General features: G+C 39.9%; 1 protein-coding gene across 4 annotated transcripts; it reads right to left on the reverse strand.

Annotated features, from left to right (window-relative positions):
- Positions 1 to 4,269: 4,269 nt before the first annotated feature.
- Positions 4,270 to 48,766, reverse strand: E2F7 (E2F transcription factor 7). 4 transcript variants are annotated; one of them, XM_063646511.1, is made up of 13 exons: positions 48,522 to 48,766; positions 47,721 to 47,813; positions 39,036 to 39,311; positions 33,765 to 33,933; positions 29,219 to 29,509; positions 27,822 to 27,980; positions 26,249 to 26,383; positions 16,886 to 17,071; positions 16,073 to 16,145; positions 12,838 to 13,333; positions 10,873 to 11,128; positions 8,570 to 8,841; positions 4,270 to 7,212 (listed from the first exon to the last, which is right to left on the reverse strand). In XM_063646511.1, exons 2-13 carry the CDS (start codon positions 47,811 to 47,813, stop codon positions 7,042 to 7,044), a joined length of 2,577 nt encoding a protein of 858 aa, XP_063502581.1. In that variant the 5' UTR covers positions 48,522 to 48,766; the 3' UTR covers positions 4,270 to 7,041. The 4 variants fall into 4 exon arrangements, with proteins under 4 accessions (XP_063502581.1, XP_054299354.1, XP_063502582.1 ...); XM_054443379.2 differs by having other exon boundaries at positions 8,570 to 8,991; XM_063646512.1 differs by lacking the exons at positions 47,721 to 47,813; positions 48,522 to 48,766 and adding an exon at positions 35,808 to 35,850 and having other exon boundaries at positions 8,570 to 8,991; positions 39,036 to 39,201.
- Between the last annotated feature and the right edge of the window lie 7,809 nt (positions 48,767 to 56,575).

Consider the following 56,575-nt stretch of genomic DNA (forward strand, 5'->3'; position numbering starts at 1 on the left):
ACACCTATCACATTTTGTTAAAACAATTTGTCTTATCTTGGTAAGTGGCATAGCATAGGGGTGAGGGTGCAGGACTGGGATATTTGGAGTTTTGTGCTCTAGTCTCAGCTTTGTGGTTAAATTACTGTTTAATGCAGGGCAAGTTACTTAATTTCCTTGTTTCGATTTCCTCCTTGTAAAATAGGTGCACAAATAAGACAATTTTTAAAGTTCCATTGGGCATTGTTTCTAGAGTTCTCTACCATTATTAAAGAGAAAAAAAGAGGGTAGAATGCCCTCCCACCAAGGCTACTTCTGTTTGCATAGGAACCATGAATGTTTATTGAGTAAATAAATAATTAGCATGACTATGGTGCAATAGAGCTATGCATAAAATGTTTGATTTTGGTGAGAAGCTTCTGTTTATTGTACTCACTATTTTCATGTTGCCATTGCATATTAAACTACGGCTACTCTAATAAGTCAAGGTGCACTATTATGTATCCTTTTCAGTATGGTTGACTATTTGTTCCTATACTAAGCCCAATGCTGGGCCCTAGATGAGAAAAACTTAATTCCTGCCTTGAAGGATCTCACAATGGGGTGAGGGAAACAACTTCTTCCTGAGGGATGGGCATTTGAAATGGGTTTGGGAAGATGCATATGAGGTAGTCTGACAGGAAGAGAAATGGGGGTGTCAGCGCATGTTAGAAAAAGGGAATGGCTGGCACTAAGGCAAGGATGAATAAAATAATATGAAGAATGTGACCACCAAGAGTAGAGTGACAGGATGGGCAGAGGAGTGGGGAGAAGAAGGGAGTAGAGGTGGGAGATAGCACTGCAGGGTTCTGTGTAGAAATTAGAAAACACTCTAGGTATTTCTAACAGGAAGGTTTTAATACAGGGAATTAGGTGCTTACACAATTGTAGGAAGGGAGGGAAAGTGGAAATTAAGGGGTTGCTGTGAAGTTTTTGGATCATGCCACCATGGCTGTTACTCAGAGGATGGGGGGAATGCTGCTGCTGCACGATGGCTGGGAACAGTGTAAAACCACTGCCAGTGTGACAGCTGATACAGTCCTGGACTACACAGTAGAATAAAGTATGGCTGCTGCAAAAACTGATCCTGCTGCAATTTGTGCATGAATTGCTTCTACCGTAAGAGGGAGAACAGCCTCAGCTTCCTTTCTATCTACCAGATCTTGCATGAGTCTATTTTACTAACAAAATCATCTGTAGCAAGGGAATGTGGGAATGTAGTTGCCTGCCTTGTTGCCCATGTGATTAAAAAAACTTAGAAAAGGAGTGAAAATAAATGCTGAGGGTCAATAGGCAATATCTTGCATAGCTGGCAGGCAAGTTGAGAGCCAGGGTAGACTCTGTAGGAACTGGGAAGGCATGCCTAAGAGGAAAACGCTGCATGGCATGCCAGTAAAGTTTAAATGCAGAGGCCAGGCACAGGGGCTCATGCCTGTAATCTCAGCACTTTGGGAGGCCGAGGCAGGCAGATCATGAGGTCAGGAGTTTGAGACCAGCCTGACCAACATGGTGAAACCCCGTCTCTACTAAGGCGGATCACGAGGTCAGGAGATCGAGACCATCCTGGCTAACACGGTGAAACCTTGTCTCTACTAAAAATACAAAAAATTAGCCGGGCGCAGTGGCGGGTGCCTGTAGTCCCAGTTACTCGGGAGGCTGAGGCAGAATGGTGTGAACCTGGGAGGCAGAGATTGCAGTGAGCCGAGATAGCACCACTGCAGTCCAGCCTGGGCGAAAGAGTGAGACTCCATCTCAAAAAAAAAAAAAAATTACAAAAATTAGTCTGATGTGGTGGCGCACACCTGTAGTCCCAGCTACTCAGGAGGCTGAGGCAGGAGAATTGCTTGAACCCAGGAGGTGGTGGTTGCAGTGAGCTGAGATTGTGCCATTGTGCTCCCACCCGGGCAACAGAGCGAGACTCCAGCTCAAAAAAAAAAAAAACAAAAAAGAAAGTTTAAATGCAGAATTATCATGATTAATTTTGTTTTATGAACATTGGTGATGCTGTGGAGGCCATTCTAAAGTAAAACAAACCAACAGAAACAAGCAAAACAAACAAGCTATGTACATGGAACCGTGCAATGGAAGAGCCCTCTAAGGTTTTTTAAAAACAATGTTTGTGCTAACTAATCCATCCCATATTCTTCCCCCCCGTTTTTTATTGGGTACACATTTTGTGGTGGGTATGGTGAATACAGATATAAATCACCTAGGGGCTCTGCCCTTAAGAAGCTAATACTGTTTTTCTTTTCAGTGAAGAGTAAGTAATTTTAGGGTTTTTTAATGGGATTCTTTGCTTGGAGTATCTTCTGCTGCTTGTAAGATAGTCGAAGAAAAAATGGTCTCATAATCAAACCAGTTTAAAAACACATTGTATGTATATTTCCTCTTATAAGCTTATGTCTCTAATCTTACAGTGAAAAAAAATGACTGTTTTACCAGTATTATCCACTTTTGATTCTTACTATTAAGAATATCGAGTTAATATCTTAATATTAAGAATACTAAGTTCTTCAGAGCACAGTTGGGGCAAGACTGGATGTTTCTATATTAATAGAAAAGACAGTCAAATTGAAGACTATCAGTGGGTTAGTAACAAGAAAAGGATTTTGATGTAAGAGTATGAAAATAAGAAAATAATTTTAGCTTTGGGTATGATTTATTAATTTCGGAAGCATTTTCAAGTAGAAAAGGACATCGAATTAAACTGATTTTCACACTAAAAACAAATTGATAGCTATCAAAAGTTACTCTGATAAGTGTGACATATGGAGTGCCATAACTACAAATCCTGGACAATGGCAGCTTGTAACTATTGTAACAGGAGATTGAATGGCAAGCTTGGCTACAGCACCTAGTCACAGGAAATGCTGCATTCCAAAGGTGTTGGACTCTGCAGAATTGATGGAGGAAATTTTGCAAAACCAGTGAATCAGGTATTGAATGCGTTCACCTGCAAGTCTGTGAAAGGGTTGAAGGGATGGAAAAAGAAATGGATTTAGTGAGGATCTCTTTGAAGTTATGCTGTAATTCTTCACTTCTGCCACTTACGAGCCAATAAGGGGAGGTGTTCAGGGTGATGCTTCTCTCTCACCTCTTTCCTGCAGTGAGAGGTATGCTCTGGTGTCTGACTCACCTGGGGGACCTAAGGGAGATGAGCGGGCCAGCAGCTTTGGCAGTGGAGGGAGGGAGAAGTCTGGGTGTTTGGCTGGGTTTTCTCTCCTAGAATCAAGGAAAAGAGCACTGGATGTGGCTGATGGGAGATAGGGCCTGTATTAGTCCATCCTCATGCTGCTGATAAAGATGAACCTGAGAATGGGTAATTTACAAAGAAAAAAGAGGTTTAATTGACTCAGTTCCACGTGGCTGGGGAGGCCTCACAATCATGGCAGAAGGCGAAAGGCATATCTTACATGGCAGCAGCCAGAGAGGGAATAAGAGCCAAGCGAAAGGGGTTTCCTCTTATAAAACCATCAGATTTTATGAAACGTATTCTCTACCACGAGTACAGTATGAGGGAAACCACCCCCATGATTCAGTTAACCACATCAGGGCAAGACTAGGACCATTCAAAATCCTGCCCAAGGATCTGTGTGGAATGGACGGCAGGAGAACCAGCAGCAGAGAGAGAGTTGCAGCTGGAAGTATATGTATTGCTTGCATCACAGTTCAGGCAAATGCTCCCAAGATGAGGCCTTCGAAGAATTCTCCATGTGAATCAACTCAAACATCTCCAAGTGTCACCTCAGAATTTAGCAGGGGAGTCCGACAACAGTGCAACATAGATCACCCTGGAGATATAAAGAGCTAGGGGGACATCAGATTAAGTCTTCTTGCAGGTCAATTTAAAAGTGAGGGCTAACAATAGAAATTGGCTTTCAGTGAAAGGCGGGCATTAGCTACAATGAGAAGCATTTGACTTAATGGATGCTACAAAAGAAGTTGAGGGGTGGTCTGCATTTACCTATGATTCCTAGATTGGATAAACATCAGAATCATCTGGAAGCTCCAAACCTACAGAGATTGGGACTTAGTAGAAATCAGAAACTCAGTTACACAGTACCTCAACCCCCACAAGCTCCCATGTAATTCTGATGCACTAGGTTTCAGGATTTAGCAACCACGGGGTGGTCTCAGCAAAAAGATCTGACTTGTGTTTATGAGGGCCTGGTTGGCTATGTTGTAGCTGTTAATGGTTTTACTCAAAACAGTATGCAAAAAAAGCCTACCAAAAAATACAACCACCATCTCTTCTTAAATGAATTATTTTTTATTGCTATTTTATAAAGCTTAATATTTTCCTAAAAATATTAGAAAAAAAATCAGAACAAAAAATCAGTTTACATGTAGTACAGTTACAAGTAAATAGCTATAGATAATATAGCCATTAGGAAAAAGAGCAGAGCTAAATAATAAGAAAACAAAAGCAGTAAGCAGCAATAAAATTAATACCTACTACAACTAGCAGTGCAATAAGATAAGCAGAAAGCAGCTTTACGTTAAAAGAAAGTTATTTAAATACAGAAATAGCACCTTACAAAAAGGAATTGAGAAATGTAAACTTGGTAGGTAGATTCAAGTATAAAAGTTATACCCCCGACTCTTGTACCAGAATGAAAGGGTTTTACAAACCCTGGTCAGTGTAGGGCACACACAGCCTCTGTGACAACTCAAAAAAGCTGCATTCTCTTAGTAGGACCACCAACGATTATTTTTTTCTTTTACTAAATTATACAATAATAGACTCAAGATTGCCATTGCTTCTTCACTACCCAAAATATCCAAGTCTAGCGCAGCAGCTTCAATTCCACCAGTTGTTCTGTAAGATTCATTTTCCTGACAGAAACAACCACTGCATTATTATTTTTACATATAAAGCCACATTAAGAAGTGGATATTGAATACAGAAGCAATTGTCCTTGGTCTTCTACTCCTAAGTATGGTCACCAAGTCATAATATCCTCACCAATGGGACTGCTTCTTAACACCCCTCAGGAATTATGAATTCTGAGGTTAAGATGGTCATATCATGATCAGAATAACAAAGATAGCAAAAATGTTAAAACAAGTATAGAGCATTCAGGAACAGTGAGGGGAAAAGCAATTTCTGTTTCCGTCTAAATGCAGACCTCTCCATGAAATATTTTGTGGAAGTTCTTAAGCATGGTAGAATTAAAATGCATATACCCTGCACAGATTGAAACCTGAAAAAGGTATATTTTTATTTGTTTTGATAGGGAACCCATCAGTTTTAGTTCAGGGTCATTATTACCATGCAATTGTTGATGGTTAGAACCACATTTTTAACCTAACTCTATAGAAGACTGTAACAAAGGAAAAAAAAATCTTGTAAACTTTAAAAGTTTAGTGTTGATAAAAATTTTTATATAAGTAGCAAATTTATTTAATGTAGCTACCTACCTCAAGTTTTAAAAAATCTTGTGGGGGGTAATAAGGCTAATATTATCCTGTAGTTAATATAAAGCTACTTTATTCAGACTCCCAGAGTCTCTTAAATTAATATTTTTATTCTTTCATATAACATTTTATTGGGTCAAAAAATAAAAATAAAATAAAACCCTACACCAGGATTCTACATCTAAGATAGAAGTTTTAAGAGAGGAAGAGGAAGGAAGAAAAGAAGTAGGAAGGAGGGAAGGAAGAGAGAATGAAGGAAAGCAGGAAGGAAAGAAGGGAACCATTTACTCTGAAGAGACAAGAGAGAGGTAAATATCAGCAAGTCTAGGAATACAAAGAACTAGTATAGTTTGGTGACATAATGCACCCCTAAAGTAATGTGGGTTAAAAAAGGGAAATTGCATAACAGTTTCCAGAATTGTATTCATGCTAGAACAACCAACCCGTGCGCTCACCATTCTTATTTTTCAGAGGTACCATCTAACTACAGTTTGAATACCCTTGGATATGAAACATATGTCCATTTTCCCTCTTACTCTTCCGGACATGAAGTAGAAGAAAAACAAAAGAATCATCTCTTGCCCTGTATCAATTTTCACATCATTACTCTTCAGAATTCAACGAAAAGGTCTCATCCAGGTTCCAATTTTCCGTATAATCACTTTCTACCATCCTGATTTATTTTACAAACAGCAATTGTTAGAAGGCATCCATATCTGATGGCGCTACAGCTAAACATTTAAATAAAAAACGCAGGGCATGTAGTGAAGGAAACTGGGCACAGTAGGATTTTTAGAAACAAACAGTAATATCTCACTGTTCACACAGTTATTTGAGAAGCAGCAGTTAGGCTGCTAGAGTTCTAGAGTTCATCTTTGTTCTCATGCCCACAGTCAGGGTTAGCACAGTTCATTTACAGCAAGGTGTGTCATTCACAGTTATTTTGGTCTTGACATGTGTCATGTAGATACATTTATCCACATTATTACTAGGTTGTAAAATAAGTGCAGGGCAAATTATAGAATAAAAGTATAAACATTCAAGTCGTCATACCCTGAAAAAAATGTGTTAAAGACTGTAGTTGTAAACTTTTTGCACTAAATCCCATTTCAGGAACAAAATAAATAATACCATAGGATTCACAACTGAAGGTGGCTTCCTGATGAAGCCTAAGGAAGCAGTAGCTTTTTTTAACTGCAGAAAGGAAGCTTCTCTCACCACAGATTTATTCAGGGCAAGTGGAAATACATGTTAAGAATGCTTACCCTAGTTAAGTGCTAGACAGCGCCCCCCTTTAGAAAAACCACAAGGCTCCGGTAGCCTATTCAGATCTACTTCCAGCAATAAGAAGATTCTTGAATCAAAACCGTAAGTCAGTCGGCGCTTTCACTGTGACACCATGCAGAGTCGGAACTCTAACTGGTATTAAATGCACAATTGATTACTTTCAGGAAATCAGATGATTGATGGTGGTGGGAAGTTAACAGAAGTGTGGATGAAAGAGAGAGGAAGGACCCGTGCTCAGGGCAGGATGGTTTGCATCCCGCCTCGGACATCCGGGACTCTCAGGGCGTTTGATCCCACCCCCATCGGCAAAGCGGCAGGTTAGTCAGCGCCGCCGCTGGGGATTTCTAGTCTCCTCTGGGCCGAGCTGGTGTTTCGTGACTGGTTCCTTTCTCTTCTCTTCAGGACAGGGTCTCCAAGGCTGCCGGGTGTCTTGAAAAACGTCTCACGATGTGTGCGTTGGATGCTCTTGGGGGTCACTGGAACTGGTGACTGAAAAAAAAAAAAAGTAAAAACAGAAGTGAAGTCATATTGTTTCTGATCTCTGAGTAGAAGGGCAGCCCTCTCTTGACCTGTGTGTTAGGATCCCAAGGCAGGTGTTCCTTCTTTTTGCTTTCCTATCACACTTACCCGGTTTGTCTCCCCTGCTTACCACAACTGAAAATTAAATTCATATTTGTTGTTTTGGGTGCAGAAAGGCAGTCTACCAAAGAGGTATCTTTGGTATCTGGAGCCAGGGACGGGGCTCTGCCACTGTGGACAAGTTACTTAAGCAACCTGTCCCTCAGTTTCTTCCTCCATCCAACGGCGATGGTAAAAGTACTGACTTCAAAAGCTTGTAGGAATTAAATAAGATAATTGTAAAGCACTTTAGAGCATGTGAGGCTAACATGGTTTGTGTGTTGGCTCTTTCTCTTTACTTGCTAATATTTATCCCCTAATGTTAAATGTTAAATATTTATTCCCTTAATGTGCCATAAAATGGCAGGGACCATTATCCTGTTCACTGGTTCACTGCTCTATCTTCACTGCCTAGATCGGTGCCTGGCACATGGTGATAGACAATTCTATGTTATGCTATAATCATCTTGTTTCAAACCTAACATGTTCATTTCAATGTCTCGCAAACTTTTGAGCCTCTGAATAACTTGTTTAAAATATTTTTGGCTAAACATAATTCTTTGTCTGGGAGAGTAATCCCTGTGAACAACCTAATGTGTAATAGGAATTCAACAAATACTTGAACTACAAATGGAGGTTGGGGGACAAACATAGACTCATTAACTTATATTGGTAATATATCTTTATGTATATTTTTGTTTTCTGCGTATGTATAGATGTATATACATCTATGTATTATAGATGTATATACATACAGACATTATACACACACAGTCTCTAAACATCACATCTTAAGAAATGACTGACAGGCTAAGAATCTCAGAGTTACTATCAAGACTTCTGTTTCCTTTGATTGTTTTTATAGCTGTATAATTAAAATTTAGGGTAGCTTCTTTTATTGACCTAGTGAAATAAAAGCTTGAAGATCATCAAAATAATAAAAATCTTCAGCATTCCTTAAAAATCCCCCTGAACTATGCCTAAAACAGGTCCCTCTAAGAAACAGAATGACAACTAAAAACATACATTTTTGTCTTTAAAGCACAGGATCTCTCACCTCATGTCTCAGTGCTTTATAAAAGGAGCAGATAACTCTAGGTCTACAACGGAAGCCAGGTGGAGCCTGACCTAGTGCCTCTGTCCGGCAGTCATGTGGCTAAAATGAAAGCTAAACACAAGCATACCCCTTCCCAGAGTGACAGTGTCTTCAGGAAACTTCAGGCCTCACCTGATGTAATTTTACTGCTGAGACTGGATGTCCCACGTAAACTGGGGACTCAGGTTGGACGACACTGTGTGACCTTGACATCACTGGACTCAGGTTTAGTGAGGGCTGACCCTGAAGCTGAGGGTCTGCAGAAGGGAGTGTGGACGACTTTGGATTAACCACAGCTGTGGGGCCGACGAGAAGCTGGGCTATTGATCCAAGGCCAGGCAAGCTGAAATTCACAGGTCCTGTGTTTGGGAGAGCACCAAGAGTAGAAGAAACCGGGCCTGGCACTGCAGGAGAATAGAGAACAGGAAAAGGGCCCAGAGATGGAGATGGTAAGACCATGCAAGGGACGCTGAAAGACGGCAGCTGACCTGAGGATGGGCCCACAGTAGGGGGGGTTTGACTGCCAGATAAAAGTACATTGAAACCATTTAATCCTGAAAGAAAAGCAGAACAGGCGAAAATCAATATATGTCATCATGAGGGTATCATTCAAGCTCACATTTGTCATGGCCCTTTCAAACGGGAGTCCACAATAAATCAATGAATGATGAGACCTTCCCCCAGCTGACCAGGCCAAACAGCCCACACCCTGCTCCTTCACAGCTGTGGCCGAGATTGTAATCCCACATTTATCTGTGTGATCATTTAGTTGGTGCCTGTGAAGTTTTTAACATGAGTTCCACTGAATCCAAACTGAGAAGGCAAAAAGCTTGGATGGGAAAGATTACATCTTTATTTTTATTTATTTACTTTTTTTGTTGTTGTTTTGTTTTGACACCCAGTCTTGCTCTGTTACCCAGGCTGGAGTGCAGTGGTGTGATCATGGCTTACTGTAGCCTCACCCTCCTGGGCTCAAGCAGTCGTCCCATTTCAGCCTGCAGAGTGGCTGGGACCACAAGCATGCCACCACACCCAGCTAATTTTTTTTTATTTTTTGTAGAGACAGGGTCTTCCTATGTTGCCCGGCTGGTGTCAAACTCCTGGGCTCAAGTGATCTTCCCACCTCAGCCTCCCAAAGTGCTGAGATTACAGGCATGAGCCACTGTGCCTGGCCAAAATATCTTTATAAGTTCCTAACTGAAAATTTTTATTTCCCTCAATTATCATAGGCAACAAATCAACAATTTTAACAGTACCTTGACTTTGTCATTAGGAAATAGTACAGATATGTGCATATTACATTAAACCTATTACAGATTTCTTAATATACTGTTAAGCTCATCACAACTTAGAAATTTTGACACTATTGGGCTTGCTGCCAGGTCTTTTTATTACTATCAGTAATTTTAAAAATGATTTTTCTAGTTGCATTCAATATAATTGGCTTCCTTTGTAATCCCATGTATTTAATTCTGTGCATCCGTAACATTCTGAGGAGGAATCCATGGCCTTCACCAGACTGCCAAAAGGTCCATGGCACAGAAAAAGTTAAAAACCCCTGTGCTGGGCTGTAATTTTCATTCAGCAGGGGCTGAATCTTATTTTTGTTCATTTGTGTATCCGCAATACTCAGTGCTTAGAGAAAGCACTAAAAGATACTTACTAAAGAAATAAAGAATTTTTTCTAGATAAGTGAATAATCATAAATACTAACCTAACCTGTTCTAGCAGGTTAGGCTTAAGCCAACAGGGAATTGAGGAAAATCAATTTAGATATCTTTGCATCAAGAGCAGCTTTATGTACAAAGTACATATTTTTAAAATCTGGCATCTGTATTTCGGCTTTAATACAAAATAGTAACAGCATTTATTGAGTCTTACTAAGTGCCAGGTGCTATTATTCTAAGTGCTTTAGATGTATTATCTTATTAAATTTAATTTAATTTTCACATCGCCCATATGAAGCAGGTGCTATTATTACTGCTGTTTAACCAATGAGGATGAAGATAATAAGTGGTTTTAAATGTCAAGCCCTCTTACTCCAGACCTGGCACTTGGCCACAATGCTATATACTCAGTACCTCTAGATGTTCAAGACCTCAAAACACTAGCTGCATGCAATGGCCAACAAGTTCACACTATTATACTAAACCAATGCTAGATTCAGCTGAATTACTGTGCTTTTTCACCAAATAATGTTTAATGTATTTTTTTAAATCACCTGCCTCAATTATTTTCCCATTACTCCTGAAGTTGGTGAAAGTAGAAGCAGCTTCTCCCTTCATTTATAGATGGAGAAAACAAAGGGGCTAAGAGTAAAATGACTCAGGCACATCAATAAGCCACTTTGGTCAGGTGACACAGACAAAAATTTAAAAATCCAATTCTTGATCTGACTGCCACAAGGGACTCTAAGACATGATGACATCCCTTACCTGCAGGAGACTGCACACAAAGATACTGTAGCAAAGAAGGCTCTTTGGTGCTTTCATTTTCTTTTGAAGGCTTTTCAACATCTGTATTTCTTGAAGGATTTCCCCACTGAGAAGAAACAAAACAGTTTGCTGTTGCCTTTCCTGAAATCTCTTCTGCAGCAGGGAGTTGGCCATTCACATGAATGTCTTTGAGGGGTACAGATGTCCTGTTACCCACAGTCTTGGGAGAGGCAAGGTCTGTGGAATCTGAGGGTTTCTAAACACAACCAAACCAGGAAGCAAGAAAGTAAGTTAAAATTCCAGTAGTAAATCTCTCTCTTTTTTTTTTTTGAGACGGAGTCTCACTCTGTTGCCCAAGCTGGAGTGCAGTGGCATGATCCCAGCTCACTGCAAACTCCGCCTCCCAGGTTCAAGTGATTCTTCTGCCTCAGCCTCCCGAGTAGCTGGGATTACAGGGGCATCCCCCATGCCTGGCTAATTTTTGTATTTTTAGTAGAGATGGGGTTTCACCATGTTGGCTAGGCTGGTCTCGAACTCCTGACCTCAGGTGATCCACCTGTCTCAGCCTCCCAAAGTACTGGGATTAGTAAATCTTTTTTTTTTCTTTTTTTTGAGATGGAGTCTCGCTCTGTCACCCAGGCTGGAGTGCAGTGGCGCGATCTCGGCCCACTGCAAGCTCTGCCTCCTGGGTTCACACCATTCTCCTGCCTCAGCCTCCCAAGCAGCTGGGACTAGAGGCGTCCGCCACCACACCCAGCTAATTTTTTTTTTTTTTGTATTTTTAGTCGAGACGGGCTTTCACTGTTTTAGCCAGGATGGTCTTGATCTCCTGACCTCGTGATCCGCCCGCCTCGGCCTCCAAAGTGCTGGGATTACAGGTGTGAGCCACCGTGCCCGGATGGGATTAGTAAATCTTAATAACAACTTTCTTAATATTGCTAACACATAAGGGTAGCATATAGCTGCGTGCCACACTGATTTGTGTATGTCAGAGGTTTCCATTGTATTTGTAGGAATGGTCTGAAAAGGTCATGTCCTGTGCATCGATAGTATTGTGATTCCGAAGTATAGAAATGACAAGAGATTTTAGCAATGGAAAACTGGCCATGGTGGTTAGACTGTGAAATATATTTCTGAGCTAGTAACACACATAAAGGGTGTTGATACTAGTCTTTTGGGGTCTCATAAGAACTGTGGGCTGGCCCAAGATGTCTTGGTTACCTAAGACATATGCCAGTCAGTCTTTCACTTCTGATGTGCAACCCCAGACTATCTACAAAATGAGAAAAATTCATTCTGGCAAGAGAAAAAAAATAGAGAAAGGTTCTTAATTATTGTAATGATTTCCACAAAGTGTGCCCAGCCTACCCACTGCAAACCACTGTAATGACAGTGCTCCTGCTTTCTGGATTTACTGGTCATATCTCATTAACCTCTGAATGGCCACTAAGCAGGAGAGGTGGACAGCTCATATTTTTGTTCTTTTCATTTTGAAGCTAGGGAAACAGGATCACTGAACAGTGAAGAGAAGTGACCAAGCATAAGATCTGATAGCTAGACAGCACCCACATTCCTCCCTCTGGAACTCAGCTGCATCCTGGATTAAGATGTTTATTTCAGTGATCCTAATTTGTTTTAAAAAAAGGATGTAAAAAAGACTGGATGGAAATATATAAATATGTTAACAGTGATGCCTCTATGTGGTGGGATTCTGGGTAACTTTTCTTCTTTATACTTTTTAGCATTTCATAGAAAGTGTGAGTTTTATAAAAATCACCTTTCTAATGCACTATTTTAAGGCAAGATTTTTGGCAGAGCCACTCCAGTGCTTAATTAATTATGCAAGTGACATGAAACAGCCCCATATTCCAGACTCCACTGCTTATTAATATCAGTGTATCTTCATTAGGAAGAAGCTCAGGGCTAACAGGATGTCACCAGACACATCCACCTACACTCCCTTACCTTGGGCATGACGAGTGACAGCGGGCCGTCTTCATATTCCCTGCTTTGCCTTTTAGTGGCTGGCTCATCCTCCTCCTGAGGTTTCCTCTCCTCACAGAGGCGCTTCTGAGCTGAGGGTGCAGATGACAGCTCTACTGTGGCTGGGGCTTCTGAGCTTCTGTCATCCCTCTCTGACCCTGACCCTGGTCCCTCCTGCAGACTTCCATACAGCATGAACAGTGAGGCAGAGGGCACGTACACTAGAGGCTGGCCAGCAAGGAGTGCTGGCTTCAGGCTCTCCACAGCAGAGGCTGCAGAAGCAAGTGAGACGTCCACTTGTCCATTCAGACCGTTCTGCATGGAGAATGCCTGCAGGTCCGTCTGAGCAACAGAAAATACTGGGTGGGCTAAAGGATTAACACAATATTCTGGGTCAACAGAGAGGACAGGGAAAGGAGCAACAGGGTCCAAGCTGCTTGATGGAGGCACCACTCTCTTACTGGCAAAGGCTTTTCCCCTATAATAAAAAAGAAACGTAACGAAGTTAGCACATTCTACCAACTCCTGACCCTTTACTTTCCCAAAGACAGCCATGCCAAATCAGGAATGAGATAATACTCCTGAGGCAGATACGAAAACGCACTCGCGGAGCACGTGTTAGCTCATCCCAGAGGCAGATGCCCAGGTATGGCCTGGATAAATGGTTAGGATGGGGTGGGAGAGCAGATGTGGGAAGAGCCATTGGAATCTCAGGTGAGAGTGAACATTCATTCCTCCTTCATCTCTTCCACATCTGATAGTTATCAATTACCAAGCACTTACACCCTTGCCAGGCATGTACATACTATTATAATTAGCATTAATAGTATAACAATTTTATGCAATTATTATAATAATAGCTACTCTCATTTCCCCAGTTTACTAGCGAGGAAGACTGAAGCGCAGAGGTTGATCACCCTGCCTCGGGTGAGCCAGCTCTGAAGTGAGAAGCTGGGCCCCATGCCCACATCTGTTTGATGGCAAAATCCATGTTCTCAGTGACTGTGAGAGATGCTGGGAGAGTAACAGAGACTGGACTTTGATTTAAAAAAAGATTAATCTCATTTGTCTCATTTCACAAGTCCAGTATGAAAGAAATGAAGTGGGCAGTGAGGAAACAAACTTATCTTCTAAATTATTATTTTAGAAGATAAATAATTCTTGTCCCATTCTGCTTGATGTTATTAACAAAATTTTAGGCAGCATACAATGAAAATTAAGTCCCATAAATGTACAAGTTTATAGGCCAGCAGGGTGGCTCATGCCTCCTGTGGGGGGCCTAGGAGGATTGCTCGAGCCCAGGAGTTTGAGGCTGCAGTGAGCTACGATCACGCCACTGCACTCCAGCCTGGGCGACCCTGTCTCTAAAATAAGAAAATGAAATAAATAAGATATAAACAATGTTTGGGCCTTTTGTTTGGAAAAATTTCCAAATATTTAAAACCATGTTTATGTTCTTAGTATATTTTTAGGAATAGAGAAGAACGATCCTTTAAGAAATAGTAGGAACAGAGGGCCAGGCGTGGTGGCTCACGTCTGTAATCCCAGCACTTTGGGAGGCTAAGGCAGGTGGATAACCTGAAGTCAGGAGTTCAAGACCAGCGTGGCTAACATGGCGAAACCCCGTCTCTACTAAAAATACAAAAATTAGCTGGGCATGGTGGCACATGCCTGTAATCCCAGCTACTCTGGAGGCTGAGGCACAAGAATTGCTTGAACCCAGGAGGCAGAGGTTGCAGTGAGCTGAGATCATGCCACTGCACCCCAGCCTGGGCAACAGAGTGAGACTCTGTCTCTAAAAAGAAAAAGCAAAAAGCAGAAAACAAAACAAAACAAAACAAAACAAAAACATACAACAAAAAAAAAACAGTAAACAGAGGACCAGGATTTCTTTCTGTCTTTCTGATGGAATCATGGAAGACCTGTTTTGCCTACCATCTCACTGCCCACTGTGCTGCTGAGAATAAAATGGAGTACCCTGGGCCGCAGAGATGAGTCATCTCTCCAATCAGCTGCCTCTGGTTGAGTAATGGGTATTGCTCAGCTCTGTGAAACTGAACATGCCCACCCTGGTTATATTACCCACCATCCCTCCACCCAGCCACCCACCTTCAACTTCTCCATCTCCACCAACGACATCACCATCACCTGACATGCAGACATTCTTTCTGATGCCTGTCTCCTTTAGCGAGCCCTGACAACTCACTGTCTCACACTGGTTTCCCTTTCTTTCCACTTCCGGTGAGCACAGCTCAGCTCTGCCCCACAGCAGACCAGAACCACTACAAATGCTCTGTTCTGTGGCCTGCCTTTCTCTACTCCTAATCCCACCTGCGAAAAGTAGCCAGGATGATCTTCATCAGTGAACCTCCAATAGCTCTTTATGGTTTCCCTGATGAATCCAACTCTTCTCTGGCTTTCAAAGCTTTTTGCCAACTTGACCTACTTGCCTCCAACACCTAACCTAATCTCTTTTGCTGAATGATTTTTCCTTTTCCTGTCCTGTTTGGACAAACCATGACAGCAAAACGAGCCAGGCTTTGGTGTCTTCTACTCCCTGGCCCTGCCTTGTAATCTGCTTCTTCCCATATCTGTCGTTAAACACTTTTCTAATTACTCTGTTTAGCGTTTCTTCTGCTTTCTCTGGTGACACATGATTTCCTTCAAAATTGGGCCCCCAATTTAAGTCAGACAGCCTGGGTATGAATCCCAGCTTTGTCACCTATTAGCAATGTGACTGGGCAAGTTACATAACCTTTTTGCACTTCAGTTTCCTCTCTGTAAAATGAGGGTAATACCTCTCTGTAAAACCTCAAAGGATTGCTCTTATGATCAGATGAGTCAATATACACTAAGGCTCCTGGAACGGTACCTGGTAGTTAGTGGCAAAACCAACTATGATAATGATGAAGTGATTCATGGAACTCTGATGCATCATTTCTCAGGGTCATGTTAATTATGAATTGTCTCTTTTCCGTGTTGGTCTTTTTATCTTGTTCCTATAAGCCCTCATAGCTTACAGGATACATTTTTCATACTTTTGTGTCCCTGATGCTACTTCCTGCACAGTGTAGGGCACAAAGGGAAAACTTACCAATTCCTAACAAATAAATGGCTGACCTAAATTTTTTCTTTTGATGGGTGGCACTGCAATTTAGTCAAAGTTAACACTAGGAGATAGAAAAGAATACACTCTGAGCTTTTATAGACTACTTACTGTGAATTGTCTTCTATTTTCTGTCTATAGACAGCTGCCAGGCTTCCAATTTCTAAAGAGAAGCCACCTGATCCTGAAAAGGAAGACTAAGGCTTAACAAATATAGCAAGAGACTTATACACACCAACTATATACTGAGAATTATATAGCTGAGAATTCATTATTCTCAGCTCAAAGATTACTCAAATCTGTTATGGTTTTGATTCAAAGAGAAATTTTCAGAAGCTAGCTGTTCATGAATTCAGGTCTCGTTAAGAATTCAAAATAAGCCTGGGCAACACAGGAAGACTCCGTCTCTACAAAACACAAAAAATTAGCCAGGCATGGTGTAAATAAAAAATTACCACATGCCTGTGGTCCCAGCTACTTGGGAGGCTGAGATGGGAGGACTGTTTGAGTCTGAGAGGTCAAGGCTGCAGTGAGCCGTGATCATGCGACTGTACTCCAGCCTGGGTGACAGAGTGAACTTTCTCTCAAAAGAAAAAAAAGAAGTATTCAAAACAAGCATTGCTTTAAGTCTAATGAATTTCTGAGATACATCAAATAGGGCCAACTATGCCAAACCAATTGGTCTACAAGGTGACTAGGATCAATTTTAGGCAAGAGGTCATGTTCACAGACTGTGATATCAGCACCTCCTTTGCTTCCAATAATTGTTTCACTTCAGCTAAGTAAAAAGTAGACCACTGGAAAAAACAGGCAGGGCTGAGAGAGTCAGTTTGTTTTAAAACGCCAGCACATGGGTGCTGCACTGGCATGGGCTACAGCTACATGGCAACTGATGGACTCCATAGATTATGCAAGGGCATATACCTTGTTCTTCTCTGTATGGGCTGCTCGGTTCTGAGTTCACCTTCCTCTGGATCCTCTCAGAAGCCTGAACTGTGTTAAAAGAACCATGGCGAGCCAGCTTCTGTTTTGCACAGACTTGAATCTGGCCATATGTTTCTCTTTTCAATTCTGGTAAGACAGATGCAGAAACATCCACCAGTTCTTCATCTACATAAATGAGAGAATTGGTAGTGTTGTTATACAGCTGTAATTCAGGATAATTTTCGTCTATTTAAGAGATGGCTTTGAACCTATAATTGTAATGGAGCTACCACCCTATAAATCAAAAACTAAGACAATCAAAGGAATTTTACGAGCCTTGTCTCAAACCCCAATTTCTTTCAATGTACCTTTTTTTTAAGTTAGTGGATGACTACAAAATGAGATTGAATCCATATATATTCTAAAATTATCTGAATTGCAACAGAAGTAGAGCAAGATGTTCTTCAACCCGAATTAGAATGCGCCTCACATTTTAGATGCTCTATTTGAGCAGAGTATCAAAGGAAAGCCTGACCATGCTCAGCCCAACATGCATATTTTGAGATTCACTTTCAAGATTAATTGAGACCAGCTTCCTATGCCACAGACCTACAGCAATGAATAGGAGAATCTCTATTTTCTGTGATGCTTTATTATTTCTTTCTTATGCAGTAGGAGGCTCAGTTACTACATGACCAAAGGAATAAGGTCAGCAGAAACCTCATGGTTGAAATGCTGCAGAACAGTGAGATAATAAAAGGTTAGGCTCTGGAGACACAGTTTGTGTTTAACGGAATGTATGTGGGGTTAAGACACAACTTTCTATATAGACTGAGGCAGCTATCCTTGTTGTACAGACGGTCATCTCTACCGTATTCATTTGTGCTAATTTTTTTCTAAGCTCAAAGCATGCACATTTTAGTTAGAGGATTGATTTAATAAACTGAAAGGCCCAGCTGGACTTACATTTTCTAAAACATGCACTTTCACATTAATGCAACTTTAAAATGAAAAACAACAACAAAAAGTCACCTTTACGGTTTTCTTTTTCTTATAACAAAAGCCCAATTAGAAAAATCAGAAATTACGAAATCAAAAAGAAAATAGGTCAAGTCAGTAATAGGGGCCATATCTGCCTCCTTCTTGAAACAAAATATTGGACATAATGCATAAAACTGTGGCTCTCAACACATTTGGACATCAGGACATGAAGGACAGTGATCTCTGTCAGACAGGAATCAAATAGGCTGAGCTCTATAATGATTTTTGCTTACTGCCTGGAGAATGTTTCTAGGTTGGGATGTAGGGAGGGGGACCTAGACAGAGACTGTAGGTCTCCCTAAGTTGAGGGTAGAGCTGGGAGTCCTGGAAAGTCAAGGCAGCTAGGGTTTGCAGGGCAGAATGCTGGAGAGGGGAGCTATACAGAAAGAGAATGCTGGGGATTTGCAAAGGTCCAAACTGAACCTTCAGTGGAGTACAGATGCATGTGAGAAAGATACCCAAGGCCAGGGAAAGAACCATTCAAAAGCACTAGAGGGTACAATGCAGCTCATATAGGACTGGGAAAAGTGCCTGTTGCCAATGGCTACAGTAGAAAAACCTCCTAATTCAGGAGGCATTTGTTAGAGTACTAAAAAGGGTGTTGCCCCAGTAATGGGGAAAATGTACTAAAGACTAAAAGCTGATAGACTCTTGCTGAGCCAAACTTAAAAGCAAGACCCAAAAGGATCACTGTTTCCATGTAACTTCACCACACCCCAGAACAAAGCTCAAGAATATTTTTAGGAATACAGAAATGTCTATCACCTAATAATGTATAATTCTCAGTGTCTGGTATACAACTGAAAATATTACCCACAATGAGGAGAAAAATCAATTGAAATGGACCCAGAAGTGACGCAGATGATAGAGAAGTAGACCAGCACACTAAAACATATACTAGTATTGCATACCATAAATTCAAGACACTAGAGGAAAGACTGGATATGTTAAGTCTTAGAGACATCAAAAATATAAAGGCTCAAATCAAACTTCTAGAGATAAAAAAAATACAGTGGGGGGATGAAAAATACAGTGTATACATTTAATGGCAGATTAGAAATTGCAGAAATAAAGAATAGAGAACTTAAAGACACAGCAATAGAAACTGTACAAAAATGAAACAAGAGAAAAGACAGAAATTAACACAGCAAACTGTGGGACAACTTTAGGTAACCAAAAGCAAGCATAAGTGGAATCTGTAAAAATAGGAGGGGACAGGAAAAATACTTGATTAAGTAATGGCCGAAAATTTGCCAAATTTGATGAAAACTTTAAACCCAAAGATCCAAGAAATGCAACAAACCCAAGTACAAGAAACATGAAGAAAAGGACACCAAGTCATACATCATCAAATCGCTTAAAACCAATCATAGATGGGTGCAGCGCACCAGCATGGCACATGTATACATATGTAACTTACCTGCACATTGCGCACATGTACCATAAAACCTAAAGTATAATAATAATAATAATAATAATAATAATAAAAGAAAAAAAAAAAAAAACCAATCATAGAGAGAAACTTAAAAGCAACCAGGGAAAAATGACATGTTACATATAAAGAATAGGATGATGGTTGATTCCTTGCCAGAAACTATGCAGGCTAGAAAACAGTGCAGCAACTTCTTTAAAGAACTAAAGGGCTGAGTGTGTGGGCTCACACCTGTAATCCCAGCACTTTGGGAGGCTGAGGTGGGATGATTGCCTGAGCCCGGGAGTTTGAGGTTGCAGTGAGCCATGATCATGCCATCGCGCCACTGCACTCCAGTTTGGGTGACAGAGTAAGACCTTGTCTCTAAAAAAAATAAAATAAATTTAAAAAAAGGAACAAAAGGAAAAAAATCTTCAAAGCAAAATTCTTTTATTTGAGACAGGGGTCTTACTGTATTGTCTAGGCTGGACTCGAACTTCTGGGCTCAAACAATCCTCCCGCCATCTTCCTCCCGAGTAGTTGGGACTACAGGTGTGGGCAATACCACCTGGCGTCAACCTAGAATTCTCTTTTTTTTTTTTTGAGACAGAGTCTTGCTCTGTTGCCCAGGCTGGAGTGCAGTGGTACGATCTCGGCTCACTGCAAGCTGCGCCTCCCGGGTTCATGCCATTCTCCTGCCTCAGCCTCCTGAGTAACTGGGACTACAGGCACCTGCCACCACGCCTGGCTAATTGGCTAATTTTTTGTATTTTTAGTGGAGACGGGGTTTCACCGTGTTAGCCAGGATGGTCTCAATCTCCTGACCTCATGATCCACCTGCCTCGGCCTCCCAAAGTGCTGGGATTACAGGCGTGAGCCACCGTGCCCGGCCCAACCTAGAATTCTTTACCCAGCAAAAATGTTTTTTAAAAGCAAGGGCACAATAAAGACATTCTCAGACATACAACAGCTAGAAGAATTCATCATTGGCAGGCTTGCACTAAAAGAAATGTTAAAGTTAATCAGGCAGAAAAAAATATTAGATGGAAACTTACATTTACAAAAAAATGACAAGCACTGGAAATGGTAACAACATGGGTTGGGGTTAGAAAATTTTCTTATTAAAGTTTCTTTAAAAGGTAATTAACTGTGGGCCAGGCATAGTAGTTCACACCCCTAATCCTAACACTTTGGGAGGCTGAGGCGGGTGGATCACTTGAGCTCAGGAGTTCGAGACCAGCCTGGGCAACGTAGTGAAACCCTGTCTCTACCAAAAAAACCAAACAAAAAACCCCCAGTAACACACTATGGGGTTTGTAACATATATAGCAGTAAAATGTTTGACAACAATGGCACAAAGGCCAGGCAGGGAGAAATAAAAGCAAGTTATTGTAAGATTCTTGTACAATACATGTAGCATACTATCACTTGAAAGTAGACTGGGACAAATTAAAACTGTATACTATAAACCCTAAAGGAACTATTAACATAACACAACAAAGAATTATAGCCAAGAAACCAACAAAGGAGATAAAATGGAAGCATAAAAAATACTTAATAAATCCAAAAAAAAGAAAAAGAGGAAAAAGAAACAATAAGCAAATGGGACAAATAGAACACAAATAGCAAGATGACAGATTAAAATCCAAGTAGATCAAGAATCACATTAAGTATAAATGGTCATTAAATAACCCAATTGAAAAGCATAAATTGTCAGATTAGATTTAAAAAAATTCAACTATATACTGCCCACCAGACACTCACATTAAAGAGACAGAAATTATTTAAATAAAAGGATAAACAATATATATTATGCTAACTAATAAAAAGAAAGCTGAAGTGACTATATCACTATGAGACAAAGTAGATTTCAGAGCAAAGAATTATCTCCAGGAATAAAGAGGGTCATTTTATAATGATAAAAGAGTCAGTTCATCAAGAAGACAGTGATCCTAAATATTTATGCAGACAGAGTTCATCATAGAGCTTCAAAATCCATTCCACAAAACTTTAAAGAACTGCAAAAAGAAACAGACAAATCTGCAACTATAATCAAAGATTTCAATATCCATATATCAATAATTGCTAGAACAAGTAAACATAAAATCAGTAAGAATATAAAAGAACTGGACATTTATAGAACATTCCACCAAACAACGGAATATATACTCTGTATATTTGTGTATATTTACCAAGATGGACTGTATCTGTACCATAAAACAAGTCTCAATAAATTTAAAAGATTCAAGTTATACAAAGTATATTCTCTGGTTACATTAAATGAAATTAAAAATCCATAAGAGAAAGGTATCTGGAAAATCCCAGAATATTTAGAAACTATATGTTACATGTCTAAATAATTTGTGGGCCAAAGAAGACATCAAAAGGGAAAATAGAAAGTATTTTGAATTGGAAGACAATGAAAACACACATATCGACATTTGTTAGATACAGCTAAAGCAGTACTGAGAGGAAAATTTATAGTACTAAATGCTTATTGGAAGAGAATAAAGGTCTCAAATTAATGATTTCAGCTTCCACCTTGAGAAACTAGAATAAGAACAAATTGAACTCAAAGTTAAAGGAGCTATAAAGAGATAATCTGAATAGCTCTATAGCTATTAAAAAATTGTAATCTGTAGTTAAAAATCTTCTCACATAGAAAGTTTTTAACTACAGATAAAAACCAGACTCAAATGGCTTCACTGAAAAATTCTTTATTTATCAATTCTTCACTGATAAATTCTTCCAAACATTTAAGGAAAAAATAGTAACAATTCTACACAAACTCTTCCAGAAAACTGAAGAGGAGTAACTACTTCACAACTTGTTTTAAGAGGCTAGTATTAGCATGACACCAAATAGACAAACAGATCAATGTAGCAGTTTGGAGAGTCCAGAAACATTACCATACATATATGTGGTCAATTTATTTTTAATAAAAGCACAAAGGAGATTTAGTAGAGAAAGGATAATACTTTCAACAAATGGTGCTGGTACAACTGGATATCCATATGCAACCTCCCATCCCCTCAGAAAAGCACCCCATTGATCCATACCTCACACCACATGTGTGATCTTGTGTTAGGCAAAGATTTCTTAGATAAAAACTGAAAGCATGACCCACTAAAGAAAAAATTAATAAAAATTAATACATTAGTGGACTTCCTGAAGATTAAGATCTTCTGATTTTCAAAAACACTGTTAAGAAAATGAAAAGACAAAGCCACAGATGGAGAGGAAATATTTGGAAATCATGTATCTGATAAAAAATACTTGTATGCAGAATGTATATACAACTCTCACAATTCAGTAATAAGAAAGCAAACAACCCAATAGCAACAAATGGGCAAAAGAATTGAGCACACACTTCACCAAGGAAGATAAACAGATGGCGAAACAGATCATTAATCACTAGAGAAATGCAAATTAAAACCAAAATAAGATACCACTACACACCTACTAGGATGGCTAAAATTAAAAAGTCTGACCATATCAAGTTTTGGCAAGATATGGTTGAACTAGAACTGTCATATACTGTTGGTAGGAATGTAAAATGTTATAACTGCTTTGGAAAACAGTTTGGAAGTTTCTCAAAAATTTCAAACATCCACCTACCATATGATGCAGCCTTTCCACTCCTAGGTATTTACCCAAGAGAAATGAAAACATATGCCCATACAATGATATGTACATAAATAATCACAGGAGCTTTATTTATAATAGCCTCTTCAGTAATAAAAATGAATTACTGAAACATGCTATAATATGTATAAATCTCAAAATAATTATGCTGAGTGAAAGGAGTCTGACCAAAAGAGTACAGGTTATAGTTGATTCTCATTATTCACAGTAGTTATGTTCTATAAACTCACTGCGAACACTGAATTAGCAAATACTGACCCACTGCTTCTAGGGGACATAAAGGGTTAGGTTCCTGTGAACTTCTGGTTACAATATTTTCATAAGCCGATCAATATATGACCTTGTTTATGTGTGTTTCTTTTTAAAGAAACCTTGTTTAATATTTGTTGTTGATTTATTAACATTGAACTTGGCCAGCAGTACTATAAGTCATGCCTGATCAAAGCTTATCTAACACATGTGTATTCTCCATAAGGCACAATGCAGCTTTCTTGTGCTAAGAAACACTAGACAGCAATATTTGGAAGCCAAAAAGCACAAAAATGTGAAATAGTGGCACTAAAAAGACTGCAAACAGAATGCTGGCTTATGGTACGAGAGCTGGAACAAGAAGGCAGAGTACTGCCTGATTCATCTGGGAACAAGTGCATTGGGAGACCCAAATTCTTCACTAAGCTGTGCATGACCACAGCTGACTGTGGAAACACCCTGAGTATTGACTTTGGAGTTACAAGTACATTTTAGTAAGTAGACAGATTTGCAAATATGAAATCTGTGAATAATGAAGATCAACCATACATGATTCACTTACCAAAAAATTATAGAAAATACAAACAAACCCAGAATGACAGAAAGCAGGTCAGTGGTTGCCTGGGGATGGGAGTGGGGACCAGGAGGGAGGAATTACAAAGGGGGCAGGAGGAGGCTTTTGAAGGTAATGGATATGTTCATTTTCTTGATGATTTCACAGGTACATACATATGAAAAACTTATCGAATTGTAACTTTAACTTCCTGCCATTTATTGCATATCAATGATACCTCGATAAAGCTGTTAAAAAGAAAACACTATTGGTAATACACTGTACCGTGCTGGTAGGAAAGAAGAGGAGAAAGACATTTATGAAATTTGTGAAAACTTGCCAGCCAAGGGGTGAAGGAGAGTGGCTCAAGGAATCAAAGGAAACTTGATGTTATCAGTAATGAAACTAAGGAATACAGAAAGATCAGGTTTCTGGAGGGCAGAGAAAATACGTTCAATTTAATGTTCCTGACTTGCCTCCGAAGTCTTTCTCTCATGTCAAATCAGAGAGTTCTCCCAGTTCTGTCCCTCCGTGCAAATACACGAACTCCTCGACTTCTCAACAGCCACTCATCTTCCAGCTATCTTACTTTCTTTTTTTTTGATGGAATTTCACTCTTGTTGCCCAGGCTGGAGTGCAATGGCGTGATCTCGGCTCACTGCAACCTCTGCCTCCCGCGTTCAAGCGATTCTCCTGTCTCAGTCTCCTGAGCAGCTGGGATTACAGGTGCATGCCACCATGCCTGGCTAATTTTTGTATTTTTAGTAGAGACGGGGTTTCATCATATTGGTCAGGCTGGTCTCGAACTCCTGACCTCAGGTGATCTGCCTGCCTTGGCCTCCCAAAGTGCTGGGATTACAGGTGTGAGCCACTGTGCCCAGCCCACCTATCTTATTTTCTTCAATGGAACGACCACCTTTGAGTCCTTCCTCTCCTTTAATCATTGTCCGAAGACTCTTGGTTAATTCTGTCTATCACATCTAGTCCAAATTTCTTGCCTCAATTTTTGAGGCCTTCCAAAAATGCAGTCCCCACTGATCACATTGTATCTCATTATTTTCTATCCCATGTTCTCTTCATCCCTCCAAAACCTAACAGCCTATCAGAACTTAATCTGTATCCTCTCTGAATGCCTACAGAGCCAGTACCACCCCGCCTAGGGCATAATTGCTCTCCTAACTTTCAAATGTATGCTAACTATATGCCTAATTATAGAAGCTCATTAACCAACTAAAGTGAATAAGGCACTGTTCTGGATACTACGGGGTAATCAAGGATGAATAAAGATAATGTCTGGTCTCAAATGTGTAGGGCAGGGACGACACCACCATATCTACCTCACCCAGCACAAACAGCACAATACTCAATTGCAGTTGTTCAGATGAGACACTCTGCTCTGGGCTATCAGGAAAACTTCATAGAGGAGTTGACATTTGAGCCAGATCTTGAAGGTTGAGAATATTTTCATGTTAAAAAGAAGAGGGCTTCACAGGTGAAAAGAACGGGAGAAACCAGAGGCAGAAAGGAGAAAATGGCAAAGTTGTATGCTTCACGCAGGTAGGGACTGTGTCACCCACATCTTCAATCTCTCAGGGCCCTTAATATAGTCATTGGCACACAGTCCACTCTCAGTGTGTACGTACTGGGTTGAATTTGTTATACTTGATTTTAAGTCGTTTCATCTAGATCCTAAGTGAATAATGTGCTACAAGTGAGGTGGAGAGCTCTATATATTTATAAGCCTGGGTTAAGTGGCTCACATTTATACCACTAACACCAAAATTGGAAGGGTAATTTAAAAATGACTTTAATGGCTTTTTCCCAGGCAGTACAGCTGTATGTAAAATAGCTGGTGCAGTTGGATCTAGTCCCTGATTGCTCATATATTACCCATGAAATAAGTAGAAGATAATATCCTCTTTGACTCCAGTTTTGTAAAATTATGATATTTATAACCTTTTAAATAAAAAAAGTCCACTACATCCATACTATATTCAGATGCAATCTTAACCACATATTAGTTTTGTGATGGTAATTGATGTGATTTTTACTCATAATTTTACTCATAATTTTTACATTATGTAGAATTTCAAAGAGAAACCACGTTTTATTCTGCTAATGTAGCAACAACTGGAGTTCAAAAGAGGTGTCATTTTTACTTCTCGGTCCCAAACTTTCAGGAAAAAGCTTCAGATCAAAATTTAAACAGCTAAAGAGCTGCAAATTAGTAGTTACAGAAACTCCCACATTATAAACACTCAGTATTTCCTTTCCTACCGTGTGTGGGCAAACCAGCACGCACAATTTGTAGGCTAATATTAACTGTTCCAAGAGTGGAGTCACTAGTCTATTTTGTATGTGACATGGGAAAAGATCAGTCTCACTGTGTAGTAGATGTGAGACTTGGAAAAGGAACTGAGAATTCTAAATAAAACAGCCTGCTAGCAAAACCACGCCACCTTACCACTTGAGCTGAAGTCCACAGGCCCGATCCACTTGAAGGCTGGTTTACGGCCTCGCTCTTCTGTTACATGCACTTTCTTTATCAGAGCCAAGCTGGTCAGAACATTGGCTATGTCATAGAGGCGTCGTACCTTTGCTTGAAGATATAAAACATGATTACGGTCATGCTGCCTGTGACACCATGACAGTTTAGTTTATGTGACAGGTAACTTTTCTCGGCTGCCATATAAACCTCGGGTGGAAAGCAGCAGGTTGGGATGAGGAGACCAGTGGCTCTGTCATAAAATCACCCAGGATTTATGTACCTGCAGTATCTGAAGGCTAAGGGAAGGTCAGTGTGTCCTTCCATTTCCACAACTTCACACCTCTTACAAGAGGCACCTGGCGACACACAGGGAGCACTGTGATTGCAAAAACACCAAGGGAGGGAACACGCTGTAATTAAAGGCTTAGTAAATGTAATTCTGACATGGCACGTCAAAAGCATGCCCTGAGTTTCTCCTAGCAGGAGACTGTGGCGCCAGCTCCACCAGGCAGCTGGTCTGTGAAAATGACAAAGATTCCCCAGAGCTTCCTGTCAGGCTGCACTCCTGGGCACGCAGGATGCTCAAGGTCAACAGTACAAATGTACTAAAGACAGGCAGCTCCTCACCTGAAATTGTAGCATTCTAGCCACCCAGTGAGAAGGGGTTGGATGGGCCTCGCCTGAATCTTAAGTGGCTTTGGGAGAAACACTTAAATATGTACAAAGTATAGGAAATACTCAGAAGGGGTGGTAGCACATGAAACAGGCAGGATAATGACCACAAAGTATTTTCTATTCAAGAAACTGATTTACAGGTGGGAAACCCACTTGACCTCAGTGTTAAGATCAAGCAAAGGAGTTTGAATTATCATCCGGAAATAGGAAGTATTCACCCTGGATGCAGCTTTCTTCTTCCCAATCCTGATTTTATCTAGCCATTTCACCCACAGGGTGACTGTAATTTCAGCTGGAAACAAAAAATAGCTAGAGTGTTGCAGCTCATGGTTTCCCGGGTCTTACAGGCTACCAGCAGCCCAGGGCATTTGGCTCAGTATCCAAGCTGGACAGAAAAGGAGGATGCACTGGCTGTGATGCTTGGAAACTCTCTCCCTGTCCATGTCCCACCACCCTTACCCTGGCCATTCTTCTGGTTCTTACCTGTAGACAATTTTCATCTCCACCCTTCAGAAGAGTATGCAGGGGGTGGGGAAAAAAGGGGAAAGAAAACTCAGACATTCTGTCTTGGATGCAGCAATACTAAAGAGAAATGCAAAATAATTCATACCCTCCCTGACTGGAGTTCTCAGGATAGTGTTCTGTTTTTCACTCTACTGAAACCACCAAGGAAAAGGCACTGACAGGACTCTAAGCTGAATTCTAGTAGGTAACTAACTTACCTCTCACAGCACCAAAAGCCTTGATGAATGCAGGAAAGGAGTATATATGTCAAAAACGATATAAATATTTTTAATCTTGGAAGCAGAAAATATCAACACATGAAATCCCACCCTTTATGTGCTAGTAAGTTGATGTAGGTGAAGATTCTTACTTTTAAATTTACTATGGTCCGGGGCATCTTGGCTTTCTTCTATCAGTATTTTGGCAGCCACATCCAGAGTGACAATCTTGGTTTTGGAGACGAGGAACAGCATGACAAACTTCTGGCTCATAATTCTCAGAGACTTGTCTTTTCTACTGTTTGCAGATGCTACACAAGGAATGAAACAAAAGCATCAAAGCATATGATTTTCTACAAGAAAGACTATACTTGCAGCTTGCCAAAATGATCTAGCCCTATCAGCACATGGAAAGATCACCCTTGTTATTGGCAGAAGCTTACTGGATACACATCACAGAAGTCAGCTCAGGAAGAAATGAGGCAGATTTTCTTGTGGCTCGTAAAATTACTCTACAGTAGGCATAAACTCTGAGATGCATATTTTAAACCACTCAATGCTTTATACTTATACTTCCTATAATAGAATCCATACGGTAGTTTTCCTGAAGCAACTTCTTGGAAAGATTAATGTAGAAGGATAAAAAGATAGGGTGGGAATACAGAATTCTTTTCAGAACCTCAACTCTCTTCTCAAAGGCAAAAACTCCATTTTTATTTCTCTGTGCCCGCAATATCTAGACTATACCCTAAACATAGAAGATGCCCGCCTCTTCCACTTCTTTTCAGAAATATGTGAATAAATGAACTATATATAAACAGGAGACAGATTAGATATGTGCTCCTGTGGATGGCAGGCAAACCATCCCCAACAGATGGCTGTCTTCTCTGGTTATTAAGATAAGTACTGGCTCATGGGGTGGAACTAAAAGGCAGGAGGCAGTAACTCTAATGAAAACCAGGCCCACCTTTCTTTCTATTTCTTACATTTGCAAGTGAGACGTGATACTTGTACTTTGTCATCTTAGCAACAGGGATGAAGATCAATGGCTAAAACAAGAAGAGGCTAAATATGAATTGGGAATGAAGAACGATGCCGATGTAAATAAAAATTCTGCACCAAATGAAAGCAGAGGTTGTCTGTCTTTCTTATCAACATTTTCTGCGAATGGAGTTCTTTTCTAAGTAGTCTAAGCCTACTCCAGTATATAATTAGATAAAATTCTTTGAAAATATAACTTTTTCAAAGTAAATCTTACAGCTGCACAAAAAGAACCAGCATGGGGCTGCCAATCTAAAAATGGGAGTAATGCTAACGATCTATTCTCCCAACAGGCCAAACTGCCATGAGCCAGGTTTATTTGAATGAGGTCAAGTGGGCAGTCCAGTTGGGGAGACATCTGCTTCTCTTTCTTCAGTGAAGAGAATAAGAGGACATCTCCCTCCAGGGTTGTCAACCTGGCACCTCCCATCTGAGCAGTGAATCTCTGCAGAAGAGACCATCACTTGCTCTTTCTCTGCCATTACTCATGAAATTACAATGGACTCACAAGAGGGACAGTCGGGTTCAGAGAAATCCAATAACTGTTGTTCCTGGGAATCTGGATCGCCATCTTTTTTACGTTCTCCAAATTTATAATCTATCAGGTCCAGCTCTTTCTGTTGGAGGTAGGCCATTTGCTCTTCATATTTCTGCTCCTCTCCTAGTCTCTGGAGGTTCCTCAGGGTTTTTGGCAGGCTGTGCCGTCCATGCCAGCCATACTGATTCTTAGCCACCCGGCTGACCAGATGCAGCGACTCCAGCACATTTACGATGTCATAGATGCGTCTCCTTTCCACACCTGTTTGAAAAACAGAGGCCGATGGACATCATGCAGACAAACATTTTTGATGAGAAGTTCCTTGAGGGCCTGGACTATGTCTGTGAACTACTTTGTCTGATCCCCAATATAATGCCCACTGAATGCATGCTCAAGAAATTCAACCTGTAAGGATGCAAGCAATAGAAATTATTTTTCTTTTTCCTTCTTGAGATCCAACCCTTAAAAAAATCTAAGATAAAACATCTATCTAGAGATGGTGACATTTCCATCTGTCTGACAAACAGTATAGCAACTGCTCTTTAGACCCATTAGGCAAACCACACAAACATTTCAGCACGCTGAAACTGGTGGCCTGAGCAATACATGTAACAGTGTGCCTAATGGACACTTGATGAATGGATGGTTGACTGTGACTTGTGTTCCTAATCATGCAGACTACAAAATCAACTGTGTCCAATAACTGACACTTCCCTATTAGACAATACTATCTATCCTTTCATGAAGTTCCAATGATATAATAAAATTACCTTGATAACGCTCTTAATGGACCAGTAAGGAAAATGGATGCAAATATTATGTTTTCTATTTTGAACTGGAAATGCAGGTGTCAAGGGCTTGAATACCCTTCTCATATTGCTGAAGGAAGACAGAGCTGGGGTTGGAACAACATGGGAGTCTCCTTTTGTTCATCATGGCTATTGACAATTCTCTGTGTTCTCATTCACCATAACCCAGCAAACAGCCCAAAAGTGAAACACAGAGACTCCAGTACAAGCTGACCACGAAGCTTGGCAGCTCACTACTCACTTTCCCAACACTCCCAAGGCAGCTAGGATTATAAACTGTCCATTAAACCTAGCAAAAATACTTATAGTTGTTAAGGGTGGGGGGCTCTTGGGTCAGACTGCCTAGATTTGAATCCCTGATACATCCCTTACTAGCTGAGTGATCTTGGGAAGTTACTTAACCTTTTTGTGCCTTTGTATTTATCTTATATAATAATGAGGATGAAATATAACTGTAACTGTAGCGTCCCCAGTAGGTGTTCATTTTAAATACATACTTTTGTCATTCCTTTTGGCACGACATTGGTTATACCTAAAATCCCTGCTAGCATAAGAGGTCATAGTAGAAACAGATTTTAAAAATCTCACGTCTGTGACTCATTCTGTTATCCAACAGGCCCTTGGGCACAAAGCAAAAGCCTCCAGGCATCTTGCAGAAAACCAGTCCAGCTACAAAGATGCCTTCTTTCATTTCACTTGCCAGGAGCTGTTATATAATCAGGGCAGACTCTGAATGTAGCTGTTGGCCCTTCAAAAATTTAACATGAGAAATATACCAAATTACAATGAGAACTCCAGAGCTGAGAGGAAGTTCTATCACATGCATGAAGAGGCATTTCACAGTAAATCAGAACATTTTAGCTCATGACCCTGAAAGGCTTGTTACCCTCACAAGCTCAGGCTTCGGTGCCAGATGCCTGCCGGAAGGTGCTGGCAGGAGCAGGCAGCATCCCCTTGTCCAGAACTGCCTGCTTCTTTATTCCAGTCTGTTTTCATGCATTAACACATCTTGTTTAGAGCATAGCATTCTATAAACCTTCCCATTAGAAATGTCATGTGACCGCAACTGACACCCCAGGGCCAGCCATATGCCCGGCTGTTTTGTTAGCTGATATCTGATAACAAGCTGTTAAGTCTCCATCTAGTGGCTAGACAGCCCAAGAAGGGAAAACAATAAGTTTCTGACTACCTGGAGATTCTCAGTATGATTCTCAGGATGCACAGTGAGTGTTTAGTAGGTGCTTTTGGTGAAAACCAACATGACAGCTGCCTGTCTGCACAATCCCTTACCTCCTTCATCTGAACTGAGTTTACCCATCCACTGGCTGGTGCACTAAACAGTTCCATTTCACAGGTCTCAAGACCCGTAGGTTACTCTGGGGGCTTGCTCTTTCAGAACGGTTTCCCCTGCAGTCTTCTTTTTCTTTTGTATTGAGGTCATTCTATTAATCCCAATCATGGCATTAGTTATATGGTCAAGGATTTACTAATTTTTGCTATGCTTCCCTTAGTTGCTGATGGGACTTACTAAGAATTCTCAGCCCAGAAAAATAGTTTCCTAGGCTGTGCTATTAAGTCCCTTACAGTTCTCTAAACTGTTACCCATGATATCCAATGTCAAATCTACACGGCACTGGAATCTGGAAAACAATGCAATTTGAATGCTCTGCACATCCTTAGTTAAATACAGTCCTGCAGTCTGTAACCTGGGACGTAGCAGAGACTTCAGACTCAACCCCAAAAGATAGTCGTCAGTGAAATAGCTTCCAGCAAGGGACGCCATTTTATGATGTCACATGAAAAGATGGCATGCTTATTTGGCAGGTCTGGGTGATCAGGAGGCACTGGGAAGCTGTGGAAAAATCTCTGGAGTTCTGCTCCAGGCAGCCATAACATGGGGATGTGCACAACGATCTGCAGCCATACGAAAGTAGGAGTCCACTTTTCTGTCCTCCCTGGGATGTAACACAGCCCTCCAACATCTAATCCTTTGTCTTCTGCAGTGACACCAGTGCAAGACTCCTCAATGGAAGCTGGGTACATGGAAGAAGTAGGCTTCAAATGAAGCCTATCCTTTTTCCAAATGAAAAGGATATCAGACGATCTTTCATTTTACCTTCATTACTGTAAGACTACTTTCTAGGACCCTGGACCCAAAAGCTCTCAACTGGATTTTCACCATGCCTACTGGAAGATGCTGGCAGGAGCAGTCAGCAGTCCCTTGCCTAAAACTGCCTGCTTCTTTATTCTAGTCTGTTTTCATATATTAACACATCTTGTTGAGGGAGTATAACATTCCGTACACCCTCCCATTAGAAATGCCATATGAATGCAACTGATACACCCAGGGCCAGCAAGGGGACCCAATTTTTTGATGTTCAGTTGGCTCACTTTCCCTTTCTTGATTAATTGCCTCCAATCCTAGAATACTATATTATAGTTCTGGGCTCCAAATTGGCCCCCAAACCATAGCATTCTACTTCCTCTTCCTATAGAGATGGACAGGACAGCTAGGGTATCAACGTTTTAGTAAGAGCTGACTAGAAACTGTTCCACATAATAAGAGCTCTCCATGCCAGCCATTGACTTTGGCATGTTACTGACATTATCCCTAACTTTGCTATGTCTCTGCAAGGTAGGTGCTGCAGTCTTTAAATTATAGACCAAAAAAAGGTTAATTCACTTTTTAAAGCTCTTACAGCCTGTAAATTAGAGCTGGGCTTCAAATCCAGCCCTATGTGACCCAAAGCCCAGCCCATGGTCTTCTTAACATAACCCACTGTCTCTTCTTCTCAGTTTCCAACAACCAAAATCTGTTTAGCTTTCAGCTTGAATAATTCAAGTTGACCCTCCTCTACTTGGGCACATTTCTCTAGGATATGGAAGAAATAGAACTAAGAAACAAACTAAAAATTATAATCTATCATTTATTTATTTGGCTGATTTCTTCAGAACTTTTTCTTTTTTGTGTGTATGTAAAACCTTCCTATTTTTAAGGGGACACCCTGACACCCTCATGTCATTGTGATTTCTGCTTATTTAACGAGTGTCAACAATATGTTTACTCTGGAACTAACTGCAATGTCCACTAGGGGTCTCTATTCTGAAGCAGGTATATACATATTTCCAGCACACACACCCATCTCACATCATACACTCATGCACGTGAACACACGGATTCTTCTTTGTTATAAGGTTTAGTTGTTTGAGTTATGTCCAAATGACCTTTTTCTAATTTGACCCACTTGCTGTGCCAATCATTGTATAGGGCTTTAAACATAATGCTCTTGCTCTCAAATCTTGCTTTACAAAGTTGAAATAACACCAGTTCTGAACTCCTGGAAGCATTACTAAAAATAAAAAGCAGGCTATTTCTAAATAGTTTTGCGTCTGTCTGAAGTAAGATGAATTTAAAATATGAGATACTAATTTGTAACGTAACTCTATTATAAAAATATTACTCATTATAAAACGATTTTTTAAGGTTAAAAAAGACTGCATTCTCATTTGGTCCTCAGGTCTAAAAGGCTCCCTGAAATTCCATGTATAATGAAAACAAATTTGACGATGACAAAGGAAGCTCTGCCTGTTCCTCTGTCTTCACCCAATTGAGGGGCCGACTCTACCGCAAGCCTTCGGCCTGCCCAAGGAAACCAGTTTCCCACCGTAACTGGAGACAGGCCTCCAGGTAATCTGATGATACATACCAAGACTGACAGCAACTTCATCTAGGGAGATGGTAGTTTTCTCAGTTGACAAGGGATAACTTGGATAGCGAGCTAGAAACTTCTGGCACAGGAGTCCTAAACTTTTCTGTTTTCTGCTTGGCCTTTGCTTTTCAAATTCGTCCACAGCACTGTCCCCAACAACATCAAGCTACAGAGGGCAGATAGAAGGGAGGGGGAAGATGTCACAGTTAACACCCTAATGGAGAAATGGCAATGGCCAGTGTTGGCAAACTGGGGGGACATCTCAATACATACCATCCTAGATTCTAGTTAAAATACATTTCCTAATCTAATTCCCTGAATGTTTTATCTATTGTCTTCTCTGGACTGAATTTTTTTCTCCTTTATAATTTGAGGCTGAGTCTATTAGTCAAAAGTTTGACAAATGAAAAATGAGAGTCATTTACAGGTTACTACAGTCTAGCTACTAGTGCGCTCGCTAGGCCTGTGGAATCAGCATCACCAAGAGCTTGTGAGATGTAGAAGCTCAGGCATCAGCTGTATCAGAATCTGCCTTTTCATAAGATTCTAGGTGATTTCTAATGACGTGGAAGTTTCAGACGCACTGGCCTGCATTCTGTCACCAAACTGTTTTATATTTTACAATCGACCAAAGGTTGACGAAAGTGAATGAAGGCAGTCCAATCATATTCTTCCTTATCCTTTTATTTGTAAATACATTAAACTAGCATCCTGTCTCCTCAACCCACATTTGAAAGGGGCTCCATTCAAGCCCCAAGAAAGTAAAAGGCTTTTCGACAAAGAGATTCAAAAGAAAAGTGATATAATTATTTCTACAGAGTCAGAAAGAGCATTTGATAAATTTAACAGTCATTCATGATTTTCAAAAACACCTTTAAAAAACTAGGAATAACATACCGGGGCCTGTCGTGGGGTGGGGGGAGGGGGAGGGATAGCATTAGGAGATATACCTAATGTAAATGACGAGTTAATGGGTGCAGCACACCAACATGGGACATGTATACATATGTAACAAACCTGCACGTTGTGCACATGTACCCTAGAACTTAAAGTATAATTAAAAAAAATTTAAAAAAACTAGGAATAACAGAGAACTTCTTCAATGAAGAGTATTCATGAAAACAACAGCAAACATCTATTTGTAAAACCTTGGACGTGTTCCCTTAAAGTCAGGAAACAATATGGATGCCCATTATCACTTTCTCTTCTATATCATATTGAAGACCCTAGTCAATGCATGAGGACAAGAAAAAGAAACTGAGGCACAGGGACTGGAAAGGAATCAGCTACTTTCCTTCTGCAGAAGATGTCACTATTCACACAAAAAAACTCAAAAGAATTTCAGACAAATCATTAAAAATAGTTTTAGAGTTTATCAAGGTAGTTGAATACAAGACAATATGTTTTTTAAAATCTGCTGCATTCCTATTCAACAGTAACAGCAAATAAACTGAAAAGACATCATTTACGAAAGCAACAAAAATGATAAGGATTTTAGAAATAAATCTAGCAAAAATCTATTTGCATAAAATCCTAAAACTTAGATTTTAAAGAATACTTAAAATTTAGTGAAATATATTGTCTTCATATATAAGAAAACTCAGTATCTTAAAGAGGTTAATTCTTAATCTCTAGATTAAACGCAATCTGAATAAAATCCAATCTAAAATACATATGGAAGAACAAACAGCCCAGAGTAGCCCACACACTCTGAAGAAAAATAAGTTGAGGGTCCCGTTTTACCTGATATCAGTGCTTATTACAATAGGGTATTAGGGCAGGGACGGACAATTGAACAGGAGGAGTTCAGAAACAGACACACATGTAAATGGAATTTTAATATGAAAGCAGTTGCACTGACAGCTGGGGGGAAGAGAAAGACCTCCTGAATAAATGGTGCAGGGACAACTGATGATATGTATAGAAAAACAAAGTTGTATCTTGACTCACACCATACACAGAAAGCAATTCCAAATGGATCAAGGATTTCATGTAAAGCAAATTTTAAATGAAGAAAATGAAGGAGAATATTTTTCTAACCTTGGAATAGGGAAGAGCTTCTTCAGACACAAAAAACATTACCCTTAAAAGGAAAAAATGAACTATATTAAACTTAAGAACTTTTGTCCATCAAGAAATAACATAAAGGGAAAAGACAATTACCAAACTGAAAGAATAGATACATAACACATATAATAAAGGTTTAGTATCATTATATAATCAACTCCTACAAATCAATATGACAAAAAACCAATTAAAATTGGCAAAGAACACAAACAGGCATTTCACAGAGGAGCAAAAAACATGGTGGCCAGTAAACATGTGGAAAGAAGCTTAATCTCATGAGTAATCAAAGAAAAGCAAATGAATATCACAAAAAGATACACACTGTATAGACATGAGATTAGCAGAAATTACTAAATTTGACAATTTCAAGTGTCAGAGAGGATATGGATGACTAAAAGTTTATATATTTCTGGGGGGAGGCAAACAGTACTTTGGAGAGCAATTTGGCATTATCTTGTGAACATCTGCATATCTAATGACCTAGCACCTCTACTAGTAGGTATGTACCCAAAACAGTAGTTCTCAAACTTTTTGCTCCAAGGACCCCTTTATGTTCTTAAAAATTACTGAGGACTCTACAGGGCTTTTTGTTTATGTGGGTTATCTATTGATAGTTACCATGTTAGAAATTAAAATTGAGGCAGTTAAAATGTTTTGTGAGAAAGGGGTATGTTATATATTATTTTTCAAATCTCTTTAGTTTCTGGATTAATAGAAGAGAACTGATTCTTGTGCTTGCCTTTTGTAGTCAGTCTGTTGCAATATCCACATTGTGTACTTCCTGGAAGACTCCAGTGTACACTTGGGAGAGAATGAGAGTTCAAATGGCAAAGGTCTTTGTATAATTATGAAAACAGTTTTGACCTCCTGACTCTCTGAAAGACTGTCTGTGGACATTGTGAGGTCCCCAGATGACCCTTTGAGAACCACTGCCCAAGGGAAACTTGTATATGTACACCAGGAGACATAAACAAGAACGAATATCATAGCATAGTCTGTATTAGCCCTAAACTGCAAATAACCCAAATGGCTATAAACAGGAGAATGAATAAATTGTGGTGTAGTCATGCAATGGAATATCATACAGCGATGAAAGAACTACAGCTACATGCGAAAACACAAATGAACCTAAAGGATGTATGTTGACTGACAAAAGCAAGTCCCCTAAGACTATAAATACAAATTCAGAAGAGTGGTTATTCTGTTGGGGAGAGAAATGTAAATTAATTACATTGCACCCATTTTTGGGCTGAGAGGTAGATTCATGGTGTTAAAGGTACTGCAAAGGATAAGTGTATTTTAGATGATCAAATAGTCTATCAAAAGGTAATAAAGACTAGTTTAAAAAAGGTATTAAAAGTCTGTTTTAACACTGAGTACCCCAAGACAGTAAGAAGGGAACAATAGACACCAGGGTCGACTTGAGGCTAGAGGGTGAGAGGAGGGTGAGGATTGAAAAACTACCTATTGGGTATTATGCTCATTACCTGGGTGACCAAATTATCTGTACACCAAACACTCGCAAAATGCAATTTACCCATGTAACAAACCTGCACATGTACCCACTGAACTTAAAAGTTAGAAAGAAAAAAAAACTACTTAAAACACTTGACTTTGATATAATAAATCAGACATTAAAAGCATCAGTATAGTAAGTTTTCTGGATACAAGATCAATACACACACACAAAAAAATCAATTGTATTTGTATATACTAGAAACAAACTACTGGAAACTGAAACTAAAAAAAAAAAAATACAATTTGCAATAGCATCAAAAAATTTGGAAATCTAGAGATAAATCTGACAAAAGATGTATAACACCTGTATACCAAAAATTGTGAAACACTGCTGAAAGATATTAAAGCCCTAAATTTTAAAAGAAAGTCTGTTTTAAATCCACCGAAATTTTAGGCATTTACTTCCTACAGGTGGTGAACATTTCTAGTGACTGATCAGCTAAAATCTCTCTATAAAGCCTGGGTAGAAAACCAAAATTTTAATTGTTTTAGGGGCGTGTTAAACAACTAGTTCTACCAAAGTAAGAGATCAACAATGTTACCTTGTGAAAGAGGTCACTAACGATTCCCATTGGCTGATTTTCACTTTGCTATATTTTTGTCAAAAAAATTACAAAAAATCTAATACTTACATGCCTTTGACAACAAAAGGCACATTTAATCTTATTTAGTTTTTAGAACCCCAATAAAACCAGGACAGGTACCACGACCCTCATTTTACAGGTGAGTAAACTGAGATGCAGAGATCCTGAGTGATATCCCCCACTCACCCAGCTAGTGATTTGAACCTAAGGCCTTAGACCAGCTCCTTGTGTGTTCCACATCAGATATAAAACGGAAAGGAAGCCAAAGAACAGCCCAGACTTAAAAAAAGGAATTGTGAAATTCCTCTGGCTTCAAGCACATAGGAACTACTGTGTGATTTGTATTTAGTTACATGAAAGAATCTCTTCCTACTACCACTAATCTACCACTACAAGATATATAACAGATTAAATTCATTTTGTTCTATGAATTTCAAGTTGTAATTCGAGACATCTTTTTTCTCTCTTCCCAATTTCTTCATTTTGGCAATTTTTATAGCTTGAAAAATCCACCAAAAAGAGAAAAATGGTTAAGAATACTGAAATCTGCAAAACTTTTCTTAGCAAGTCTGAGGAAAAGCTTGATGGGAAATGAAAATAATTAACTTTTGTTTTAACAAAGTATAGACATGCTGCTTATTCAATAGCACTGGTTCCCCACAGAACAGGTAATTTAAAGATGGCTTGACTTCAATAAAGCCCCAAACTAACAAACTGAACATATATAAGAATAATGGAATTTCCTAAATCAAAAATATTTACATTAATATTATCCCTAAAATCTGGGAAAAATTAAAATTCATAGCAGCATTTAAAAAATCCAAATTCCTTCATTAAATAAAAATGATTAAATATCATTACTTTAAAATAATTTATCATTTTTAAATGAGCCCTGGTCCAGGGAGTATCATACAGAAAAAAAAGCATTCATTATGAAAAATAAGATAGAATGAGAACTCTACTATAAATCAAAAGATACTCAGTTTGCCACTGCTTTTGGCTCAATAGGAGCTGAAGAGTTGACAGTTCTATGACTTTTTAATAATCAAGTAAAATTGTTTAAGTTCTAAAAAATCCCTGAGGAGCACTGTCTGTTTACCTGTAGAGAATCTGTAAATGCATCGTCCTTGTTTTCAATGGGTCGGAATAGTCCCTTTTTCTTCTCCCGGTCCCTTATATCTGGGCTGGCAGCACTAATGAGCATCTTCAGGTTAGCTGTGGGTGTCCATGGTTCCGCTTGCTGTCTGTCCACAAGCTTAACTGGAGTAATGGGATTTCTTTCTGGAGTAAATTTTTTTTGCTTCGATAAATCAATTGGTTCATTTTTTATTGGAGTCTTCGGGGCCATCCTTGATCGATCAACAAATATATTTTCCTATTTTAAAAAAGAGACTTTTAGCAAGAATGAGAAAGGGCAGCTATCAGCTAAGAGTACACTTTGTTCCCACCATTCACTAAGACTTGAAAATACAAATAGGACCATATGTTTAGGGCTGAAAAGTATCAGGATAGGACCAATGAAAAGTAGTCATGGGAATAGAAGAGTGGCTCCAATGAGAAGTAGATTATACTCTGCTACTCCTTTTACACCAATCTTTCATGGTATCTCTGTAAGAGAAATCACAACGTATCTGTTACTGTTGCATGTTTATAACAGATGAGGACTATGAGGGCCAATGTGGGTTGAGTCCATATTGTTCCTAAGTGTCATCTTTTTTAAAACACTACTTGCAAGTTTGCGTTGACTAGTGAAGAGCAACAATGCTTCTGCAGTTCAATGTGCACCAGTGCTAATACAGCACTTAGTAGCAGGACCAGTTAATAGAAGAGCAACCAACAAAATCCCACATTTTAAGCCAACCTAAAGAGCTCTCTAATGTCATTCTCCTAGAGCAGTGCATCTCAAACTACCCATGGTAAAGTACTTGTTTTTTTAGATTTCCAAACTCCTGCAAACTGATAAGTGACCTTACTTCATAGGACTAATATGCAACACAACTCCCACCAGATGTGATCTGCCATTTGAGTTTGTCACTCAAACTGACCCACAGCTTCTTCAACAAGAAGAGACCACTAATCATAAGCTTAGATATGGTGGCAATACTGAATTGCTACTGAGGTTTATTTTTCTTCCTTTTTTTTTTTTTTAAAGATAGGGTCTCACTCTGTTGCCCAGCCTGAGTACAGTGGTGTGATCATAATTCACTATAGCCTCAAACTCCTGGGCATGTGCAATCTTCTCACCTTAGCCTCCCAAGTAGCTGGAACCACAGACATGCACCACCACACCCAAATACTTATATTTTATTTTTTGGAGATAGGGTCTCACTCTGTCACCCAGGCTGGAGGGCAGTGGCATGATCACAGCTAACTGCAGCCTCAAACTCCTGGGCTCAAGCGATCTTCCCACCTCAGCCTCCCAAAGTGCTGGGATTTCCAGTGGTGTGCATACTACAGTGGTGTGCACACCACTGTACCCAGCTAATTTTTAAAATTTTGTGTGGAGACAGGGTCTTGCCATGTTGCCCAGGCTGGTCTTGAACTTCTAGCTTCAAGTGATTCTCCTGCCTCAGCCTCCCAAAGTGCTAGAATTACAGGCATGAGACACCACGCCTGGCCTTTTTTAATTTTTTGTAGAGATCGGGGTCTCACTATGTTACCAAGGCTCATCTCAAACTCCTGGCTTCAAGTAATCATCCCATCTTGGCCTCTCAAAGTGCTAGGATTACAGGCACGAGCCACCACATCTAGACTACTGAGGTTTTTAGGTGCTTAACTCCCAAGTTCCGTTCTTAATTTTTTGCACCCTGGTGATAGTTTGTGGAATAGCATCTGCCTCCAGAACACCCGTTGAGGTAGACTGTCTTAAATAATTCTAAGAAAAGATTAACGATGGGCCCATTGTAAAAAAGGACTAAGTATATAGAATCCACTTTTGGAACTAACAAGTAATTAAAACATATCTTTCCCCTAAAAAAGTTTCAAAAATTCAATATGAGAATTCGATAATTCAATATTCAAAAACAAAGATTCTGCTCTTTCTGTAGTATTCCTTTCCAGTCAATAGTGTCTCATATAATTACAAAGGTAGATTAGTTCTCTGTCACTCCTTCCCTGTACACTCTATATAGCTACTGAATGCTTGGGTTTTGGTTGAGCAGGGGTTTACAGTAAGCGTTTTCCTATAAATGAGCAATGTGTGAAGAGGTAAATTATTGGGAGAAACTGGAGTTTGTATAGGCAAGGCAACTCTTGCTCCTTGGATCAGCAGAAGCTGCATGCTAGCCATGGCAACATTCGGTCCTAGTATAAGAGGAAGGACAGGAGTCAGTGGAAGTGGCGATTTCTCATACTACAGTAAGTACCCAGCCCAGAATGCTGCATCTACCCACCTGTTTTAACAAGTCCCTGTTAGCGTGCTATTCTGATAAAGGCTTCTACAGGTGAACTCTCAAGGGAAATTACTGTTTACTATGTGCCACGCTCTGTTTCATGTATTTTGCATGTATTGACTCTTCATCCAAACCTGTGACATAGGCACTAATATTTTTCCGTTGTATAGATGAAGAAACTGAGGCACAGAGAAGTCAAATAACTTGCCTGAGGTCACCTATGACCTCATTCAGTGTAAAATCACTGGTATGCAAGAAATAGCTGCAGGCAGGCAGAACTTTCTGAAATTCTGCATCTAAAAATGAGCTTGTGTCCTGGGTACAAACTGGGAGGAAGTTATCTTTTTCACAGCTCCAACCAAAGGTACCCAGCAGGCCACTGATCCCCACTAGCACCTAGAGAGAGGCAGCATGGGGAAATAGTTATATACGCAGGATGTAGGGCCAGCTAACCTACCCCTGCTACTTATCAGCAGGGGTGAGTGTGGCAAGTTCCTGTACCTCACTATACTTTATTTCTCTCAACAGAAAATGAAGTTCATAAAAATATCAATCTCAAGGGTTATGAGATTAGTTCCTGGCATATAGTCAGCGTTCGATAAAAATTAGCTATTATCTTTTCCCTCTTTTCTATTCTTTATTACCATTCACTCTGGCATTTCAAGCTAAATATACTACAGCACATCATATTGCTATTTAACTTCCAGGATGTGTGTCTTGTCTCAATAACAAGACTGTGCCCTTGAAAAGGTCAAGAAGCAAGTTCCACACGTCTTGTTCATCACAATTTTTGGCACAATGCCTTGCCCACTTCAGGTACTCAAAGAATACTGTGCTTTGATGAGTTATTCCAAAAGGTATCCTCATGGTGGAGGGTGTGGTCCAGGCATGCTGGGTGGACAGAAATTTACACGCCTTCTCCATTGCTTCCAACAGTTACTTTTTCTCTAGCGAGGGAGCAACTGAGAATGGATTATTTCTTCATATAGATATATTTTCACTGTAGTTTACTGAATACTTAAAGTAGGAGGGGAGCTAGGTCATGTGGTAGGTTATGATTGTATTACACCTCTACATCAAGAGAAAAAAATGCCAAGCCAATTGTTTTCTAAGGTCTCAGGTGGACAGAAAGTCAACTGCAATCTAGTCATACCTTGCTCCATCTGTCTGTCCTGCTATGCTGACAGCATATACGGCTGTGGAAAGGGCACTGCAATGGAAACCTGATTTGTGTCCCAGCTGTTTGTATCTTTTTGATCCTGGACAACTGTTCATTCTGTCTGGGCCCAGATTTCCATATGTATAAAATGAGGAATTTAGATGAAAGTATCTATCTCCAAGGTTTTCTAGCACTCCTAGCTTTGGAGTGGATGCTGGGATGCACCCTGATCTCTTAAGACATGACTCATTCCCCAGCTGCTGGAAATAATGCCAACAGTCATCCCATAACTGGACTGCTCTGGCTGAAGACGGCTGACTTGTCCAAGGTCACACCACTTCCTGGGAAGCCTCTCCTGTACTCACTGGCTGGTAGAAGTAGCACAGACATATAAAAGCCAGGACTCTGGGAGGCCAAGGTGGGCGGATCACGAGGTCAGGAGATCGAGACCATCCTGGCTAACACGGTGAAACTCTGTCTCTACTAAAAATACAAAAACAAAAGTTAGCCGGGCATGGTGGCGGGCACCTGTAGTCCCAGCTACTCTGGAGGCTGAGGCAGGAGAATGGCGTCAACCGAGGAGGCAGGGCTTGCAGTGAGCCGAGATCACGCCATTGCACCCCAGCCTAGGTGACAGAGCAAGATTCTGTCTCAAAAAAAAGAAAAAAAAAGCCAGACCTCCTTGCCCCAACTCTGGACTCCTCTGATGGCTGCCCTAGAACTCCCCAGAGAGTAACTGCCACTGTGACTGTATTACAGCTCCACTTATCCTTCTGTCCAATTCCATGCCTTCCTGTCCCTTCCCTAGGCATTGATCCCAAGAGTACTTCCTAATAAACCTCCTGCACACTTAACCTCTGGGTAAGATCTGCTTCAGGAAATCTAACCTGCAACACCCTGGAAATCACTCCCTCCATTAGAGTGTCATGTGAAACGGCCCTCTAGTTCTCATATGTAAATAGAGGTAATATACCTTGGCTTACCTACCATAGAGTTGCTGTGATGATGAGCTCAGAAGGTAAAAGCACTCTGTCATCTGTGAAGTGCTATACAAATGTTCATTATTATTACTAATAACACCAGCACACTGACTATAGGTAAACTAGTTTATGCTGCCATAGAAAGGTCTTCATTGTCTTGGTTCTAGTCCTGCTCCTGTGTCCGATACAGCTTTGATCATGTTATCTCAAACAATATACACAGTCAAGTGTATATATTAGCTCTGGGCCATATTTAGCCAACTTCTTTTTCAGTTCCCTCTCATGCACATCCCACATTCTGCCCAAACAGTCCCCCTGCTACTCAAACCTGCCCTGCACTTTGTCACAGCTAAGCTGGTGCTCACACCACCACTTCCTCTTTAATGCCACTGGCTTTGCCTGTTGAAATTCTGTCTACTATTTAAGTCTCATTGCAACGACTACATGTTAGAAAGTGTCTCCTTCTAGCTATGGACCAACAACTCTCCTTCTTTCCAGAGCACACTTTCTAGAAGCAATCCACACTGAGGGTTTCCTCTGCCTACCTCCTAGGGGTCCCTCAAACTACCAGTCTGTTCTGACCCACTGCTCTTACTTAGGTCACCTCTCAGTTGCCAGATCAAGTCAATGGCAAAATATCTTACTTGACCTCACTGCAGCAGTTAAGACTGTTGACTATTCTTTGTTCTATAGAACTCTCAGCCCTTAACTTGTGAGATACCACTGTTTCTTTCTCTCCTGGTTCTTCTCATACTTCTGATTGTGCCTTCTCAGCCTCCTTCTATTTTTACTCTTACAAACCAAACCGCAAGAGTCCACACACAACCCTCTGCCGCTCTCTCATTATTTGCCACTCTCACGTATAAAGCTTTAAAATCAACCTGTATGCTGACAATTCCTGTTTGGACCTGATTACGACCTTTCATGAATTCCAAAATCAGGCTACCTGCTGCTTTCTGCACATATTTATTTACCTATAAATCACACAGGTACAAACATATTCCAAACTGAACTCACCTTCTTTCTCACCCACTCCCAAGAGAGATGAATAACCTTCAAAGAACACCCATGCCCATTAAGTTTGGGCATTGTCCCCAAATATGCCATGCTCATTTCTACTTCTTCACTAACTCCCCTCCTCTCTACTTGCCTGAGACTCAGTATTCCTTCCTTCCAGCCACAGCTCAAGTGCTAGCTCCTTCACAAAGCTCTCCTAGCCACTTTGGCCCAGATTGTTTTCCACCTTTGTTGTCTCAAGTGCATTGTAAACAGGTAAGAGGCATAGTAACTTTGGGTAATGAAGTTGGAAACTCCTTTATGTTTTAAAGAAAAGTTTCTCCATGACTGGTAAGAAGATGCATGCATAATACAGTACTTACAGACCTTGACCAATGGGCAAATGGCCAAGAAAGAAATCCTCTAAATGACCGCTGATCCAGCAAGACACCACTCCAGGTATTCCCCGGAGAGATTCCAAGAAGGAACAACTCAGCACCACTAGCTTCCAGCCACTCTTGATTTCTTGAACATTTTTTTGAATGCTCACACCTCATGCTGTTACTTCTGCCTAAAATGTCCATCCATCTCGTCCACTCTTGCTTTCTTGTAGGTTGAGCTTCCTCATCCACTAAGGCTTAGCCCAAATGTTCCTTCCTCTGTGAAGCTTTTTAACTCCCTCTGAACTTCCCATGAATTTATTTCTTCCTCTTCTTTCTGCCCAGGTAATTTGTTCCTACTCCTAGTATAGCACTTACCAAACCACAGTATAGTTTTACATCTGGGCCCCTGAAAGTCTCCCTGGTAACTGAGGGCAGGGTAGACATCGTGTTCATCTTTAGGCCATCAGTCTGATTCAAAACAATGTGAAGACTATGTGCCTATGGGTGCTTTACAAAAACTCAATGTGGGGAGTATTATATATTGATTCCAACTTATGGAAGAAAAAAATGGATTTAGGGAGATTAGGAAACTCATTAAATCATCATATCCCCAGCATCTGGAACAAAAATATTTGTCGAAAGACTTTCTAAGTATATTTGTTTTAGGTCACATAGCTAATAAATGGCAAAGTAGGAAATCAAACTCAGGACCCCTTGGCTCTTAAACCCCATGTTTTCATTATCCCTAGAAAGCATCCTTCCTTTACTTCATAGCAGCATGAAAAAGACAGACAGAAGCCCCTCCTAGTAACTCTGTGCCAGCACCCTGTTCTCATCTCTTGCCTTCTATTTGAGTTGACATAATCCCTGCTCATAAATGCTATTTCAAACATTTTCACTGCTTTCCCAATCTCTTTAAGTCACTTGAGTTTTTCTTCCCACACACATTAGAATGTGAAAGCTTAAATGGACACAGTAGCACTTGCTGATGCTAGAGGAGGAGAAGGGTCCTTCTTGAAGGTACTTGATAAAAGTCATTGACCCAGAGGAAAAGTAAAGCACTGACTTAGACGTTATATATAAATGTATGGATATATATTTTTTCAAGGCTGAACCATCCAAATTGGAAAGGAAAACAAAGTTTTGCTCTAAAACTCTCAAAGCCAAAACTCTGAATATATACTTTAAGTCTGGGCATTTCCACCCTCATGACTTAGATAATTAAAAAAAAAAAAAAGGCCACTTTAAATAATCTTTGCTTTATCTGTGGTTTCACTTCCAGTGGCCAACTGTGGTCCAAAAATATCACATGGAAAATTCCAGAAATAAACCATTCATGAGTTTTAGATTGTGTGCAGTTCTGCGTAATGAAATCTCACGTCATCCTGCTCCGTCCTGCTTCGGATGTGACTCACCCCTTTGTCCAGCGTATTTGCACTGTAGATACTACCTGCTCGAGCAGCCACTGTGTTATCAGGCTGGCTGTCACGGTATTGCAGTGCTCATGTTCAAGTAACTCTTATTTGACTTCATAATGGCTCCAAAGCACAAGAGTAGTGATGCTGGCAATTTGGATATGCCAAAGGGAAGCCATAAAGTGCTTCTTTTAAATGAAAAGGTGAACGTTCTTGACTTAAGGAAAGAAAAAAATCATACGCCGAGGTTGCTAAGATCTACTGTAAGAATTAGTCTCCTATCTGTGAAATTGTAAAGAATGAAAGAGAAATTCATGCTAGTTTTGCTGTCATACCCCAAACTGCAAAAGTTATAGCCATGGTACATAAGTGCTTAGTTAAGATGGAAAAGGCACTAAATTTGGGGGTGGAAAACATAAACAGGATAAACAGAGATGTGTTCCAACTAATGGCAATCCGGTTCACTATTATCCACAGGTACTCACTGCAGGTCTTGGAACACATTCCCTGTGGATAAGGGGGACTACTGTATTTCTTTACCTAATAAAAATAAATCAAAATGCTGGACAAAAAAAAAATCCCTAGATGGGGGAGCATACAATTTCGCATCTATCCTAAATTAGCAATTATCAAGTATTCTTCAAAGGCTCATATGAGCCTGGGTTGCTTTGCAACCAAGGAGTTTCACTGTTGATGCTAAGCCTAAAAATAAGATCAGGAGCTCAGAGAAGTTCAATGCCCAAGTTGCTACTCACAGATTTATATTCAAAGTTTCTAAAACTTGGTTTGTTATTTCTATTTGCCTCTGCCTAAAAATGTTCAGATAGTTTAGACATTGTTATGGCCAGTTTACTTTGTAATGTTTCTTGAAAACAACATCTTGGTCTTACAAATCACAAGGGGTGCAAAATGAAAGGGAATGGCTCAGTGCAAAACTAGCAACAGTATGGGAAAATATTCAGAATATACTGATGAGTTCAGCCACTTTATCTCCCTATATAGTAGGCACAGGTCTACTCTTGGGTGAATGGAACAGTCTCTGGGAGCTAGTTCATTGGTTTGAAGATATTTCACAGCACTTTAATAATCCAGCATTTATGCCTGCGAAGGTCTATTTTCCTGGGAACTGAGGCTTAGCATTCCTACAGAGCATTAGCTACACCACCTTTGACAACTGTATTATAAACTTTGATTGCTGTAGCCAGCATATTTTTGACTTATATAAATTGGTTACAACATTACATGTAACCTTGTCTATTTTTCCCACTATATCTGAGAGTAGAATTGCAACAATAATGGTTTGGATGGCTCTATTTTTAAAAAAGAATGTTTCTATAATGTTTATCAATATTAATTATTATGCTTAAATACAAATACAAATGGCATGTTGGAACACTTAATTGAATTCAACATCACCATCCTTAATATGTTAGAAACTAAGGTGTTTATGTTTGCTTACCTTTTGTGCATTTTCCCCATCTTCAACTGCAAAATCTAGTCTGGGCTGCCTGGGGCTGATCAGGTCTTTTAGTGTTAAACAATTTACCTCCATCTGTAATGCACAATTACACTAGAAAATGATTTTGCAATTAGCTATTTTTTCCTCAAACAAAAATATCTACATATGTGTTACTTGTTTGTCAATATGAAATTCCCCCTTCTCTAAGCACATCCTGGGCATTTCCAGGAGTTGTAGCCACCCTCAACTTTCTAAAACTCACACGAACAAACTCAAACACCTAAAGTGTGCTTAGTAATACTGAAAATCTGGGAAGAAAAAAATCTACAAAAATAGTAACTCCTTATGAAAAGCTAGACGGCAAAATAAAATTACCAAGTCGGAAGGGTGTTGGGCAAATCTGTCAGAAAGTACAAGGTCTCCCGGGTCAGTTAATTTTGGCGCAAAGAACTGAGAGGAATTCGGCTTTGAGGGGTTTTGAATCGGGGGAAGGAAACCCGATCGCTAGACCAAACCCACTCAGCGCTGAGCGCAGCCCCTTCCCAGGCCTCCAAGCAGATCCCCCAAATAAACTCCTCCAATGAAAGCTCCAAATTGTGGGGAAGGGCAAATCCCCTCTACTGCCGGGCCGGAGGGAGAGCTGCACCCGGCACACCCTCTGCGCACCGGGTTCCCCGGCAGAAACACCTCGAGCCCTCGCCAGCCGGGAGACGTGAGGAGTGGCAGGCTGGCAGCCGGGACGGGAGTGGGCCCCTTATCCCAATTCCCGCCTCCCCACCGGCGCTGGGGCCGCGCGCTTACCCCTGCTTTCCTAAGGAGGCTTCCTGCCTCTGCAGGGACCTCCACGGACCCAAGCCGATGAGGGAAGGTGGTGCGGCGATCAGCAGCCGGGCGGCGGCATCGGGAAGGGAGAGCGAGGCGCGCAGATCCCCGCGCCCAGAGCCCTGGGCTGGAGGGGACCCTGTGGCGTCCGGGAAGCGCCAGCGCTCAGACCGGCCGAGCGCGACTCCAGCCTGGATCGTAGTCCCCGCTAAAACACCTCCTCTGGCGCCTTGAGACCGAATTTGAGAATCCACCAATCAGCGGCGGCCGGCGGGGCGGCCCCGGCCAATCGTGCGGCGGCACGGCCCGGGCTCACCGCCCCTCGGAGTCTTGGCGCTCCGAGCCGCGCGTTTTGCCCTCACCCGCCCAATTGTTGCCGCCTCGGCCCCCTCCCCCTTCCGGGTACCTGGAAACCTCGGGCCCGGGAGCCAATTCCTGCTGGGGACGCGGGCCCGGGCGGCCGCGGGAAGCCAAGGTGGGGGCGGCGCGGGGCGGCGGGAGAAGAAGGAGGAGGAAGAGGGCTCTTTTGTTATGCATAGAAGACCCGCGCACGTCCCCGCGGCTTGCCGCGCCCGGGGACCCCGGGCACAGCCAGAGGAGAGGAAAGCAGATGGGGTTTGGAAGAACGATCTACACCCTCTGGATGCTACTGCCGCCATCCCCGCCCGCCCTCAGCAACCTGTGCGGAAGCGGAGTTGTCCAGACTTGCCGCCGGGGCAAACTTCTTAACACCGCACGCTGGTGTGACACATGAACCATGGTTACCGCTCTGCTGCGAGCAGATGGCACGCCAGTTAGCCCTGGAGACAAGACTGGAAGCCAAACCAGAAGTTTTTCTAACTTTTTTTTTTTTTTCTTGTGTGTGGCAAATCCGGAAATGTTTTTTGATGTTCCCTTTTCGGCAAATTGCAAATAATTAGAAGGGAAAAAGCTTTATATAAAAAAGTAGTTCTTTGCAATAGGGACTAGCATTCTAGGAGACAGTCTAGAAAATTTCCTCAACACCACTGATCTGTATTAAATGTTTCACTTCTTCCATCCTGCAGTTTCTTGTTTAAAATATGAATGTTGGCAGAGATAGACTTTTTACAAAATAGACTTTATTGTTTAGAAGTTTTCAATTTACAGAAAAATTGAGATAGTACCAAGAATTCCCATATATTCAGCACCCAATTTCACCCACTATTAACATTTTGTGTTAGTATAGAATATTTTTTGAAATTACTGAACTAATATTGGTACATTCTTCTGAGCTCAAGTCATTACTTTATTCAGATTTACTTAATTTTTTCCTAATGCCCCTTTTTTCTGTTCAGGATACCACATTACCTTTAGTTTCCATGTGTCTAGGCTCCTCTTGGCTATGACAGTTTCTCATACTTTCCTCATTTTTGATACCTGGACATTTTTGAGTAGTATTGGTCAAGTATTTTGTAGGATATCCCTCAACTGAAATGTGAGACAGCCTTCTTAAAGCATCAGACATTCTTAAATGTACAGACATTTCCCTACCCCCCATATACTTTACAGCAAAGGTATCATTTTCCTTTCTATACCAAGGCTCCATTCTTCACCACTTACCCTCCAAATATTTTATTTTATTTATTTTATTTTATTTTATTTATTTTATTTTATTTTAATTTAATTTTATTTATTTTTGGAGATGGAGTCTTGCACTGTTACCCAGGCTGGAGTGTAGTGGCACGATCTTGGCTCACTGAAACCTCCACATCCTGGGTTCAAGCGATTCTCTGCCCCAGCCTCCCGAGTAGCTGGGACTACAGCCGTGCGCCACCACACCCAGCTAATTTTTGTATTTTTAGTAGAGATGGGATTTCGCTGTGTTGGCCAGGCTGGTCTCGAACTCCTGACCTCAGGTGATCTGCCTGCCTGCCTTGGCCTCCCAAAGTGCTGGGATTACAGGTATGAGACACTGTGCCTGGCCTCAAATACATATATTTTAAATGAACTCTCAGCAGAATTCAGAATGCTCAATCAAGTCCTTCACTTCATACTCTAGACTGCTGGTAAACACAGCCTAAAAAAAAAAAATCACTGCTAGGTCATACATTGAAAAGAGAAAAGTGTGCAAAACATTATACAAAAGAAACAACAGTAATAAAAATCCGACATTTTTTATAGAAATAACATTTTGAACTGAAATCTCTTTTGTAGGTAGAAACCTAATGAGTAGTTTAAACAATAAAAAATTGCAACTTATTAAATTTTGCACATATGTGGAAGCAGTTTAGATAAGGAAATACTTTTCCCAACAGTATTCATTTTCTATGGCTGTTGTAACAAATTACCACAACTGGCTTATAAGGACAGAGATTTAGTCTCTCACAGTTCTGGAAAGTTAAGGTGTTCCCAGGGCCACACTCCCTCTAGGGCTCTTGTCCTTTTCCTCTTCCAGTTTCTGGTGGCTGTTAACAGTCCTTGACATGTGGCAGCCTCACTCCAATTTCTACTTCCATGGTTACGTTGCTTTCTCTTTTGTCTGTTAAGTCTCTCCTGTGTGTCTCCTATGAGGACACACCTGTCAATGAATTTAGGTCCCACCTGGATAGTCCAGGATGATCTCATCTTGAATATATACTGAAATAATATTTAGAAATATTGTGCTTGGAAAATGTATTGTTAAAATGAATTTCATGTGTTTCTTTTTACTCATACAGAAAATACAGAAGAACATATATGGCTCACTTTATATTTCTGCCAGATAGAACTGTTCTGAAGCCTCAGAGTCTTCTGTTTCAGCTGGCAGAAGGGGAAAGAGAGAGGAGAGAATGCACACCTAATTCATTAAAGCTCCAGTCTGGAGGTAAGATAAGGCACTTCTGTTCAAATTCCATTGGTGATAATTAGTTACATAGCTATGTCTACATGCAAGAAGGGCTGGGAAATGCAGTCCTGGCTCAGAGGCCAGCTCTTAGCAATAATTCTGCGCTAAGCAGGGGAGCATAAATTTTTGTGGACAGCTAGTTCTATCTACCACAAGGTCTTTGCTCAAACATCACCTCCTCTATGAAGTCTTCTCTGACCGCTACAACTATCCTGAGCGCTCACTCTCAGCATTCCCTATCTACTTTGTCTGTTTTGTCTTTCTCTAGAATGCTTTCACTATTTGGCACATTGCATGCTGTGTTCATTTTTTCATTTTCTGTCTTTCTTTTTATACATATAATGTCCATGAAGTCATCCTTTTTTGTCTGTATATTCAGTGCTGTGTGTCCAGTGCCTGTAACTGTGCTGCCATGTATGAGACACTCAAGGACTGTATGCCAACCCAAAGACGATGACACTTATCGACCTGCTAAACCACAAATAAAGCTTTGAGGAAGTCATTTTGGGTCCTCGTGATAACACAGTTCAGAAACTCATTAGTATGGTTCAGGTAAATCATGTACTGTGTTCTATCAGGACACATAATTATGAGAAAACCAGAGTTAGACGTAATGGCAATATCAGCTTACCTCACAGAGGTTAAACTGACTGTCCTTGAGCTGAAATGACACCCTGGTGTTTTATGTTGTTGTTTTTGTTCTTCACAGTATTATACTTTTTTTTGAGAATTTTAATTTTGTATCTATTTTTACTAGTGGCTAACTGGGTACTTTTACATTACAAATCAAGATTCTATTTCTAATTTGGCTGTTTTGTGAGTTATAAATTCTACTTATACCCTTTAGTTATTATTTTAAAAATTGTATCATATCAGCATACTATTACTGCTGCTACTACTCCTCCTACTAAATACTTCATGGGGTTAAAAAGAAGGCAGAACATAACTTTTCACAACAAATCTATGTAATCTGGGAGGAAGAACATCAGAGTCAAGTTTCTAAATTCCTTGTATTGTTTGGAGAGAATTAAAACATTAACGTGTAGACTTTGTTATCATTTAAAAGATAACCAATAGACTAGACATAGAGTCTGTAATCTTTAACCAATAGAATGGGGAAAAATCAAATAAGAAAGCAAACTGCAATTCCAATCCTAGGTTTATACCCAAAAGAATCTAAGGCAGGGACTCAGATATTGTAAACCCATGTTCCTTGAAGCATTATTCATAATAGCCAAAAGGCAGAAAGAACCCAAGTGTCCATCAGCAGATGAATGGATAAATAAAACGTGGCATATACTTACAATGGAATATTATTCTGTCATAAAAGGAACAAAGTTCTGATACATGCTGCAACATTGATGAACCTTGAAGACTTTATGCTAAGGGAAATAAGACACAAAAGGATAAAGATGGTATGATTTCACTTACATGAAATATCTAAAATAGGCAAATTCCTAGACACAGAAAGTACATCAGAGCTTACCAGAGGCTAGGGAAGGGAGGAATGGAGAGTTATTGCTTAATGGTTACACAGTTTCTGCACTGGGTAATAAAAAATTTTGGAAATGGTGGTGATGGTTGCCCAACATTGTGGATATAGTAACACCACTGAAAGAACATTTGGAATATTGGTTGCTTCTTTTTCTTTGAAAAAAAAAAAGGTTAAAATGGCAAGTTTATTTTATATATATTTTACCACAAAATTTTTTTAAAAAGATGATAAATTAACAATTTACCTGAAGAAAGAATGAGAAAATAGAAGAAAGCACAGTAAAGTACCAGCAAGATGATAGAAACAATATCAGGTAACAATGTCTGTAAGTCAGCTGAACTCACCAGCTACAATATAGAGATCATTAGATATAAAAATGCAAAATCCACTTGCATGTTTATAAGAGACGTACCTGAAACATAAGGAAGAAGGAAGGTTAAAAGTAAAAGAATAAAAAAAAGACATACCAGGAAAATGCCAAAAAAAAGTTAAGATTTTTGTAGCAATATTAGCTAAACTTTAAGATAAAAAGTACTGTTAAAGATACAGATCTTGGTGAGGATATGGAGAAAAGGGAATGCTAATTCACTGTTGGTGGGAACGTAATTAGTACAACCTCTGTGGAAAACAGTATAGAGATTTCTCGAAGAACTGAAAACAGAATTTACCATTTGATCCAGCAATCCCACTACTGGGTATCTACCCAAAGGAAAAGAAATTATTACATCAAAAAGGTTCGTGCTCTTCTATGTTTATTGCAGCACTATTCACAATAGCAAAGATATGAAATGAAACTTAGTGTCCATCAGTGGATGACTGTATAAAGAAAATTATATATATGTGTGTGTGTGTGTGTGTATGTGTGTGTGTACGATGGAAAACCACTCAGTCATAAAAATGAATGTAACCACATCATTTGCAGCAACATGGGTGGAACTGAAGGCCATTATCTTAAGTGAAACAACTCAGAAACAGAAAGTCAAATACTGCATGTTCTCTGGGAGGCAGAGGTTGCAGTGAGCCAATATTGTGCCATTGCACTGAAGCCTGGGAGATAAAGCAAGACCTTGTCTAAGAAAAATAAAATAACAAAACAAAAACAAAACAAATACTGCAAATTCTCACTTGTAAGCTAAATAAGGTTATAATGTTACACATGAACATAGAGTGTGGAATCACAGACAATGGAGACTCAAAAGGGTGAGGGCGGGGAAGGGGTGAGAGATGAGAAATTACCTAATGGCAACAATGTACATTGTTTGGGGGATGGTTACACTAAAAGTCTAGACTTTACCACCACTACACAATATATCCACGTAACAATACAGCACTTGTAGCCCTTAAATTTATTTTTTTAAACTACTGTTAAAGATAAAAAGAGTCACAATGCAATGATAAACAGTTTATCTAAACAGAAAATTCTAATAATTCTAAATTTGCAGGACTCAATAAAATATATAAAACACAATCGAAAATTTATAAAGCCTTAAAATACAGAGTGAATTTGATATAACTAGAGAAGAAGTAGATAAATCCGATATTCAAATGAAAGATTTCAACACATATCTCTCAAAGTTGTACAAACCAAAAATGAATATATGGAAGACTCGAATCATACATTTAATAACCTTGAGTTAATGTATATATATAAAACTATGTACTCAACAATTAGAGAATATATATTCTTCTGAAGAACATAAGGAACATTGAAACAAAAAACCAAATCTGATCATGTGTTAGGCCATAAAGTAAGCTGTAAGAAATGAGTAGGTATGACATAACTTATATTTTCTGTCAACAATGCAATCTAGTATGAAATCAATAGCAAAAATATTTCTAAAATGCAAAATTTCATACATTTGAAAATTTTAAAATATGCATATCTAAGTAACTCTTAGTCAAAAAGGAATAATAGTCAAAAAGGAAAATATACTTAGACATCAATGGTAATAAAAATGCTAAAAATAATTACTGGAACAATGAGCAAGAACATCATTTAGAGGGAAATTTTTAAAAATAAATGCTCCTTTTTTAGAAAAAAGAAAAAAAAAGTTGGCCAGACATGGTGGCTCATGCCTGTAATTGCAGCACTTTGGGAGGGCAAGGCAGAAGGATCAGTTGAGGCCAGGAGTTCAAGACCAGCCTGGGCAACATAGAGAGACACTGGCTTACAAAAAATAAAATAAAACAAGTAGCCAGGTGTGGTGGTGCATGCCTGTAGTCCTACCTACTCAGGAGGCTGGGAAGGGATGATAACTTGAGCCCAGAGAGTTGAGGGTTCAATAAGCTATGATCGCACCATTGCACTCCAGCCTGGACGACAGAGCGAGACCCTGTCTCTATTTAAAAAAAAAAAAAGAAAAGAAGAAAAGGTAGACTGAAAATCAAAATGCGAGGTATAGTTAGAAAAAATATTGAATAAACCAAATGAAAGTAAAATATAAATATCAGATCAGAAATTAATGTAAAACGAAACAGAGATGCAATGGAGATGCAAATTCTACCCCTAGGTATATATCCCAGAGACAGTCTTACACATGTACATCAGATAAAATAGACATAAATGACTGTAATACATTACTAAAATTGAGATAAAAATGGCATTAGCAAAAGTTACAGATAATAAAAATTGACTCAAAGAGAAACAGAAAATCTGAATAGCCTTCTATATTTTACATAATTTGAATTAATATTTAAAAGCCTTCCCATAAAGAAAACTCTAGTCTCAGATGGACTTACTAGTTAATTGTATCAAAAATTTCAGAAGTAATATTTCCAGTAATACATGACAGTTTTCAGAAAACAGAGATTAAAAAAATCACTTCCCAAGTCATTTTTAATATTTTCAAGTCAGCATTTCCCTGATAATAACCATATTAAAAGATAAGAAAATGAAAGACAAGAACATAGACCAAAAAATTTTAAACAAAATATTAGCAAACCAAATCTAGCAATATAAATAACACCTCATGACCATATTTGATTTATTCCAGAAATGCAAGATTGGTTTAGCCCTCAATGATCAATTAATGTAATTCACCATATCAAAAGAACAAAGAAGAAAAACCAGATTATCATCTTCAGAGATGCAGTAAAAATATGTTTTAGAAATTCAACTCATTAATGACTAAAAAGAACCCCTGGAAAGCTAGAAATAGAAGAAAATTTCAACCTGGTAAGTGGAGCCTGTGAAGAACCTACAACTAGCATCATACTTAATAGTAAAGACTGGACCAGGTGTGGTGGCTTACATCTGTAATCCCAGCACTTTGGGAGGCTGAGGCAGGCAGACCACAAGGTCAGGAGTTTGAGACCAGCCTGGCCAACATAGTGAAACCCATCTCTACTAAAAATACGAAAATTAGCGAGGTATGGTGGTGCATGCCTGCAGTCCCAGCTACTCAGGAGGCTGAGGCAGGAGAATCACTTGAACCCAGCAGGTGGAGGTTGCAGTGAGCTGAGATCCTGCCACTGCTCTCCAGCTTTGGCAACAGAATGAGACTTCGTCTCAAAAACAGAACAAAACAAAAATAGTAAAGATTGAATGCTTCCCCTCTAAGACTGGGAACAGGCAAAGGTGTTCACCACTGTGATACGATATTTTTTTCTTTCTTGTTTTTTATTATACTTTAAGTTCTGGGATACATATGCAGAATGTGCAGGTTTGTTACATAGGTATCTGTGTGCTATGGT

Source organism: Pongo pygmaeus, chromosome 10 (genome assembly GCF_028885625.2).
Source record: "Pongo pygmaeus isolate AG05252 chromosome 10, NHGRI_mPonPyg2-v2.0_pri, whole genome shotgun sequence".
In the NCBI taxonomy this organism is placed as follows: Eukaryota; Metazoa; Chordata; class Mammalia; order Primates; family Hominidae; genus Pongo; species Pongo pygmaeus.

Excerpts from the sequence above, each read along its gene's own strand:
- E2F7 (XM_054443379.2), bottom strand. The coding sequence starts at position 47,813 with ATGGAGGTAAATTGTTTAACACTAAAAGACCTGATCAGCCCCAGGCAG. Across the intron at positions 39,312-47,720 it reads ATGGGGAAAATGCACAAAAG|GAAAATATATTTGTTGATCG; the intron begins GTAAGCAAACAT and ends TTTTTAAAATAG. Across the intron at positions 16,146-16,885 it reads CCCATACAGAGAAGAACAAG|GATCAGGTGGCTTCTCTTTA; the intron begins GTATATGCCCTT and ends CTTCCTTTTCAG.